The following is a 72,089-nucleotide window of genomic DNA, read 5'->3' on the forward strand; positions in this document are numbered from 1 at the left end:
CGCCACGCAGGAATCCAAGGAGGAACCCAAATAACGCAGCACCAATACCACCACCTGTACCTCTTCAACCACCAAATCCTTTTGATGCCAACATGTACTAGGCAGCTTTCACAGCAGCAGTTGCAGCTGCTGTGTCAGCAATCAACGCTCCTGCCCCTAGTGGATCAGGAACAGGTGCACCACCCTCGAACCACGGCGAAAGCCATGGACACCCTCGGGAATGCACTTACAAGGACTTCACTAACGCCAAACCCCGCAGCTTCAATGGAACTGGGGGTGTTATGGTGTTGAGACAGTGGATTGAGAAGATGGAATCTGTCTTCGAGATCTGCGGATGCCAAGAAGGCAGCAAGGTCAAGTTCGCAGCTTGTACCTTCTCTGACCGAGCACTAACATGGTGGAACAGCCATGTTAACTATCTAACTCTGGTGGTGGCGTATTCCATCAGCTGGGAAAAATTGAAAGACATGCTCATGAAAGAATATTGTCCTCGAGGTGAAATACAAAAGCTCGAGCAAGAATTCTGGGGTCTACAAATGGTTGGATCCGACATCACTACCTACACAAATAGGTTCTGTGATTTGGCAAACTTATGCCCGGATATGGTTGCTCTCCAGAGCAAAAAGATCGAGAGATATATCTGGGGACTGTCGCCCCAGATCCAGTCAAGTGTGATCGCTTCCAGACCTATTACTTTTGATAGTGCCAAGGAACTGGCACAATCTCTTATCGATCACCGGAAACCTCAGAACGCAACAATCCCTACACCTATACCACAAAAGTCCAACCCCGACCACAACAGGAAGGGGTGGAATAAGAGGAAAAGAGGGGCTTCGCAAGGGTCCTCCAAGAAACAACAACTTGTGGCGATCAATGCTGCCACAGTTACTCCTATTGTCCCTGCAAACCTCTTACCAGCAAGAGCATATGTTGGAACTCTCCCGAAGTGCACCAACTGCAACTTCCACCACCACGGACCTTGCAAAGAGATGCAGTGCTCTAACTGCAACAGGAAGGGACACACAATCCGTTTCTGCAAAACTCCAACAGCTCAAACTGCTCAGGTTCCTAACGCCGGTATGGGCCAAGCTTGTTACGGATGTGGCAAAGTGGGCCACTACAAGAGGAACTGCCCTAAAGCAGGGATGGCTGGAGGAGTGGGAAGAGTTATGGCCCTAGGCCACAAGGAAGCAGTAGCTGATCCTACGATAGTTACTGGTACGTTCCTCCTCGATAACTCATATGCTTGCATACTTTTCGATAGTGGAGCCAAGAAAAGTTTTGTAAGTCACAAATTTGCACACCTGCTTAAAAAAAACCATGTGCATTAGATAATTCATTCACAGTAGAAATGGCTAACGGGAAAACAGAGAGTACAAACTGCATATACGTAGGTTGTACCTTAACTTTAGATAGCCATACTTTCAAGATAGATCTCATGCCAGTCACAATTAAATGTTTCGACGTTATCATCGGTATGGATTGGTTGAGTCTTCTTCGTGCCGACATTATGTGCTTCAAAAAAGCAGTTCGTCTTAACCTTCCTAACAACGAAACATTAATTATCTACGGCGACAAGCCTAGTACGAGCCTTCGCATCATTTCGTGCATTCAAGCCCAGAAGTGCTTGCAGAAGGAGTACCATGCATTTCTCGCACACGTCGTCGATACCAGTCAAGAATTGAAAGACATCCAGAAAATCCCAGAAGTACGCGACTTTCCCAAAATATTCCCAGAAGAACTTCCCGGTTTACCACCACAACGCCAAGTCGAGTTCAGAATCGACTTAGTGCCAGGGGCTACCCCCGTAGCCAAATCTCCTTATCGTCTGGCACCGGCTGAAATGCAGGAACTTTCCAGTCAACTTAACGAACTTCTCAAGAAGGGATTCATTCGACCAAGCTTCTCGCCATGGGGAGCACCGGTCTTGTTCGTCAAGAAGAAAGATGGATCGTTTCGCATGTGCATCAACTATAGAGAACTCAACAAACTTACCATTAAAAATCGTTACCCCTTGCCCCGCATTGACGATTTATTTGATCAACTTCAAGGAGCCAACTACTTCTCGAAGATAGATCTGCGATCCGGATACCACCAACTACGAGTGTTAGAGGAGGATGTTCCCAAGACAGCCTTCTGAACTCGTTATGGGCACTACGAGTTTGTAGTGATGCCATTCGGATTAACTAACGCACCCGTAGTATTCATGGATCTGATGAATAGGGTGTGTCATCCTTACTTGGATCAGTTCGTCATCATCTTCATTGATGACATACTCATCTACTCTCGAAGTAAGGAGGAGCATAGTCAACATCTCCGAAAAATCTTAGAAACATTGCGATCGGAGAAGCTCTACGCGAAGTTCTCAAAGTGCGAATTTTGGATTCGGCGAGTCGAATTCTTGGGCCATTTAGTTAGCGAAGAAGGTATACACGTGGACCCTTCCAAAATTAAGGCCATCGAGAACTGGTCAGCACCAAAGACACCTACTGAAATTCGTCAATTTCTAGGTCTAGCTGGCTACTATCGCAGGTTCATTCAGAACTTCTCCAGCATAGCGAAACCTCTTACAACCCTGACCCAGAAAGGCGTGGCCTTCGACTGGGAAGAGAAACAGGAAAAAGTGTTCCAAACGCTCAAACGAGCCTTGTGCACCGCCCCGATACTATCCCTTCCCGAAGGAATAGAACACTTCATTGTCTATTGCGATGCATCCAATCAAGGACTCGGATGTGTTCTGATGCAGCGAGGTAAAGTCATAGCCTATGCCTCGAGACAGCTGAAGACACATGAGGTTAACTACACAACCCACGATCTCGAGCTAGGAGCAGTTGTGTTTGCTCTGAAGATCTAGCGACATTACCTATACGCTACAAAAAGCACGATCTTTACAGACCATAAGAGTCTACAACACATTTTCGACCAGAAAGAGCTCAACATGAGACAACGACGGTGGGTCGAGCTACTTAGTGATTACGAATGCAAAATTCGTTATCATCCGGGTAAAGCCAATGTAGTAGCCGACGCCCTAAGTCGGAAAGAATATACTGGTCGTAGAGTCAAATCTTTGACTCTAACTATCCATTCACACTTGTCCATGCAAATAAAGGAGGCTCAGCTCGACGCTTTGAAACCTAAAAACGTGGCGGGTGAATCCCTTAGAGGGATGGATAAGAACTTGGAAGTCAAGGGTGGCGGAGCCTTATACCTCATGGATCGGATCTGGACACCGAAACACGGTGGCTTCAGAGACTTGGTCATGACCGAAGCTCACAACACTCGTTATTCCGTCCACCCGGGTTCAGATAAGATGTATCTGGATCTTAAAAAGCTATACTGGTGGCCTAACATGAAAGCAGATATTGCTACCTTCGTGGGTAAATGCCTTACTTGCGCAAAGGTCAAGGTCAAATACCAGAAACCCTCCGGTCTTCTACAACAACCGGAGATACCAGAATGGAAGTGGGAGCGGATCACTATGGACTTCATAACCAAGTTGCCCAAGACGACGGGTGGACTTGATTCCATATGGGTCATCGTCGATAGACTGACCAAGTCTGCACACTTCCTACCGATCAAGGAAACAGACAAGATGGAGAAACTTACCAGAACTTACATTAGGGAGATTGTAAGACTGCACGGTGTTCCTTTATCTATCATCTCAGACCGAGATAGTAGATTCACTTCGAGGTTCTGGCAGTCATTACAAAGTTCCCTAGGAACTAGGCTGGACATGAGTACAGCCTACCATCCACAGACCGACGGGCAAAGTGAGAGAACTATCCAAACCTTAGAAGATATGTTGCGCGCCTGTGTGATAGACTTTGGAAAAGCTTGGGATACTCATTTACCCCTTGTTGAATTTTCCTACAACAACATTTATCACACGAGCATAAAGGCAGCTCCATTCGAGGCCCTCTATGGCCGAAAGTGCAGATCCCCTCTGTGCTGGGCTGAAGTGGGTGATACCCAGTTAGCTAAGGGACGAGTTCCCGAAAGCACTCTCACGGGTCCGGAGATCATTCGGGAAACGACATAGAAGATCGTTCAAATTCGTGAACGATTAAAAGCCTCTAGAGACCGACAGAAAAGCTACGCCGACAAGCGTAGGAAACCATTGGAGTTCAAGGTGGGCGACCGAGTCCTACTGAAAGTCTCACCCTGGAAGGGCTTGATACGCTTTGGAAAGAATGGGAAGCTCAATCCAAGATACATAGGGCCTTTCGAGATTCTCGCGAGAATCGGCCCTGTGGCATACAAGCTCAATCTACCGAAAGAACTCAGTAACGTACATCCTACCTTCCACGTGTCAAACTTGAAAAAGTGTCTATCCGACGAGACTCTTGTTATTCCACTCGACGAGATCGAGATCAACGAGAGCCTCAATTTCCTGGAAGAACCAGTAGAGATCATGGACTGAGAGGTCAAGCAAACAAAGCAGAGCCGTATCCCAATAGTGAAGGTGCGCTGGAACGCAAAGCGTGGACCGGAATTCACTTGGGAACGAGAGGATCAGATGAAACTGAAATACCATCATATTTTCGCTTAATTGTGTGTAACTTCTTATTTGCTTAAATTCTAATTTCGGGACGAAATTCCTTCTAACGGGGAGATGATGTGACAACCCGAAATTTCCATTTGTACGAACGTTATCTATTCAATAGAAGCTAGTCCAGTTTCAGTGAATTTCATACTCTTCCGAATGAGTTTGTGTACATTAGGGTTTACGTTTAAGGAGATATCAGGAGAGTGGATGCTCCTGGGTTGGTGAAATTTGAACATTCCAAGTTTCATAATGTTACAGTCCAAGTTCGAGAATAAAAATATTTTCTGTCAAAATATTTCAGGACTATAAATAGTTTTATGAACCAAATTTATTCATTATTCACAATTCCAACTAGAGAAAAGCCATTTTCTCTCTGACGGATCTTCGGGTTTTTATCCCAGATTGTGAGTACCCTTTTCTAGTAGTATTATAATGCTTATTAGATGCTTATAACATGATTTAGATGGCTAAATCATTAGATCTAGGAGTTTACACCCCAAGGTGTTCTTGGGCGGTAAACTCCCGAAACGAAGCCAAAACCGAAACTTGTGTTATGATAAGGCCTTAGATGTTTATGTATGCATGTTAGGGACAAGAAAACAAGCCAAAATCCACCCAAGATTCGGAGTTTACGGCCCAGAACTCTCATAGGCCGTAAACTCCATTTTCTAACACTAAATGGTGATTTAAGGACTCTAGGACTTTAAGGCTTGCATCTAGACTATTTTCCCAAGTAGTTTAAGGTCTTAAATACATCAAAAGACACAAACAAATGTGAGTTTACGGCCCAAGTGTATCTTAGGCCGTAAACTCCATATAAATGGTCAAAAGGGTGTTTTCATGACACCTAAAGCCCTAGGCCTTTACAAGAAATTGTTACACACTTAATGGAAGGACCAAACCACATCAAAATCACTTAACCAAATGAGTTTACGGCCAAGACATGGTTCTTGGGCCGTAAACTCCTAAAAAGGGCACTAAGGTGTGCCTAATGCCTTCATATGCTAGGAATAAAAGTCTAGAACATATCCCACAAGTGCAAGAGGCTTGAAAGCAACAAAAACAACACCCCAAGGGATTTTACGGCCGTAAACTCCAAGGGGAAATGGCCTTGAGGCCGTAAACTCCTATTTGGAGTACTTCTAGACCTTAAACCCTTCCAAGGACTTAGCCACTAAGTTAGGATAATTCTAGAAAGCATTTGGGACTTCAAAACACACCAAACACACATGTTTGGGAGTTTACGGTCGTAAACTCAAGAGTTTACAACCGTAAACTCCATGTGTGATGGTTTATGGAGAGTAAACTCTCATATAGGGTCCTTTGGAAACCCTAAACGCAAATACCCTGTCCCACAATAGCTTAGATGAAATCCTTACGGCTTAAAACACTTATATAAAGTGTTATCTATATCTAGGATGTCTTAAACATTATCAATTAGTCATTTGAGTCTAATTGAGTGCATATATGTGTGATTATATGTTCATTAGGATCGTAGTGTGTGCACAAGTCCTCGCTTGACACCTAGCCATCCTATACCGTTCATCCCAATCACCAACTACAGGTGAGTTCATACCCCTTAATCAATGTTTTAAAGGATTTTAAATGCTTTAATGGGGGGGAATACAAGTAGAAAACAATATGTTATTAAATCAATCTTATGTATTTTATAACTGTGTTTTCACTCAGTAGATTTCACATATTTCAAAAGGTGTCACATGAAATGGTTTTCTATCTTAAAATACTTGGATAACAGAAGTATTAGTTTTGAAATGTTTAATGACTTCAAGTCACTCTAAATTATTGTTCAAAACTCCTAGATATCTTGCAAAACCATTATTTTACCTTCTTGAATCAAACTATACTTATGCGCATATGTTCATTTATATGTTAGAGATTATAGTTTTCATCCTTCGTTCAGTTTCCCGCACCCTGGCGTATCGAGGGTGCATAAATCTACTTGAACAGCCACATACTTTCCAGTTAGCTATCATAGGGATAGTCAGAAGATATCAAACATTATTACTATTACAAGGAATCACACAAGAGTCAGTTCATTCATGAGTCTATACCAATACCTTACATGATACATGAGTACACTTACTTAGGATTACTTGATACATGAATATGTTTACATATACTTACCTGTTACATGACCACACTTACATGAATACCATACAGGAAGACTGTTACTTAGGTGCATTATCCTGTATTTACTTACCTGGATACTTGTACTTAGAATTACGAGGATGATTTATTAGTATCTACTGTGTAAATTATTTTTCCTGTCCCAGTTCAATGGGATGATTCGGCGGGATTTACCATTCTGAATCCCGCTGATTAGCACCAGTGGTCGATGAACGTCTACGGATGTCTAAGGTTGTCACTTATTTAGTAGTCAGTGACGGGACTAACCATCCCACTGTCCACTGTTGCAACAGTGGATGAGATGTGAATCTTCGGAGGATCATTAGGTTGACGATCTGCATTAAGAGATCGATACGGGGACTAACCCTCCCTCCACCCTGCTGCCGCTACAGAGGATGAGGGGACACTCTTCGGATGTTCCATAGGGTCTATCTTTCGCTTCAGCGATGTCGTGTTTGTCCTGGTAACCCAAGACAATAACACTTACATGATTATATTTTCCCTGTTTACTTTATTTTGTGATTACTTTCACATAAACGAGGAGTTAGACTAAGTGCTCTAGTACTAGTCAATAGAAAGGAAAAACTATCATTATACTTACAAAACATTCGGGTCTTGGTAGAAGACTACACTTCATACTTACAGAACATTCGGGTCTTGGTAGAAGACTACACTTCATACATACAGAACATTCGGGTCTTGGTAGAAGACTACACTTCATACTTATAAAACATTCGTGTCTTGGTAGAAGACTACACTTCATACTTAGAAAACATTCGGGTCTTGGTAAAAGACTACACTTCATACATACAGAACATTCGGGTCTTGGTAGAAGGCTACATTTCATACTTATAGAAAATAAGGGTTTTTCTAGGGATTTCATACTTACCTCAACATTTTCATTTAAAGGTTTACATGGCTTTCATAACAGATTTTCACAAACAAGGCAATGACACTTATATACTTATGAATTCACCAGCTTTAAAGCTGATACTCGCTTTCAAAATAACTTGTATTCTCAGGTCGTCAGTAGACAGGTACGGAGGCCACGTTTTGAGAAGACGGAGCAGACAAGTCTCATCTTTTATTTTGATTGTATATTTTTGGTGTCTTATTACAATGAAAGAACACACATGTATTAAACTTTACTTATAATGCAATGGATGATGTTGTTGCTTGTTTATTATATTACACTGTTGTGATACTATACATGACGTCCTCCACCCCTGAACGTTTCCGCCGTTCGTGGTTTTGGGGTGTGACACAAATCTCTCTATGTATCTCCCTTAGTCGAAACCAACTCAAAACAAAAGGAGAAAACTCAAAAGAACAAGCTCATTCTGGAATACACTATTCATGCTCGGAACCTCTCTTCCTAGTCTGGAACGCTCTTGGTCCGGAACACCTCCTACTTCGGAACTTTCTGACTTGGCTTCGGAATCCCTTCACCCGTACAATCTCGCTCTGGAAGTCTTTTGATCTAGAATGGTTGGACTTCTCCGGACCATCACGTCTCAGAAGTCCTCGCAGCTCTGAAAGATCTCGCAGTTCGAACCGGAAGCCTTCGCCACTTCGAAACCCTCGACTCCAGAAGCTACAGTGCGACTCCGGAACCTGAACCTCGGAACTCATGGTTTGACTCTAGAATCTCTTGACCCCTTCAGACCCTCATAGATTCAAGACTCCACTTCGGATTTTTGTTCATTTCGGACCTTTTCTTCATTTTAAAGTATTTTGACATCGGAAGTCCCACCAAACTTGTATTTTTCATAACTTAAACCCCTATTTTATGCCAAACTTGAATATTTAAAACATATTTACGTAAAAAAATATTTATAAAAATATTATTTTAAATCATAAAGTGATACGGGGGTTTGACTTTATGATTTGATGTAATCCCCCATTCCCCATGTATTCACGAATCCTCACAAATTATCCAGCAAGCAAACATGATTTAGCTAGCAGTCCTCCAAGCACACTTCAAATCAACTTCACTTCCTTTATTTAAAACTAGAACTCCTTTTGCTAATCCTCACTCTTACCTCATTTCACTCTCTGGAGATTTCGTACTTCCTCAAAAATCCTTTCCTCACTCCATTTAACAACTAAACCAAACTCCTCTTAAGAACAAGTGGATTCTTCCAAAAAATCTTTATCATCAAGGTGGTTCTTGGAAATTTGGTGAGCTATTTCAAAATCTCCTAGTATTCCTACATATTATTTTGTTAAAATCATTTCATTTACACACCAGGTTCTATTTTAACCTCCTTAGGATAATCTAGGCTTCAAGGAGTTCAACAAGGGCATTCTAGTGCTTAGGTTCAAGATCTCTTCACTACACTTCAAAAACCCCACAAAACCAAATCAAGCTGAGATTCATACCCCCCCCCCCCTCTTTTCAAGTTTTCATTCTTTTTTTTGGGGGGAGGGGGGAATACAAGTCCAATCTTGTTTAAATCCTTGGATAATTTCATGTATTTGTATGTTAGGTGTTTATGTGTGTTGAAATGATATTATTTCATGTTAATACTTCTTAAACTCGAGATTTCACAAACCTCATGATGTTAGAACTAAGTTATCCTTGTATAAATCTACCTATTTTGTTTTATAAGCATAAAACTAAGCTACTAGGTAAATATATGATGAGTTACACCAAAATGGTAATTTTTGGTTAAAAATACTTTTATCACTAAAACTTGTGCAAACTTTGAGACATAAGAAATTTCATGGATTTATATGAGATTTTAGTGAAACTAGTGAAAATATTTTAGTCACCACAAGAAGAAAGTATTTTGGGTGCAAAGATCTCCATAAAATTTTGGGTCTGTCAAAACACCCTACAAAATATGGTTATTTTTCTAACATAAATGTTGCTAGTAAATCAATCATGTTACGTTCCTATTATTTCAAGGGTTTTGAAACTTGGAACATTATATCATAATTTTACACAAGTAAAACAATATTTGCATTATTTAGCAAAGGGAGAAAACCCCGCGTACATTCCATTAATACACTTGTGAGACTAGTTTTGTTTTTGTCGTACCTATCTAGGTACATTGTAAGTCCTGTGTTTATAACCAGAGTCTCCTGGAGGGGGAGCGGGATAATTGTTTATAGATCTATACGGGGTTGACACCCCACACTTGTGTTGTTCGCTACAGCTAGACCGGCCAGTCTAAGGTGACAAATATCTGGACCGTATCTGACGCCTGAAAAACATCAGGGCAGGCGTTCTCGTCATATATGTATGGTTATAACGACTCACGTAGAGTAGGGTCCTAGTGACATTGGAATTACGTGGAATATACACTCCATTAGTTTTATAAAATACCAAAACTATGTATTGTATATTTTGTAAACTAACTTCACAACTTCGGTCTTAGGGTTTTTAAGATCACGACATCTTTTATATAACAGAAAATATAGGATTTTCTGGGAACACTTCTTTTCAAAAGTAAACAAGGGAAAACCAAGGAGCATGCATTCAACTATGCACTATTTTACAAAGAGTACTCACTCTGCTAGTTTTACAAAAACCAGAACTATATTCATATATTTTGTAAATTTGATTTCACAACTCCAGTTTTGGGGTTCGAGGACCACAACATCTTAGTATACAGAAAATACATGATTTTCTAGGAACACCCTCTTTTCAGTAACAAACAAAGGAAAACTAAAGAACATGCATGCCATTATACAAGATTTTGGAACGAGACTCATAAGCTACTTTTCATAGAATATTTTGGATGTTTTATTTGAGTTTTACAACGAACTATGAACAAAGTTATTACAACGTTTTACCTAAAAAAATGTTTATAAACTCACCAACTTTTTAGTTGACACTTTTCAAAAAGACTTGTATTCTCAAGGATCTAGTAGACAGGTATTCACCACGATCAAGGCTTGGCATCGCTTCATCATGCTATTTTTACTTTTGTTATTCGTGTTTAACTTTTGAACAATTGTGTTGTAAACAGTGTAATACTCTAAATCTAAATGTATGAATGTTTGTGTTGCTATGTTTCATTTATATACAATTGTTATGATATTGTACAATGACGTCATCCGTCCCCAGACGTTTCTTCCGTTCTGGTTCGGAGGTGTGACAATCTTCCCATGCTCCACATCCCTATTTCTTCTTAGGCCCTTCAAATCAGAACAAATGTGAAAACCACATCCTGTATCAAGAACCCAAGAAATAGCATGATATGAGTTATTAGATTTAATAGTGTAAATACCTACGAAGGACGGCTTGATCTTCCCATCCTTGATATCTTGCAGATACTTCAGGCAGCTTCGTTTTCAAGGCCCTTTTTTGTGGCAGTGGTAGCACTCTGCATCCTTTGGGTTGGAGGTGGGTGCAGCGGGACCAGCCTTGGTTCCACTAGAAGAGGTGTCATCATGAGAATTTCCCTTATGGTGGCTCTTGGAAGGAGTCTTCCTCTTCTTACCCTTCCCCTGCCAAATAGCCAAGACGGGGGCAGCTGTAGCGGGATTCGATGCAACGGATTTATCCTTGAGGTTGCTCTCAACAGTCCTCAACAAGCCTTGAAGCTTGCTCAACCTGACCTCCTCTTTGTTCATGTGATTGGTCATGTGAAACTGGTTGAAGCAGGGTGGCAAAGAATGAAGAATGATGTCAATCTCCAGCTGTTCATTGAAGTTAACATTTATCTTCAGCAGGCGGTCGACATACCTCAGCATTTTCTGTAGATGAGCAGTGACAGACTCTCCATCCCTCATCTTGGTCATGATCATCAAAGGGATGATCTCGTACCTCTCTTGCCTGGCACTCTGGTGGTACCAGTCCAGCAAATCCTGGTGTATCTCATACGGATAGTGATGGGTTTTGAGCATTCTAACACTCCTATGGTGTACATGCAACCCTATAACCCTTGAATCTATGTTTTCTCTAATATACATGCAAATTTGATTTTTCAAGGTCTACTTCCTAACTAGCATGGCATGGGGAATATGTAATATAAAAACTAGTAGAAGTACATACCTTTCTTGTTGCTTGGATTCGTTGAAGACTTTGTGAGCCTAGCACCCCAAATGTTGTGCCTCAAATGCTTCACACAACACTACAAGACTTGGAATAACTTGAGAGAATACACTTTCACTCAAAATCGGTTATGCCCTCTTAGAACTCACTAGTAGTCCGATTTTGCTAGCTATAGGGCTCCTTTTATAGTGTTGTCACGATTAGGGTTTTCACATGAATACCCTTAATTGTCATGACTCTTCATTTCTAATGATCCATGGGTTTGTAACTCCCATGAACTATCCATGGAGCTCCAAATGGTTATAATCCAACTCCATAAACCATGGATCATAAATCCACCATAAAAGATTAGATGATTGTCATAATCAACCCTATATATTTAATTAGTCTCATTTTGATCACCAAATTAATTCCAAATTAATACTTGATCAACAGTAATTAAATAATACTATTATTAATATATCAGAAGTTATAATATATTAATAATCACAAGTGTCCTTTCTTTCATTTAGTCTATCCAAGTATTGCAATGCCATGCAACCCAAATGAACCATGCCGGGTCGGGTCAAGTACATACCAAATAAAGTTATGGACTTAGACACTATATCCAACAGATAGTAGTCCTCGTAGGATTCTAGAGTTCTGCAGTCATAATTGTGAGCATGATGCAATGGACTTTCATAGCATCTCACTCGTGGGCCTCGAAGAAGCGATCTCCTCAGGAGTAGCAGTGTTGACGTTCACCTCCTTCAGCTCCTTGTCAAGGACATACTCCTTGTCCTCGTAGCGGGTAACCATTCGGATGTTCCGGATCCAATCATTAAAATTGGTCCCATCGAAGAGCACCCACTCACACAAGTTCATGAGTGGGAATGAGTCGGATGAAGTTAAGCCTGAAGCGTTGTTGTTGTTCGAGTTAGACATATGAAAAGGAAAAGAGACAAATCTTGATTAGATAAGAATCCCCAATTAAACACCCAAATGAGAAATTTGAGTTAGGATCCAACAACATTATTTGTAATTTAGAAAAAGGATGTCGTAATCTTTTGAGATTCACTAATTTCCACCATGAAAAACAAAAGGAATTAAGTTTTAAATGTATTGAAAACTCCTAGATCTTTTGAGATTCATTGAACTTTTCAATGGCATGTTTAAATTTCGATATGCCCTTCAAGTTTGTGACAAGGATACCGAGGATCACAAACAAGGTGCGAATAACCATGCAAATGTACATGGTACCCCCAATGTTACAGTCACCTAATCAATGTGCCGGTTAGCCACACACACTCCATAGATCTATGACAAATACCGGGTCACCCTTTGCCACCTTTGCCTAGAGTCAAATTAGTGTGTCGGTTAACCACACATGCTCCACTAACGTCTTAGCAAGGGTACAAAGTGTAATTTCATGGAATAGCATCAAATTCACACTTTTCCTAAAGTAAATAAGATTGGGAATTTTATAAAAACATTTAGTTACTTTATTAATCATTATACTTTTAATGAGGAATTAGTTGCCCTATCCTACCCGTTCGGCTAACGACCCTCCACTAATCAAGGAAGTGGTGGTTGAGAGTGGACTCCCATTAAACGGTCATTTTATATGTCATAACCTTATACCCCTCTTATAGATCGGCTTCGTGAATGAGGCCTACTAACGGTAATACTAGCATTTATCTTGTACATATATAATAATTATTCTTAGAATATTATAATAGTATAGGGTGAATTTTAAACTTGTAAAATTCTAGGGTTTGGAATTTAATTATTTAAAATTAAACTTTTAATCAAAAAATTAAATTCCAAAACTTGAGGGCAAGTTTTGAAACATTTTAAAACTATCTAGATCAAAATTCAAATAAAAAATTAAACAATTAATTTTTGGTGATTATCTAATTTTGACCTAATCATGCAAGATAATTGATCAAATAATTCAAATAAATAATATTTATCAAATAAGGTAATAATTATCTAATTAAATGACAAAAATATTTTATTTTGATAGAGATAATCATAAGGAATAAATAAAATTCATATTTTATTAATTAGAAACAATTATGGTAATTATCACAAGTCAAAATAAGCAAAAATTCTGAAATTCCCTCTATTATACAGCCCGGCTCGCCAAGTCCCCTTTCGGACTCGTCGAGTTCATCTGACTCGGCGAGTTCACTTTGGGACTCGACGAGTCTGTCATACAAAAGGCCAGAAAAACAATTTTAAGCAAAGGACAAACATACAATGCATCAAATACAATAGAAACCAATCAAGGCTCTGATACCACTGATGAGTTTTGAGCAAAAGAACATCCTATGTGCACATGCAAAACCCTAAAGCTTTGGATCTAGGTTTCTCCATTATACATACAATTCATCCAAAGCTTATTAACCCTAATCTAGCATAAAATAAAACTAATTGAATAACAAATAAACAAGTTTAGATGATTACCTATTGATAGTAGCAAGAATCTTCAATCTTCAAAAGCTTAGTATCACAAATGTAATACCTCATATGGCTCACAAACACCAAGGCAAGAAGATGATGTAGAAGAGATGAGTAGGAGGCACAATTTCGGCTATAGTAACACTAGGGTTTCTTCTGGTTGGCCAAAAACTGAGCCCTGGGGTTCCTTATATACTTGAGCTGCTAGGGTTTCAGTCAAAACCCTAATTAGATTGCTTAGGCCTTAAGCAATCCAAGGAACATTCTGGAATAGGGCCTTGGGCGAAATCATAGTGGGCTCCCATTCTAATTTCGTCCCCCCTCTTTTCCATAGGGATCCACAGCCCAAATCCAATTATCTTATAATTGGCAATACCAGTCCCCTTAGTTCAATTAATCTCTTTTAATCACATAATTAATTTCCTAATTAATTCTTGATTAATATTAACTAACTAATATGATTTCTCCTTTAATATATTATTCATATAATATATTAATAAACCGTAATATCCTCTCTCTCTCCATAAATCACCCTGTCAAGTTGCTTTGGTGAAGGCAACCTAAAAGGACCACGCACAACTGGATCTAGTACATACCAAATATATTTATGGACTTAGACACTAATCCAAGATGGGTTTTGTGCAAAATAACATCCTATGTGCACATGCAAAACCCTAAAGCTTTAGATCTAGGTTTCTCTATTGTACATGTAATTCATCCAAAGCTTATTAACCCTAATCTAGCATACTATAAAACTAATTAAATATCAAATAAACAAGTTTAGATGATTACCTCTTGATAGTAGCAAGAATATTCAATCTTCAAAAGCTTAGTATCACAAATGTAATACCTCTAATTGCTCACAAACATCAAGGAAAGAAGATGATGTATAAGAGAGGAGGAGGAGGCACAATTTCAGCTATAGTAACACCACGGTTTCTTCTGGTTGGCCGAAAACGGAAGCCCTGGGGTTCCTTATATACTTGAGCTGCTAAGGTTTCAGTCAAAACCCTAATTGGATTGGTTAGGCCTTAAGCAATCCAAGGAACATTCTGGAATAGGGCCCTTGTACGAAATCATAGTAGGCTCCCACTCTAATTTCGCCCCCCCCCCCCCCCTTCTTTTCCATATGGATCCACAGCCCAAATCCAATTATCTTATAATTGGCAATACCAGTCCCCTTAGTTCAATTAATCTCTTTTAATCACAGAATTAATTTCCTAATTAATTCTTTATTAATATTAACTAACTAATATGATTTCTCCTTTAATATATTATTCATATAATATATTAATTAACCATAATATCCTCTCTCTCCATAAATCACCCTGTCAAGTTGCTTTGGTGAAGGCAACCCAAAAGGACCATGCACAACCGGGTCAAGTACATACCAAATATAGTTATGGACTTAGACCCGAATCTAATAGTCTCCCACTTGGATAAGTCTAATAAATATAAATTCAAGTACGACATCAGGATCCGATTAGCAATCGTAGCTCTCAAAGACGTTGTCGAACTCTAATCTTGGCTTGTATAGGATGTGGGGTTGATTGTATTATGGGTTTTATTCTATTTCATTTATGTACCTTGGCTTGTTAGTTCGCGGAAAATGTATATGGTGGCAGCTTGGGAGGGTGTTCTGGAGAGGTTTAAAAAATAACTCTATTTGGAAGAAGAGAAGGATATCTATTGGGGACATTTACTTTGATAAAATCGGTGTTGAGGAGTTTGAGAATTTATTATATGTTGTTATTTAAGATGTCGATGGCGATGGCAATATGTAGATCGTATTATCCATTAAGTTAAATGGGATGTTATTTTAAATGATAAAGATCATGCTGATTTCGTGATTGGTAGTCTGAGTGCTTTCAATCGTGTTCTACTCTAAAAATAGGTGGTGATTTGTAGATGGTGATAATCTTTTAGGGGTAAAGTTGATTAAAAGTTGTTATGCAAATGATGGTGGTTTTTTCTTTGTCTTCTACTAATAGATCGAAACCAAAAGTTTGGGAGGTTGTTGCTAAAATGGTGCGGGATCTCCACGATAACGGGTTAATCCCCTCTGATGCTTTGAGTAGATATGCAGGGAATGGTACAAGTATAAGTTTTTGGCTAGATGTGTGGTGTAGTGACATCATCTTGAGAGCTTGGTTTCCTAGATTATTTATGTTGTCAAGTAACATAGATTCCTTAGTTAGTAATTATTGAGATGGTCACAGGTGGGAGATTCCTTGGAATCGTCCTATTGGTGATGGAGTGGTGGCTTCTCAGCTTCAACAATTGATGGATGTGTAAGATATGGTCATATGTCAGAGCATGTTGAAGCTTAGAGATGGGATCTTGGATTGGATAATGTTTTTTTGGTTAAAGACACAATATATCATTTGGATCTTCTAGAGCTTTCTTCTGTTGATGGTACTACTAGATAACTTACATATAAGTTCTTACGTTTGATTACATGGTTTCCTTGTAGTTTAACTAGTTTTGTAAAAGAAATCTTAAGCATAGGAAAATTTAGAATGGGTGGTTGCAAAACCCCCTCATGAACTAATTATTTTTATCCATGTGCTAACTTCTAGCTAGCATTTGTTTAATACATATAGTTGTTCCAAAAAAATGAAATTATCTATATTATTACCAAAATCATATATTTTTATAAATTTTGACGTTCTTATGTTGTTAAACAAATTGAAAAAACTTCGATAATGCAAAATGGGATGTCAGGTTGAAAGACATTTTTCTTACAAAAGGCATAAAATTTAAGAAAAAAATTCTTTGATAGTGGAAACCTTTTTTTTGGAAGTTTCTTATGTTGCAGTGAATACCACTATATTCACTAGGAAATTGATGGTTATTTCGTGTAAAAAAAATCAAAGGAATTGTAATTTTTTGAGAATTTTCCCCAGTTTTGGATATTTTTATAAGGGTGTTGTAAAATAAACGCCTTATTGACACCCTTTATCAAAAGTCAACCCATCATTAACTATTTATAACTAACTTTTTCGGAAAACAATGTAATTTCAACTAATAAGGTTAAACGGTATGGTTGTTTTTTTTGTCAATGTAAAAAGATGCCACATATGCGTCACATAGAATTTTACCATTTTTTGTAAATTTTTGTATATGACCATAGTGTGGTGATGGATTTGCTTACCAATTTTTTATTTTTTTTAATTGAAAAGATACAAACTTACTAATAAAACAAAAAGGCATAAAAATTAATAAAAATGCCATAGTAGTTCATTAAATTTTAAAAGTATTACATAAAACGAAATTTAAACTAACTAAAATCTTTTAGTCTGAATATTCTCCGATATCATTGTCGAGTGGCTCGTGCAAATCAATTTGATTAATTCGGTATATATGTTCCTCCAAATCGCTTTGAAGCTCGTGATGTTTTCGATTGTCACGTATTGCCCTTCTTGTTGCATAACAAAGGGGTAACATGGCGGTATTGGCACACTTGATGATGCATTTTCATTTTTTGATACTGACAAATCATTCTGCCCTCGTCTTTCGTAATCATATTATGTAAAATGATACACACATACATAATACAAGCAAGCCTTTCTACCGTTCAAGAACGTGTCGGATGTTGTAGTATGCACCAATGCTTTTTGAGGATTCCAAATGCTCGCCCGACATCCTTTCTATAATTTTCTTGAAATGATTTATATTTTATGCGCTTTAGATCACCTGGACATGTTAGTGTTTTCACAAACACGTCAAACTCAGGGTATATACCATCGACAAGATAATACCCATAGTCGTACGTCGTTCCATTTACTTGAAATTGACAACGAGGTGCAAAACCATCACAGAAGTCATTAAATATAGGTGACATGTCTAAAACATTTATGTCATTGTTTGACCCGGCAGGACCAAAATAAGAATGTCAAATTCAAAGATCTTGTGATGCAACAACTTCAAGTATGATTGTCGAGTGACCTTTATCACCCGATGTAAATTTCATTACAATGCATTAGGACAATTTCCCCATGTCCAATGAAGACACCTAAACTTCTAAGCATCCCAAGAAATCCATGAACATTTGCATGATGAGCATATAATGATTGAACGTCAGTAAAAGTAATCTTACATAAATACCTTGGATCGTAAATAGTGACGACACATCAGGAATGGGACCGTACACTAATTGTTGAACTGCAACTATGCATTTCAAAAAATCCATCCGCTCCTCTTGTATTTTGACGTTGTCTGATAAAATCAAAAATGTTAGTAACATCGTCTACTATATGAAGAAATAAATGTTTCTCCATTCGAAATCTTCATTGAAAGTAATGTGCCATTAAACGGTTGTTTGCATCCCACCGATCTCTGAGAAGCTTCTTCTTCTTCTTGTACCATTTCTATAACCGCTTTCCATGATTTCGCAACAGTTTGACCAATGGTTAGCAACAACTTATAATTTTGTAATGGATTTTCCCATTGTTAGAAGATTTTTAAGAAAAGTAGAAGGAAGGAAATGCGTATGAAGATGGGTATGGTTTAAATGAATGAGTATATATATATATATATATATATATATATATATATATATATACACACACACACTAGGTGTGAGACCCATCTATTACATGTTGGGGTATGAAGTCTTGACCAACATAGAGCACTTGGAAATCAATGGAGCTCTTGGGTTTCATGGTGACAAGGGAATGGATCATTTGAGAAGGGAATGGATCCCCTAACAAAGGACAAGATATGCCAAAGTGACAGGATGTGACATCCCCATTTTTACGGCCAGAAAAGACCGATTTCGTTTATGCTTATATAATAAAATCAGAGTAATCTTTCAAAGAAAAGTGTTGCGGAATTTGTTACCAAAACCAAAATATGATAAAAATCTATCAAATCATTTCTTAAAGAAATGTATTTTCATTACATTACAAAACTCGGGATGTCATCGTCAATACAGATCAAAAGCATAAACAAAGAATCATAGGCCACAAAACAGAATTGGCCTCAAAACAATATATGCCTTACAACATTCTATTTATTTTCTACATGCCTATAAATCCATAATCTCTCGTCAAATCATCCAAATATGCTTTTGCCACTACCTATAATACAAGAGACTGAGTGGGTCAGGCTGGGGAGTCTGGTGAGCATATAGGGTTTTCAACCCATAATAAATAAGTTTATTATTTTTAACAATCATTCAAACCATTACCCGTTCCCGATATCCTCACTTTACGTCCCTAAAGCATCTATTATAAGGGACCTATCCTAAGGAATTTCATCGGGATGGACACTACTGCTAAGGGGATTCCTCAGCCATAAGGATCTGTAAGGGAACCATGGGGGGTCGAGTACACCGGTGAACACATCGTTCACAAACACCTACAAGTTGCAAGTCTACTAGCGTTCCACTGGACTTCCTAGAAAAGTGTGTGGTCGTCATCCATACTCCGGTAGATGATTGGATCAACGTCAACATCGAGACCTCTCATCATTTTATTTCATCACGCACCACCTATTTCATCTACCCATGTTTTACACAACATGTTTGTAGATATAAAATACATATATAGTCTAGATCTGAAAAACAAAGTTCAAATCTTTCACCAAACATAGATCTTCAAATTTAAAATACATATACAGTTCAGATCTGAAGAAAAGGTCTAGATCTAATAAAAAAAATACATATACAATTCAGATCTGAAGAAAAGGTCTAGATCTGACAAAAAAATACATATATAGTTCGGATCTGAAGAAAAATATTTAGATCTGAAAAAAAAATACATATACAGTTCAGATCTGAAGAAAAAGTCTTAGATCTGAAAGAAAAAGTTCAGATCTAAAAAGAAAGAGGTTCAGATATTTCATCCAGCATAGATCTCAAGTAAACATATAATAAATATACACATAGCACGTAATTTATATAAAATATTTCATATCTATGTGTAAGATGAAAGTGACTATACACTCACCTGATAAGGTGTGATTCGGACAACACTTCGCTTCTTAAAATAATATTCTTTGACGAAACCGGGAGGTTTGCTTGAAAACCGGGCTCTGTGCGGGCAGAGTTTCAAACCGAAAAACTCTTTTTCTCGGAGCCTTTAGGCTCTCCGGGGCTTTCTTCTAATGCTAGGGAGGTCTCCTAGGCTTCAGGGGTGTTTTTGTTAGAGAGAGAAAGAGAAGTTGGAAAGGTGTGAAAAATGAGCTGCCTTCACCACCTTTTTATATCCATGTGAGGCCTCGGTACGCTGGGCGTACCGCGGACTTACGCGGGGCGTAAGGGGGCACACGTCGGTCTTCTCCTGGGGCTACGTGGATCTCTTCGGAACCGCACAAGACTAGTCTGTTGGGCGTGCGAGCTTCGGTACACGGGGCGTACTCGTACGCTGGGCGTCGGATGTGAACCTTGGGCGTATGCTAGGCCAGGTGTCACAATCTGAAGCGAGACCGTTGGCAGCAAGCATTGGCCTAGATCGTACCACATCATCAACTTCGCATATTTGCTTCCTGACTTCTAAAATTCATAACTTTCGCATACGAGCTCCGTTTTTGAAGTTCTTTATATCCATGCGTAGGTGAGACCGTACTCTACACTTTCATTTAAACTCCGTCGGCTAATTTTGATTCTATATTTAAAGTTATATTTTTAACAGGCCGGGACAGGAAGAGTCTGTTAAAAATTCATAACTTCTTCATCTGACGTCCGTTTTCATCTATCTTTTTACCGTTGAACTACTATTAACGAGACCTTCGATTCTCGTTTAGTTTGTGTCGACTAGAAATTTTTCGATCTAATATTCGAACTCTGGACTGCATACTGTTAAGTCAAAACTTAGAAAAATCATAACTTCCTCATACGAATTCAGATGTGGGCGTTCTTTTTATGCACACTCTCGGTTTGATGAGCACTATAACTTTTGTTTAGATCGCTAAGGCTAAAAAGCATTTCATCGTAAACTCACTTTTTACGTCACACAACGTCATGTGGGTTCTGTCGCGAAACTTCGACATGTCATAACTTCTTCGTTATAACTCGGGTTTCGGCATTCTTTATATCTCCGGAATCCTTGTCACGACCACTACAACTTTCATCATAGATTTCGGGTTTATCTAACATTTTATTTTTGACGCTTATTTTTATTATATCTTTACAAACAAGTATATAAGCACATAATTCACATAATATTCAAGTAATTCATATTTATTACTTTAAAATAGGTTACAATGATTGACCTAGACTATTACGTCATCATTAATGCTTAGCCTTGAAACACGGACGTTACACAGGAGATGCCACGAAGTGACTTATTATGCCACGAAGTGACTTGATATGTCACCAAGTGAATTGATATGCCACCAAGTGACATGATATACCCCCAAGTGACATGATATGTCACCAAGTGATAGGATATTCCACCAAGTGACAGGTAATGTCATCAAGTGACAAGATATGTCACTAAGTAACAGGATATGTCATTCAAGAGGAGGATATACTGTTATGGAGCATGATGCACCGCCAAGGTTCATGGTGTGCAATCATAGCTCCTGATGTGCCACTCGGATGTCAAGTTCATTAAAATGCTCAAGATTGTCCAAATGTTGCTCATAAGAATGAAGATGATCATATAGGATGTTTCATGTGGATGATGCACCAAGTGATACATGATGCATCATCATGTGTTTTGATTGATGCTCACGAGGTTGAAGATTCTAGAAGCGCTTGCATGGCATTTTGTGATTGGTTTGAAAGTGGGACATCCCCATTATGGGCTAATTATGGATGGAAATGACCCATCATAATTGCGGTTTCCCATACTTGCCTATAAATAGGTTCATATCTCTATCATTGTTAATTGCACAAAAATTTCAAAAGAGCAATCATTGTAAGGTTGATAACACATCCTTTAGAGCAGTTAGTAAGCAAAAGCGATTCTTTTGTTTTGAGAACTCAAGCGATGTGTAACCCTTGTGTGTGATTATAATTGTCCTTGGAAATATAATATAATCCTCTCTCTCTCTCTCTCTCTCTCTCTCTCTCTCTCTCTCTCTCTCTCTCTCTGGTGGAAGTGGGTCACCTTGATCGAACCACGTCAAATGATTAGTCTGATTTGATATTTGTCTGAAGTGCTTAATTTCTTTTTTTGTCTTCCCAACATTACATGGGTTTATTTAAAAGAAAAAAATAACTATAAAATTTTAAATATTTGAGAATTTTGAATTTATAATAAAAATACGAAAAATATTGAATAATTAAAATTAAAGTGGTTTTTTTTCTTTAAATTTAAACAAATAAATTAGATAAAACAAATGAAACTAATAAGACTTTAATTTAGTAATTTTTAAATTAGATAGAAAGTCTATTAATGAAACCGATATGTATTTATTATTATATTTTTTAAATACTATATGGAATTTAATAAAATAAAAAATCAAAACATATGGAATAAAAATAAATTTAAAATAATCACAAAATGACAAAATAAATGAAAATTTGATATGGAGCAAAAGAATATATTGCATGCGGTCACATATATATATATGTGTGTGTGTGTGTGAAATAGAAGAAGTCTAACGGTCACATTCCCTTCCAACGTTCCAATTCTCCATTAGCAACATATTGCATGCGGCATTCTTGATACCAGCAAAAAACGAAAGGCGAGTCGTTCACCGCTGACAAAAGTGTGACATCTCGGTGAAAGGGTGTCCACACCGTTAAGTCTAAAAATGGTTGAATAGGATGTTTATATTGTAAAATATTTTTTTAGCCGACTTCTTTTGTAATTTTCCATAAAAATATAAATTATTATTACATAAAGAAATAAATATATGAGTTTAGTTAAATGGGAAATGGTAAAAATGTATATTTGGTCAAAAGACATATGAAGGCTTCAATCCTATATTACGGGGTCAAGGTTGTAATGTACGAAGAATATTTTCGGCGTTTTTGTTGAAATTTTGTCTTCTCCAATAGAAGGTTCTTTTTTGAATATTTGCATTCTAAAGTTTGCTACCATAATCGGCTGTTCAAACTTAGTATTAAAAACAAATATTTATTTTCGAATCTTTGAATTCTAAATTTGCTATTGGTTGTTTAAAGTTTAAACTTAGTACAAATTAGGGGCGGATCCAAGGGGATCCCGGGGTAGCCCGGGATTCCCCTCAAATATTTTTTGGCAGTGTAATTTTTGTTTATGTATCCCTCAAAAAAAAAATTCGGTATAGTGTATATATATGCATCCCTCCACTTATAAACACAAACAAACAGTTGATTTGCTGGTTAAGACTTTGACTTATTCAAGCAAATGTCTCAAGTTCTATTCTCGCTTCTTACATATTCCTTGTTTATTTTTGTTTTGTTTTCCCAGCTATTCTAGCCCACATCGCTAATCACATGTAAACTCAGCCATTTTTTTCTATTATATAAACCTGTTATGCTCATGCTTTATTTGATATCTACTTTGACTCCTACATCGATTGAAGTATCAAAATATACTTCAACTTCATGTTTATATAACAAGACTTGAGGTTAGCTAAGGATTTGATTAAGATTTTGGTTTAAAACCGAAACCGAACCCGGGAAACCCATGTACCCCAGGAAAAAAATTAGGTTATCCTAAAAAAAATTGGGATACCCCTTTACTTTGATCCTGGCTCCGCCACTGATACAAATAAATATTATCAAAATGTAACCAAATGAACCCTCAACCTCAACAAAATAAGACAACATTTAATGCCGTTGGGTTAAAAGCGTACAGGAAATTACCCTAATTTCAAATATAAATATCTAACAGTTAAATTACCATTTTAAAAGCATGGAATTAATATTGTTTGATAAGTACGATACGTAGTGGATCTTAATTTTCGAGGATATAAACTTCTTTTGCTTTATTTATAAAAGTTAGGAGTTATTTGTATGCCCTTTACTGGGTCTGATAATAAAATAAGTCTGATTTGGTAATATTCAGACCGTTTTACACTAGAAGTGTTGATCGGGTAAATTTTTAAGGTTTTGGGTAATTCGTGTCGAGTAATTCGAGTTTTTCAGCTTAAAAAAATTATCCGTTACCCGACTCAAATTAAATTCGGATAATTCGGGTAGTGGGTTGGGTTTGGATAATTCGGGTATTACCCGATTTTTTTTTTAAAAAAAAAATTTAGTGGTGTCTAAAAATAAATTTAGTGAAATAAATATGAAGTTTGATCACAAATCTATATAAATGATTATTTGTGACAATGAAAACAAATAAACGAGTTATCAAATAAGTTCATCATATGGAAATCTTTGGAACGTTGGAGATGGAATAACTTCGGTGATATGTACAAGTCTTTTTGTTTCACTAATTACTACTATTCCAAATACGTCATGGTACGAAATTATTTGGACTACAAAAGCAAATCATATTATAGAACGGTCATCTTTAAGTAGGAATTACGATCTGAATGCCTGGGTTAAGCAAATATCTTTCTTCAATGGTAGATTCCACTCCATTCGCTTGTACTGCGTTCTACGGGCTCTAAGACCCAACATTATAGAAGTTTAATCACTCGCTCCCTTTCATCCGATAGAGAGTTTGAATTCAGTGATTTAAGAGCATAAATGTACTATCAGTGGAAACATAATATGTGAAAATTTCATTAAAGAAAAAAACAGGGAGCTCATTTGTATGTCTAATAACCTTTGAGGTGAAAAAGAAACTTTGTTCTCATTTGATTTGGAAATAACGAGGAAAGAAATATGTCATTTGGACGACTTGTCATTCTTCCATGTATATACACCATAATTTTGACCCAAAACCCTTCATTACATAATTTAATTTTACAGACATGCAACATATGATCCAAAGCGCAGTTATTTAACATAGAAAACGATATTGAGAAGGCCAATAAGGAGATTCAAGCTGAAAGTAGTAGACTTTAAGAAGTTGAGAATGAATTGGGTGGTTATGAGGATGAATCATGCCAAAAAGAAAAGGAACAAGCTAAATATAGAAATGAAATTGATAAACAAGAAAAGAAGCTTGCAGAGAAGAAAAATAAATTTGATAAATATATTTCGGGTAATCGGGTATACCCAAAACCCAAAAAATTTACCATTTACCAGACCTGGAAAAAAAAATCAGGTTACCCAAATACCCGAAAAAATTAACCCGATATCTGATTTACCCGACCCGATTTACCCGATACCCGAAAAAAATCGGGCAGGTAATTCGGATAACGGGTATTTTCGACAGGGCTATTTGACACTACAATTAGTGGGGTCGGATTCAGTTTTATAGTCCATGATATATCTTTTGATACCGTATCTAATAAAAAATAGATATGTCTCGATGAGAACTTGACTTAGCAAAATTTGACTCAATTATCTATTATCAATCAACTATTAACCATTAACTAACCAAAAGGTCATCAACAAGTCGAGGTTGAGGGTAACTGAAAATTAGGTTAGGCTTAGGTTGGTTTTTTTTACCAAACCACATTGGACGTTAGATTTAAGAGTTCTTAAAAAACTTAAGTTTAACAAACTATAAACGCAACAAGGAAAGTGTGAGTACATGAATATGCGTGTATTTGTTAATTTTATGTATATTCTAGTATACACTTCTTATTTTCGGTGAATATGCAAAAACAAGTCAATAAACTACATAAACAACATTGAAGCGAAATTGCGTAAGTCTAATTGTAAAATTCGTTAATTAGGACAATAACTTTTAATAATAAAAAGTTATTGTGTTTTAATGAGGAATTAAATTTTAAAAGATTTACTCTACGTGTTTTACTAAAATAAGAAATTAAGAAGGCCCAAGGAGAAAAAAATGTTAATATCATAAACACCCTTAAGTTTTCAGTGTTTTGTCGGTTTGCTTAAAATTGAATTTTATGTCCATTTTTACCCTCATATTTTCCAAAAAATATTCAATCTTACATTTTTTCGGGTTATAAAATGTTTTCCAGCTTACCATTATATTAACTTCGCAAAAACTCTTACGTTTACAATTTTTTTATACTTTTACCCTTAAGTTTATAATATTTTTTTACATTTTTACCCTAAGTATTTTTTTCATATTATACATATTCATGCAGAAAAATCATTATTATATACAAAAAAAAATTAAATATTGTATTTATATTTTTTTAATGCTACTTCTTTATATATATATATATATATATATATATATATATATATATATATATATATATATATGTGTGTGTGTGTGTGTGTGTGTGTCTATATATATATACATACACACACACACACATATATATATATATATATATATATATATATATATATATATATATATATATATACACTTTTATAGATATAGTTTTTAGAAGTATAAATACTTATGTTTACATATGTTAATATATATCTATACATCTAAAAATATATTTACACTTTTAATATATATATATATATATATATATATATATATATATATATATATATATATATTTACACTTCTAAAAATATATGTATATGCTTATAAAAATGTAAAAATAAATATTTGGACTTCTAAAATACATATTAATATATATAACACGATTATAATTAAATACGTTTTTTGCATATAAATATGTTTTTTATTGATATGTATATTTTTAAATAAATAAAAAATACCTATTTGTATATATATATATATATATATATATATATATATATATATATATATATATATATATATATATATATATATGGCTAGGTTATAATGTGGATAGACAACTATTGTGTGGACGTGTGAATAAGGCTATTCTATTAAAATTACTAAGAGAATAATTTTTTTGCTAATGTAAACACATTCAACCTTACATAACTATCGTTATTTTCATGAATTATCACTAATTATTATTCATTTTTGTTCTCACGTATCGTTTTTTACTCATTTTCATTCTTACAGAATCTAACTCAATAAATATTTTGACAACATTCTGATAGAATGAGAATAAAAAAAAATCTATAATAACCTTATTGACAATTTAATTAGTAAAAATGTGTAATAATGACAATAGTTATGTAAGTTTGAATGTATTCACATTACCAAACAACATATTTTCTTTGTCATTCTTGCAGAATATCATTGTTCACACGTCCACACAATAGATGTCAATCCACATTTGAACCTAGCTTTCTCTCTCTCTCTCTCTCTCTCTCTCTCTCTATATATATATATATATATATATATATATATATATATATATATATATATATATATAAGTAATAACATTAGAAAAAAACGCAAATACAATATTTAATTAAACTATTTTTGCATATAAATAAGATTTTTTTCACATGAATACGTATAATATGAAAAAATATATACTTAGGGTAAAAATATAAAAAATATATATAAATTTAAGGGTAAAAACATAAAAAAAAATTAAAATAAAAATAATAAAAAAAAACTATAAACTTAAGGGTTTTTTTTTGCGAAGTTATTATAATAGTAACCAAAAAAACTTATTATCATCGGTAAAAGGGTAAAAACGAATATTTTTTGGAAAATATGTGGATAAAAACGAACATAAAATTGAACTTTGGGCAAAACCGACAAAACCCTAAAAACTTAAGGTTTTTATGATATTAACACAAAAAAAAATGAAAGGTGTGTAATCCAAATGGTTAGGATGTACAAGAAGAAAATGAAAAATCACACTATGATATTAAATTCAATAGAGGGATTGTAAAAGATGGTGTTTCTTTGAACAAGGGAAAATATTTTTAGTTTTTTTTTATGTTGAAATAAGATATGGATCATTTTTTTTCATATTTTTAGTCTTTATAGATAAAATTTATTGCTTTTTAAAAAGAATGGTGGTGTAGGTGGTGGAGGCGGTGACAGAAATGGTTATGATGGTGGTGAATATGGTGACAGAAATGGTTATGGTGGTGGTGAATATGTCGACAACGACCAAGGCAAAAGTGGTGGTAGCGGCAGCGATTGCGAAGGTGGAGTTGGAAAAAAGAAATATCACAATGTAATTAGAACTTAGAAAACATCTTTCAAAATCAAAAATAATTTTTTGTCTTAGTAAAAAAGATGTCAAAAAAATATTTTCATATCTTTTGTCTTCTAAAAAACAAAGTTTTTCCTTAAATGTATTTCCTCATAATAAGAGCATAGGTGGAACCATGGGTTTCAGGTGTGGGTCATGTGGCATGTATTACCCCCCTTAAATTTCTAGGTATAAGAAAATTTTGTGCGAAATTATCCGGTGTAACGTTAATTTTTCAACGTGCTAACCACAAAATCAACCTAAGTTTGCAACCTAATCATTTGTTTTAGGGTTTTAACTATTAAAATTTTCATCTTTAGTCGTGACTTTCAATAATTTTTGAAACTAAAACCAAATAATAGAATCTTTTAACATTTTGATATAGAAACATATTTTTATGATTTAATGAACGCTAATTAATAATAGAGGTTAAAGACATATTATAATCAAGATTGATGGATAATAATAGAAACAAATTAGTGGTATTATACAAGGAAAAATATGTTAGATAGATGTGTGAAGCAATATGGGGCAATGTAAAAAAAAAATCAAATTAATGTGATAAAAGGATAAATGAATAATAAGAGATAATTCAAAGTTTAATAAGAGATACTTCAAACGGTAACGATTGAAATTTTTTTTATGTATGTACATTGTTGGGAATCAACAAATGATTTTATCATTCTATTTTTTTATAAACGATATTCTATAAACATCTAATCTAATCAATTTTTAAAAATTTCAAATAATTTTAATCATTACTTTTGAGTTTTAATACTTCTGAACACCAAATAGTAAAAAAATCCATTAAAACTCTGAGAAAATATATGTTTTTAATGATAAAACACTAATTAATGATAAACACTATAATAATATTATGAAGAAAATTGGTGGACAGGGTCGGGCAATCCGGGCTAGGGATGAAAGTGGGTTCAAACCCGGACCGGAGGACCCGGACCCGGAACCGATTAACGAGATTTTATAGAACCGGAAACCAAACCGGTACATAGGAACCGTTTCCGGTTCGGTTCTGGGTATGGTACCGGGTAAAGTGGGTCTAGAACCGAAAACCCGGAAATAACAAAATGGGTAGGTTGGAACCGAATAAAGTGGGTTTAGAACCGAAAAAACCTGAATTTTTTGGTAATTATTTACTACTTAAAGGGTTGAACTTTGAAAATTTTCTTATTGATATCTCGACTTTGGGAGACTGTAACTCATTGAATATCAAACCAAAATTGACAAAATTATAGCCTAAAACCATGTACAAACTCTAAACTACACTCTGAAAAAGACCGCATGTCAATCCAACTTTAAACAAATGAGATATACATGTGTTAACATTTTCACAAAATACAAAGTACAAAAAACAAATACCTGAAAAGTTGAAAAATTTTAGTTTTTATATCCCGACTTCGGGGGACTGTAAATCATTGAATATTAATCCAAAAATGACAAAATTATAGTCTAAACTCATGTAGAAACTCTAAACTACAAGTTGTAAAAAACCACATGTCAATCCTACTTCAAACAAATTAGATATGCATGTTTTAAAACTTTCATAGAATAACTAAAAAACTAAAAACTTTCAGCTTTAATATCTTGACTTCGGGGGACTTTAAGTCAATGAATATAAAACTAAAAATGGAAAATTTATGATCTAAAATCATGTACAAACTCTAAAATACACGTTGAAAAAAACCACATGTCAATCGTAGTTGAAACGAATGAGATATGCATGTTTTAAATGTTTCACAAAAACCGGTTCCGACCCTAAAAGTGGTTCCGGTTCCTAACACCGGTTCCGGTTTTAGATCCTGTTTACCCGGAACCCGGACAAAGTCAATTTTTAAACCTGGAACCGGAATCGTTTCTAAATGTTCTGGTTCTAAAGGTTCCCGTTCCAGTCCTTCTAAATCTCATCCCTAATCCAGGCGATCACTCATGACCCACGTCTCTAGTGGGACCAAAATTTTTTTGGCTATGTAGTGTATATATAAAAATTATTACCTAAATGATTTTTAAGACCTAAAGTTGGTTCAAACTCAAACTAGCTCAAAAGATAAACAATTTGGTTTTGCTTGTTATTACTAATTGAGCGCGTTTATAATGAAGAATAAATGATTTTTTTTGAATTTTTATTATATTTATCTTTAATTGGTCATTTTTTCTTTTTGCCCCGGGCCCTATATACCTTTAGATCGGCCCTGTTGGTAGATGATAGAAATAAATGAGTGTTATTATATAAAGAAAAGAAGAAAAATTATATAGATATGTAAATCAATATGAGAATATATATATATATATATATATATATATATATATATATATATATATATATATATAAAGAGAGACCAATGTTTTATCATCAATCACATTTTTCTGAATGATATTTTTAATAACACATAAATAGATGTTGCCTTTGTTTGGTTATTATTTTTAGATTTGATGCAAACAATCTATTCTTCTTTACTAAATTGTCCAACATTCACAAATGATGTTTTTTTCTCTTAATTACCTTCTTAAGATCAGGTTTTTTTTGTGTGGAAATGCATTAATTAACCCCGCCAATTATTTTTAAAGCCAAACAAATTCCATCTAAATTTCAATTATTCGTTAATCATGTGTATCTAAATTATATTTAATAACAATTAAGTATCTCTAAATATTATTAAAAGAGAACCGTTAATTATAATTTGAAGAAATCATGACCATTGATTGCATTTTAATCCTATATTTTCCACCATTTGATTATTTGCTGACATCATCTTCGTCAACCCTTTTATTTTTGTCCATAAATTTTATAAAACATATATTACGTTTTAAATTAGGAAGTCTATTAATCACAATTAAATCTCACCAAAAATAAAATAAATTAAACTAGGAATTCTATTAATAACAGTTAAATCTCACCAAAAATAAAATAAATTAAATTAGGAATTCTATTAATGACAATTAAATCTCACTAAAAATAGAATGAAAAAAATGTCTCGTCCCATCCCTTATTACCAGTACCCCTACCCTCTCTCCCTTTTTTCTTTACATAATTTACCTAACCTAAGTTTTGTAGAGGGGAAGAAATTGGGGAAAGAAGAAATAGAATATATATATATATATATATATATATATATATATATATATATATATATATATATATATATATATATATAGGCGACTTCGATCTGTGTAGACCATTCTTGTGTTCGATCATCATTAAAGAAGGACGAATGATATAGAGATAAATTTCTTTGGATTTTAATTTAATTTGGTCGTAGTTTAGATCGATTTTGGGTACGTTTTAGATTATGTTTATTTTATTCTGTTTCAACTATGAAGTTTTAATCTATAAAATCTTTCGATTCAAGTTTAAATCCATAATGGTTACATTTTTTGAATTTGCTTCGATTTTTGTTCTTATGATCTGTATTATTGATTTCGATTTTTTAAGTTAGATAGCTGGAGAGCAAAATGATGGACACAGCAGCACTGCTACCTCTCATCCATTGTTTCAATTTGGAAGATATGTCCACTAGGTAGTGAATTTGTATATGTCGATTTTCGTTTTTATTTTTACATTTTTGTATATTCATTTAGTCAATGATTTTTTTGTGGCTTACCAGGTTGTGAATGGAAGATATACTCGAGTCAATATCTATAATGTTTTATCCATTCGATCCCTTCCTGGATTTGGAGATGGAATTTAAACTCTTATATCATTGAGTGATCCACATATTCTACAACTCAGGAAAACCCAGTAGTGATATGTGTTTTGATTTAATGTTAAAAGCATCTTTAAAAATACAAAGTGGGCTCTCAAAAATAAGTTATTACTTATCCTTTTTTAATATTATAAAAAAAACATCTTTTAGACTCAATAGCAAAGAAAAGACAAAGTTTTAGTATACCATATAAACAGATTACATCGATAAATCTTATTGGAAAATGTTTAGGATTGATTAATTTTGGTTAATTAGCAGGGTTTTTTTGGTTAACTTGTGTTGTCTGGGCATGCCGAGAAGCATAGTAAGAACCTTGCACAACGTTATTCTTTCGTTTAACTGGTTTAAATCTTCTTATTGAGTTTACTTTCTCAATGATAAATGGGTACACCCTACACTCTTGAAAATAGGGTTGGTAACATTGTGAGTATCAAAGTTTTCTCAGCAATAAGAGAAGCTATTAGTATACAAATTGCAATATAAACCATTTTTAATTACATAATAATAAGTAAACAAAGATATGTGAAGGATGATCTTTATAATTTAAATTGCAATATATAACATAAAAATCATATGAAATTTTCATTTTCCCATTCCATGCCTCACAAATATGTTTCTGGAATGGAATTACTTATTCTATTATCTTGCTTTTACGATTACCTATCCATTCCATTTCTTTGTTGTTCCATTCTTTGCAACCTCATATATCTCAAAAAAGTAATTCAGAAATCCATCATACAATAGAAAATGTTTTATAAACTCCTATAAGGGAAAAAGAAAGATAAGACTAAATGAGTGTATGGTGTTAATCTAATTATGATGTTCTTTCGTCTCTATTTGCATGTATTTAGCTTGTTTGTAGTATTGTCTATAAAATATTGTTGTTATATTTGAAAGTTCATTTTACCATTTTCATCTTTTTGTGTGGATATTTTAATCTTTCAAATTTTTTTAAAGTATTTGAAGGATTGTTTCTGCTTGGGAGTGGGGTGAAGTCAAGGGCCCTAAAACTGGAAGGTAGTTGTATTTAGAGCCACTTCAATATTGAAGATTTTTGTTGACATTAATTGCAATAATCATATGTACCCTAGAAGAGATATCATAACCATAGTTTATTTTATATAATGTTTTTTTTTGTATATTTATTAAATGTTGTACAGGTGATGTCTACAAGGTGTTGGTATTTTTTTGTTGGCAAGTTATTACGCTATCTAACAACCCAATAATCTATAATATTTGTATAATATGGTGACAATTATTATTTTTTATTGCAACTTCTCTTCATATTGATTATCCATTGTGGTTTGAGTTCTGGAATGTTGCCACTGAGAGGATTCCACATTATGGGGCGTTAGAATTAATTACAGAATGATGCATGATTTATATGTCTTTTTGGGTATTGATGGAAATGTTTAATTCTTGCTCATATAGAACGATAAGTATTTTACAATATGCTCTTTTAACCTTATATTAGGACATTTTCTGGAAAAAATTGCTTTTACTATTGAACTTTGAAAAAAAAAGTTCATATATAGCATCGTACTCTTAAAAAAATAACTTTTTTGAATTATTTTTAGTTGATATAGAAAATTATATTTTTTGTATATTGAAGATCATTTAAAGGATTGTCTTATGGAAAACAAAATATTCATTAATAGCATTAAACTTTGCAAAAAAGTTCATTAATAGCATCGTAGTTTCAAAAAAGGACTTTTTCGTATTCTTTTTGGCTAATCTAGAAAAGTTTTATTTTTATGTACATTAGAGCTCATTAATAGGATTTTTTTGAAAACATTTTGTTAATGGAAAGTACATTTTCATTTTCTTTCGCATATAGACCATTTATGTAAAAAAAACATTTCAATTATGGACCATTTATGTATTTTTGTTCACAAGTGAACCATTTATGTAATATATAAATTTAAATGTTAATTAGTAGGTCATTAATATGACAATTTTCTAGGAAAAATTTGTTTTTAGTATTGAAATTTACAAAAAAAAAAATAAAAAAAAAAATAAAATAAAGGTTTATTAACGGCATTGTACTTTAAAAAAAATATTATTTTGAAATATTTTTAGATGATATTGAAACGTTTCATGTTTTCCAACATTGAAGCTCATTTGTAAGACAGTGTTCTGGAAGCAAATTTCATTAATAGCGTTGAACTTTGCAAAAAAAAATTTATTAATGGCATCGTACTTTTAAAAAGTAACTTTTTTTGGAATTCTTTAACTGCAGGTAGATTCCTTGAATGCCTACCTTTATGAACGTATGTGGAAAAATCTTTTTGAAAAATGATAAAATCCTGATATGACAACCCGAACAAGAAAAAGAAAAACCTATTTTTGACTAACCCAATTTATTCAAAATTTTTATTCATTTTAGTAGCTTACACACCATTTATATGTTCTCAAAATAGCATATGAAATAACTTCGAGATGTAATAAAGCTAAAATGTTATTTGACATGTTTTGTACTTTCTAATGATCACTATCAGGAAACATTTAAAGAATTTTTTTACCAGAAAGAATGTGATCAATATACAAAACAATGTTGCATATTCATAACCTAATGTTCTTTAGTTATTGTAATAGTTGATTGACTTAGGTGTTACTCAGCATATACCCAACTATCCCATGCAAGTTAATGGATTTATGTTGTTCTAAATGTGTTAAAATGCTTCACTTAGGTGTTACTCAGCATATGGTCTGCGGATTATCCACATTGATTTCATGATTGAGAAGAACACATCACATTGACCAAGATCAGACCATCAACCATATTAGTGACCCCCACTAAGATTAGCAATGTAATTTGAGTAATCATCCAAAACAGACAATGAACTTTGAAATGTAATAAATCTAAAATCAATTCCTAAATTGTACATCAAACTTCCAACGTTAAACCTTGAACATTTTCAATTAATGTTATCGAGTTGATATGCATTTGATTATCTAGGTATATCGTAAATTGTTTAGATTCCCCTGTTGAATAATGACGTGAATGTATAGTTTTACGTTTAACCGTAAACACGAGGCTTTAGTTTGGTTGTCTAACTAATGATTTGGATAAGACAAAATCATTTGATGAGTGGATTCTTAAAATTAGTGAATGTAATACTGGTGGCCCTAATGATGGTGAAGTTGAAATTGAATTTCCAGAAGACGTTGTTGTTCGCTCTACAGGTGACCATATTCATTCAATTGTATCCACCATTTATCCATCATTTGAAACCCATCTTGATGATCCATCATATTTTCAAGATAAAGCTATTTTGGTACCTACAAATGAAGAATTCGATGCTACCAATGACTACATTTTAGGATTGATGAAAGATGAAGGGAAAACATATATGAGTTCAAACTCTTTATGTGAGATAGAGTTACCAGATTTTTTTTGAGGAATCAATCTACTCTTCAGTTGTGTTGAATGGTTTTAAGGCGTCTAGAAATTCTAACCATAAACTTACACTAAAAATAGGTGTTCCAGTCATATTACTTCGTAATATCAAAACAAACCAAAGGACTATGCAATGGTACTAGATTACATATTGTTAGGATTGGAAGACACGTCATTGAAGCATGAATTATATATGCTAGATTCTTCAACGATACTACTTATATACCTTGCATGAAGTTAACTCCGTCTAATAAAAGAATCTCATTCCGTTTTTAGCGGAGACAATTCCCCATAGTTGTTTATTTTGTTATGGCCATTAATAAAAGTCAATGACAATAATTATCAAATGTTGGATTATATTTGCGTAGGCCCTCTTCACTCATTGTCAGTTATATGTTTTTGTTTCTCGTGTCACAAATGAAAAAGGATTGAAAGTACACATATATGACGAGGGTCGTCCAACTAATAAAACAAAAAGTTATGTCTACAAAGAGATCCTTCAACGATTATAGATATTTAAGTGTTTCATTGTTTTTTTTTTAGACATTTCAATGTTACCAATAATACTAAATTTGTTTCTGTTGCTTTATTTTTTTTATAGTGTCAATTTTTTTATACCTTTATATGTATATTTTTATATGTTCTCCGTATTTTACGCGGGTCCTAATCTAGTTACATTAATAATTAAACATTGTCATTCTTAATAACATTACATTATAATCCATTGGACCATGGTTACAAAATTAATTAAACTTTTATAATAAAAGCTTAAAATTATTAATTAATTAGTTTAAATAATTAATTAATTAAGAGATTTTTTTAGTTATATAAAATTATAATCGTTGATTTAAATAAATATATAAAATTATATCATTTTATAATCTGTATTAATTTTGTTTTAATATTATTAATTTAATATATTTAAAATGAAAATTTTAGATTTTGAAATTTAAAAAGAATCAATATGATATTAATTAGGAGTTGACAAATGACAAAATAAAAATAAAACTATTTTTTTATTATTATAGAAAGATTAGAATAGAGAAATTGCATTTTTTATGTTATACATAATTTAGTTTTAATTTATAATATAACAAAACTCATCATATAGTTTTAAATAAAAAGGCCATACATTTATTTTTTAAATGATAAAGTTGGTAATTATTTCAAACAATTTTACAGAACATTTATTATTATTAATTATTATTCATAAAAGAAAATTACTTTGTTGTCAAGTTGACTTGACTATTCACGTAGCGGTTAGGTTAGTTGAGGAGATGTTGGCGTGTTACAGAAAAACTGATTCAAATTCTCACCTTTTCTTTTCTTTCTTTTTCTAATTGCATCATCAATTATCATTATACAAAACTAAAAACTTCAATATCACACATTTAACAAAACTAATATTAACAAATATTAAAATACAATATATCACGTTATGTTGAATCAACTTAACACCAAATTTAATACTATTATAACTTTTGTCGATTACTTTCATCAACCTAATTTATGTAATGTCATGTCATTTGCTCCTAATGAGAAAGAAGTACCTTCAATAGGGTTGTTGTCATTATCACAATGTCCTTCACTTTCTAATCACAAATTGTATGCATCAAGCAATCAAGAAAATGCATTTTTCCACTTTTTGACACAACCAATTGACATCACAAAAACCTTAAAATGGATCATGATTCTTGTGTACATTTTTTCATTAAATAAAATCTCAAATTTTGTAGGATTTGTCTGAAGCAAATATAATGAGTTTTAAGATTTAAGAAGAAGGTTTTTGTTTCTTTGGAACCCGATAGGCTCCAACAACACAAGCATGGTCTCTTTCAAAGGGTTCAAGTGTCACTTGCTCCATCGGTTTAAATTGCTCTGCTTGCAGCTTCTTCACTTCAGAAGCAAACACAGCCTCAGCTGGAACTGTAGAATCTATGCAGTTTGCCTATTGAAATATGTTTATATTAAATTAATTCCTAAACGTTATGAAAGATTGACCTTGATTTTGATATAAGGTTCAAGAACTGACCTTAATTGATATAACAAAATAGCCTCCGGATTTCAAGAAATAGGATGCATTGAGTGCTAAAATTCTAGCCTGAAAAAGGAATATAAAACAATCAAGTACAATGGTAGAGCTAGTGAAAGCAAAAGATACTAAAATTTTGACAAATCAAAGATACCCTTGTAACCATTTTAGAAAAAGAATACAAAAAATCGAATCAAATGACAAAAGTGGCATCAGAAACTCGGTTTTTGCATCATACAAGATGTCCTGAAGGGGAATCCGAGTAGCTCATCATATGCCAAATTGTAAATCAAACAGAATCCAAGAATGAGACTAAAAAAGAACAAATATAATAGAAATATTTGAGATGACAATAAACAACAACAATGTAAAATAAATGTAAGCATATAATGTTGTGAAAGAAAATGAGAGTGAAGGAAAAAGAGACCTGATCAGGTTGAGCAACATCAGAAAAAATAACATCAACCATGCTAACAAGCATTCTGTACTTGGCTGGATGTCTGGCATCTTCAATAATAGGAATAACATTTGTCCTCTTTTTAGCCATATTCACCAAATCTCTACCACTTCTATGAGAAAATTCAACAGCATACACGACTCCAGTCTAATAGTAGAAAAGGAACAAAGCAATTAACTTCTTGATATCGATTTAGATATGATCTATCAAATGAGAAAAGCAATCGTCTTTAATGAACCACTTACAGGTCCAACAAGATCAGATACATGAGAAACAGTTGTGCCAGATGCAGCTCCAAGGTAAAGCACACGAGAACCAGGTTTCTGAAACCAAAAAATAAGAAAAAAGCTCAATGATCAATTGAACATCACTGCTTCGATGATTTACAAAACTTACCATCCAAATATTGTCAACCCCTCCAAGAACAGCAGCAGCCAACTTTGATCTAAAGGGATTCCATACTCTATACTCGATCTTTGTTCCATCTTCATTCTGAATCCAATCAAATTGAAAATATGTCAAACTCAAATCAACGCAGACACTAATTCAATATAAAACAGATATATGTTAAACTATGAAAAAAACTAATTTGATTTTTATTAACTTGTACCTGAACAGAGATCCTCTTCTCATTATAAACAGCTTCACCAGGCACCATGTTTCTAGTGCAAAGAGCATCTTCCTTACCTTTAGCAATAAACACACCATCGTGTCTATGTGGTTCAACGATAACCTTACTCCCTCCCTTCATTCCACCACCACGTCCTCCTCTGCCACCACCGCGACCTCTACCGCCGCCTCTTCCACCAGCGCTTCTTCCGCCGCTGAATCCTCCTCCTCCTCTGCCTCTGCCTCCTCCTCCTCCTCTTCCTCTACCGCCGCCATCTCCACGGCCACCCCTGAATCCACCGCTTCCACCACGTCCTATGATCAAACATTAATAAATTCGTTTAATATCAGTAAAGAAAATAAAATTATTGTTCGCATTACGGGGAGAAACATACCTCCTCTGATTGGAGCTCTCATGTTTGTATTCAAGAAGAGGATTACTGCTGTTGCGGCTTGTTAGGGTTTATGTGTGAAGTAGTTAGCAGGGTTTATGGATTCTTATAAGAATAAGGGGTTTAGGGTTCTGGTTCCACATCTCTCGACAATCGCTCATGTGCTGTCATATAATTTTGACAATAATACATAAGTGGTCCCTTTTGTTTTATTCAATTCGAATATTTTCTTCCAAACAATTTTGTTACAAGATTGGTCTTTATGGTTTAAATTTCTTTTTACACTCTTTTTATTATGTTTTACTTTCTGTTTATTTTCAATTTAAAAAATAATAAATAAAAAAAACACTCTCACCCCTACCTCAGTCTTCTTTATCCTCAAATACTTTTAAATCTTCTCATATTTCCCTTTTAAATGGAAAACATGAAATTGATTTCGAAACAAAATCAAGATAGCATCTTCATGACAAAGATGAACGAAAGAAAATCAAAATATGAAGTTGATTAGAAACAAAATCAAATATCAAAATCTAGAGTTGATTGGAAGGCATCCCAAATACACTATTTTGAATCGGTATGTTGATCAAACATGAAATATGAAATCAAATCTAGTACCATCATCAAACTTGAAATTGAAAATCATAAACGTAAATAGATGTTCTTTTTCCAAGTTAATTTCTAGGTTTGGAATTGAGTATAAATGTAGTGCTTTTGTATCAGTATCCTGATTAAAGTTCATTTAGCAAGTAGGTTATTGTGTTTCTTTCTTCAATGAAGATGATAAAGAGTTCAGACTTAACAATCTAAACCTACCAAAGAATAACCCATAAGCATGAATGGAAGATCAGCTTTGGAATCAAATATGAAGGTATTGGGAAAAAATACAAGATTGACATATTCTATAGTGGTTGGTGGTGAAAAGTCCACTAATATGAAGACCTGGCAAATCAAACATAAATGTTAAACATGGGAAACCTTACAGCTCAATCAAGATGCAAACTAGGGATGAACATTTGGACTGAAAAACCAAAACAAAATTGAAACCTTTTAGGACCGTATAAGCTATTCGGGTCGCTTCTCATGTATGTATTTTAGGCTTATTCGGTTTGGGTTATCCGAATAGCATCTTAATCGAGCCTAAAGAACCGAACCGAAAATTGAAAAGTCATAATTTTTAGGGCAACTCTGAATTGTTATAGCGTCTTTGTTATTTGTCTGGTTTACCTGATTTTTTTTCCAACTTGTTTTCACAATTTAAACTATTGTTTACATAGTTTACATGAATTTTTTTGTTACATATTCATGAGATACATACCCCTAAACATGAGGTATTGGAGTTGATTTTTTTTTGTTTCAGCATGCTTGTAGGATTTTAAGGCAACTTTGAACTGTCATAACATTTTTGTTATTTGTCTGATTTGTTTAATTTTTTTTCTACCTCGTAGTTAACAATTTAAACTGTTATTTACATAGTTTATATGCATTTTTGGTTGTATATTCAATGAGATACATACTCCTAAACAAAGGGGTATTAAAGCTACTTTTTAAAACTAAGATTTACTTAATTTTTTTAATAGATCATACATATGTGTGAGATATTTTGTCCCCATAGAAGAAGTTTTCAATATTTGTAGATATATGGTTGGATCATTCAATCCACATTTGAATTTAAATAATTTGACTTCCTTTGATAGTTGTAAATGTTATCCGATTTGTTCGAGTTATTCGATTCTTTTTCGGTACTATTCAGTTCTTAATTACATTGTAAATGTTATTTGGTTTATTCGGGTAATAAACAAACCAGACCGGTTAATATCCAAACCAAATCAGACCCATGTTGGTTTAATCGATCTGGTTTTTGGTACCAGTAGATAATCTTATTCGGTTTTCGGGTTATTCGGGTTTGGTCTGGCTCCGACCCGGATAACATCCCTAGTGTAGACAAAAGATTAGATGTTAAAAGATTAGATATAACATCTCAAATCATAGAGAAATTATGTCAAGGAGCTTATGGTGTACACGCGTAACAACGATATGACGAAAACAAATATCAATGATCAAGTGTTGATTAATAGGTTTAAACACATTGATAGAGGAAATGAAAGATCTTCACCCACACTGTGTTGAATCCCCTTCGACAATAAATAAATAAATAAGCAAATAATTTCCGCTTTCAACTTAATCTCTTCCCTCGAAGGATTACGTGTCGCCTTTTGGGTACGAAGTCTCTCTCAATATTCTTAGTTTAGATAAGATGAACGGTTGGGAGTATTTGCAAATGAATGATGGGTAGGGGTGAGGATTGTTGGAGGTGGCGGTGGAGGATATAAGTGATAATATTGCCATATGATTATGATAGAGGGAAATTACAAGATTCTCAATGAAAATCATAAAAGCTACAAGGAAGAAAATGGAGAATAAATACTAGCAAGAGAAAACCCTACTGGGCTAAATCCTAAAGGGCCCATAAACATGTGGGCTAATAACATATAGGATAACATCCCCCATCAAATTCACAATGCCACAACAATAAGCATTGAGAGTTTGTTACATAATAACCGAAAACTGAGAAGCCGATAGAGCCTTCGTAAAAATATCTGCAAGCTGCAAGGTTGATGAAAAAACAGAAGCGATATGGTTCTGAGCTGTAAGCGATGACGTGTAAAGTGACAAACGATCTCAATGTGCTTCGTCTGCTCATGGAAAGCAAAATTCTTCGCAATTTGTATTGCACTTTTGGTATCACAGTGTAGGTGGGTAGGTGAAGAACTGTGAACTCCCATATCCACGCCACCGTAACCAGATAATCTCACATGTAGTCACAACCATATCACGAACTCAACCTCCATGGAAGATATAGAGACAGTGTCATGTTTCTTGCTCTTCCATGAAAATGAGAGACTCTACAAGAAATACGCAAAATTCGGTGGTGGATTTACGATCATGAAGATTGTCATCCCAATCAGCATCACTATAGGCAAATAACTCAATAGAAAACGTCGTGGGAAACAAGAGGGTTTGAAACTGAATGCCACAAATATATCTTAGAATACGGAGTACAGCTTCCCAATAAACTGAGGTAGTATTAGTAACAAACTGACTGACAACATGAACAACATGAGAAATATCCGGACAAGTAACTGTGAGATAAACCAAACTTCCCTGTAACACCCCGACTCCCATGTATAAGTTTTAAAGCCTTATATACATGTTTATGGACCTACTCGATGAGTTGGCTGCCCCAACTCGTCGTGTAGAGGCGGGTTATCCCCTATGGATTATCGGACCTACTCGATGAGTCATAGGACCCTGACTCGACGAGTAGGAGCTGGAAAATGAAACCCTAATTTCTAGGGTTCTACACCCTATTTAAAGGATCATTAGCCTCCACTAGCCTCCCTTACCGTCCCCCTTGAGCTCAGGAAACCCTAATCGCGATTTTACTCCATTTTGTGTGTTAAGAAGCTTGGAAGGTGTGTTTGTGGAGAGGACTTGAAGTTTAGGGAGCTTGGAACAAGGAGAAGCTTTTGGATCCGAATTCTACTTCATATTGGCATCATCTAGAAGGTAACAAGTCGTTACCTTGACTTCTCTCTAGCTAGATCTCTCCATGCTTAATTTTAGTGCTATTTCTAGGTTGTTATGGATATACTTCAGGTGTTGGCCATGATCTGAAGTTGTAACTTCATATCTGGACTCCTCTAGGTCCCAAATTCATAAAGCTATCAACTTTACTTTGTATTGATCTCTCACCATGCCCTAAACCTCATTATAGACTTGGTTTTGGTGTTCTAAGCCTTTAAGACCTTGCATGCACGTAAAGTTTGCAACTTTACGTGAAATATGTGCCTTAGGAAGCTAGATCTACAATTTGGAGCTTTGGAGTAGCATAAAAACGTATGAATGGGAATTTGACTAAAGGGACTCGACGAGTTGCATGGTCAAATCTACGAGTCCGATGAAGATTAGCCATTGTTGGTTTATGCATGAACTCGACGAGTCAGTGAGACAACCCGACGAGTCAGTTAGGGTTTTCCCCACCTTTGGACATGCATGGACTCGACGAGTTGTCTGGAAACTTGGCGAGTCAACTAGGGTTTTTGCGGTTTCTCGAGTTTTGGAAGGACTCGACGAGTTAGTGAACTGTACTCGACGAGTTGGGTCAACATGGACTGTTAACTTTGACTTTGACTAGTTTTACTATTGGGGGTATTTTAGTAAATTGGGAATTTATGGAAGCGGTCCTATGATGAATATAGGTGGTGGAGTTCGTGGATGTGATTCGAGAGTTTGATCTTAGCACTACAATTCTACATTTGTGAGGTGAGTTCTCCTTACTATATCAACAAGGTCTAAGGCACCAATGTCGGCCCTTTTCGGATTTGTATATGGGTTTATTGCACGATATGCTTTATGATTTGTATCTTGGTTATAGGATGGTTGCTATGTTAGTGATATGTTAGATCGGTATCCTGGTTATAGGATGGTTGCTATGTTAGTGATCGGTTAGATCGGTATCCTGGTTATAGGATCCATGTTAGTGATCTGTTAGATATGTATGACTATATGTACATGCTAGCTAGCATATGATATTTATGTGCACATGTTTATTTTTATTGGGGGTTGGGTTGAGGCGAACATGTTTTGTACTTAAGCCAACATACCGAGGGCGGACTGGATAGACTACAAACCCGAGAGGGCATACTAGTCAGGCCGAAGGCCCGACAAGCGGTCCGGATAGGCTAAAGGCCCTGAGAGGCAGTCCAGACGTGCCGGAGGCTCGGAGAGCAGTCCAGATAGACTGAAGGCCTGCGAGGCAGTCCAGTCAGGTTGATGGCTCATTACACATGTTGTTTATTTATACGATATGATTATGATTGTATAACATTGGTATTTTGGGAGAACTCACTAAGCTTCGGGCTTACAGTTGTTGATTTTGTTTCAGGTACTTCTAAAGATTGCGGGAAGGCGAAGGCATGATCTTACACCTCCTTATGTTTTATGATTTGATTTTGGGATACTCTGACACTATACCATTTTGAAAACAAGTTTTGTAATAATTATTGGTTTTAAAATGCTTTAAAAAGTTTAAATTTGGCATGATTTTTATGGTTGTTAGATTCCCATAATAGTGCGATAAAGATTCAGATCGGACAAAGGAACACCATCAATAGGAGAGTATCGTGCATTGGTTTCAAGAGGAGTATCAACAATCCGATTGTCAGAGAGGTCTACCCGTGTAAACAAGCTATATATATATATATATATATATATATATATATATATATATATATATATATATATATAGTCTGAGAAAGAAGATACCTTTTCTTAGACTGAGCTACCTCGATACCCAAGAAATCAACACAGTAAGCCCAAATCCTTCATAGAAAATCGATGAGCTAGATCATGCTTCAAAGACTCAATACCACCATGTTCATCACCAGTAATAATCATGTCATTCACATATAAGGACAAAAGAATTCATCAAGCACTCAAGCATTTAACAAAAAAAGACGAATCATGATTAATTTAGACAAATCCAAGAAAAGTAATCATTGTAGATAATTTCTTAAACCAAGCATGAGGTGCTTTCTTGAGACTATATAATTCTTTGTAAGCCGACAAACCTCACTAGGCTGGTACCGAATTCTTGGGGGAGGAGACATATAAACCTATTCATGGAGGGCACCATTTGAAAAAGGAATTCTTGACATCCATTTGAAAGATCTTCCACCGTCGAACGAATGTAACTGCAATCATAGTACGGACTGTCGTCATCTTTTCCAGTGGGGCAAAGGTCTCCTCTAAGTCAAAACTATATTGTTGGGAATATCCTTTTGCTATAAGTATGGCCTTGTACCGCTCAACTGACCTATCAACTTTTGTTTTTTATCTTGTACACCCAACAACAACCTATCATATGTTTACCAGGAGGAAAGGAAACCAAATCTCACGTATGAGTCTGATGAAGAGCAGTGAGTTCCTCAACCATAACATTCTACCAAAGAGGATCTAAAACAACTTTTGTATACAATTCAGGTCCAGACAGATGATGGATGCTCGCTATAAATGAAGAAAATGGTCCTGGGTATGTAGAGTAAGCAAAATCCGGAAGCTTGGTGGACTTGATAGGACGATTAGACCTCTTGATGGGTGGTGGAGGTGGATCTTCAATTTCAACAGTCGAAGGGGTAGATTCAAGAGCAAGAGGAGTCGATGAACTCTCTGAAAAAGTGGGTGTTTCATGAGCTTAAGGATCAGGTGGCATAGATGGGTCTCGAGCCTCTATCTCGTCATTTAAAGGATCAGTATGCAGAAGGTCTGAATTCGTTACATTGTGGGTTGTAGCAGGAATCGAGTAGAAAGGAATATGTTCCAAAAAAGTGACATGTCGGGAAACATATAACTTATGACTCATAGGATCATAGCGACGGTATCCTTTCTATCCAACACCATACCCCAAAAACACACAAATAGCAGATATTGGCCCTAACTTGTTCCTCTCAACATGAGGACGAAGAACAAAACAAATACATCCAAAAAGTCATAAGGCAGAGTAGTCTGGTAGATGACCATATAGCTTCTCAAAAGGAGACATCTCTGAATTCAACGAAGTAAGGATATGATTAATCACATAAACAACCATTATGACTGCTTCTCCCCAAAAGGCATCAGGGGCCTACGCAGACATGAGCAATGAGCGGACCGTCTCAAAAATATGACAGTGTTTTCGTTCTGCCACACCATTTTGTTGGGGAGTGTCAGTACACGATGACCGGTGTATGGTACCATCAGAAGCAAGTAACTAATTAAAATCATTAGAGCTATATTCACCCTAAGTCATACCTGAAGCACTTGATCACAACTGAATGTAGAGTTTAACAAGAGCTCTAAAATTGTTGTAAATGCCAAGGAAATCATATATGCGTTTCATAAGATAAATCCATGTAAATCGAGTATAATCATCTATAAAAGATATATAATAGGTTGACCCAACCTTTATGGATACTGGTGCAGGACCCCACACATCGGAATGAATAATATCAAAAAGAGCAATAGAGAATTTTACCAGTTTACAACCACTACAATCAGAAATATCGCAAGTGTTCAAATAACCCAAGGCACCACTAAATGATAGAAAACTCAAATGTGATATAGACATATGTCCCAAACAAGAATGACAAAGATAAAACTCATAAGACAAAGGAATCAAACGAAAAGAATACAAATCAATGTTGGAGGTAACAACAACATATACTTTGAGAACCTCCAAGACATATAGTTCCCCCACCATACGGCCGATCCCAATCACCTTTATGGGCGTGTTGATCCTGTATAACATAGATAGCATCGGAAAAGAATACCTAATTACCAGACTTACACAACTGTCTGACTAAAGTAAGATTTCAAGTAAGTTTGGGAATATAATAAACATCAAGGAGAGTGATATGAGAAATAGAGACAAACCCAACACCCTCGACAAGCATAGATGTATCACTAGCAGACATAACAGAAATAGATGACACATGTGACAAAGAAGTAAATGATGACAAATGAGGAGTCATGTGATGGGTTGCACCAGAATCTAAAATCCACAAAGATGAGGGAATACCTGAGGTACCAGATGAAGTAAGAATAGAATGAGACATAAATGCAAACATGACAGTAGGATTAGAGGCCAAATACTGTATGAAACTCTCAAAAACCTTGGGATCCAATTTAGGTGGTGGCATGTTTCCAATAGATTCTGTGTCAACTGGTGGTGTAGCAGCAACAACAAACTGAGGAGGACGAGGTGTCCATGGAGGAGTACTAGAGGAACATGGTTGAAACTTCTGTTTATCATACCTATTCTGTTATCCCGACTGATACTGACCAGATTTACCCTTGTTGACTAACAATGGACATTAAGCTTTCCAATGATTTTTTGTTTGCAGAATGCACACTCATCATAAGCAACCCTTGGAGTTTGTCGAGACTGATTAGAGGAAACAACAAACACAACAGGAGTGGAAGTATGGATGAAGGTTGCTTTAAACCCGTTATCCGCGTGAGACTTTATATGAGTCTCTTCAACAATCAGCTCATGAACAACAGAATCCATTGAGGGAAGGGGGGAGCAATGATGAATCGTTCCACGCAGGCCTTCAAAATCAGAACGCAAGGCCATAAAAAACTGGAACAAATATTGTTTTTCCCTCCTAGCAATATAAGACTCAAAATCTTTTAAATCTTTAGATTCAGTAAGAGTCAGTTGATCCCATAAATCAGACATAACATCATAGAAATATTGAATACTCTGGTCATTTTGTTGAAGGGCACGAATATCATATTCCAACTGATACTGTTTAGCAAAGTTGGAATGAGTATACGGTCTCTCGAAGTGATTCCAAACTTCCTTTGTTGTGTCATATTTAACCAACTGCATACCAATAGACTGAGTAACAAAATTATTAATCTAAGTAATGACCTTGGAGTTATCAGTCTCCCAAGCATCAAACAACAAATTGGAATTCTCGACTTGAGGCACCGAGGGTTTGGCTTTAGTCCCAATGACATAGCCACACATATTCTTCCCACGAAGGAAGTTCTTCATAACATAACTCCAATACGTATAATTCTTTCCATCTAGATGAGTACTGACCGACTTAAGGGAATCATCATTTACAGTCATGTTGACAATGAATAAATAACCACAACAATAAATAAGCAATATGAGAATGAGAAGAGCAACAAACCAGTGGAAAGCAATCAATCGAACATCAACAACGAACTAACAACAACAAATGAACACCAACCAGCAAACGAACATCATCAACGAAGAAGCATCAAACAAATTGAAAACGAAACGACTATAGTAACCCTAGATCTGCGCCACATATGACTGCCATAAAACATTCTAACAACATATCAAACATCCGCTCTGATACCATGATAATACTGTCATATGATTATGATAGAGAAATTACAAGGTTCTTAATGAAAAACATAAAAACTACAAGAAAGAAAGCGGAGAATAAATAGTAGCAAGACAAAACATTAATGGACTAAAGCTTAAAGGGCCCATAAACATGTGAACTAATAAAATATAAGCTAACAATAAGAAGCGAAAAGAAGAACGAATGGGGTGGGACGGGTATAAGTATAAGTGATTTGGGTATGTGGGTGTGTTTTTTTCCTTGTTTTGTAAAATTAATTTAAAATAAAAAAATATAAAAGATATCTAAGTTTTTTATATGCATAAAGGACCAATCAAGCAAAAAATTAGAACCACATAGACCATACGTATAACGAAAAAAGTTATAGATAAAATTCGTAAATTTAAAGAACCACAAGGAGTATTTATATAATTTGATGTATATATACTATTATTTTTCCATTCCATAACTCGTGGACCAGCAAACTTGGGCCGCGTAATTGGATCCATTTTATCCACATAGTCACAAAGATCATTATATTTTTTCTTCCGTTTTCATATATATTAATTTCATGTTAGTAATTTATACTACAACATAGGCAAACCTTAGCTCCTATCAAATGAATAAAATTGTATATGATTTTATTGAAATAATGGCAAGCGAACCATGTTGAGACTTTCGCTTGAGAACCTAAAAATTCAACAAATTATAATGAAAAATGAAAAACTAGTGGAGTGTAAAATTTCCAAATTAGCTTATCACATTATGGTTTTCCATTGAACTTTGAACTTCAAAACACACTTTTCATAAAGTTATTTATCCTCAGTTTTAATGGAAAACATTTCATATTATGCCTGTCGATTTAGCTATCAAGTGGCTGCCGGAGTTGTTGCTAGCGCCTGAGAATCCCCGGTGGTGACATCAAGTGGTGATGCTATTACCTGAGAATCCTCAGTGACGCCTACAGGAGTTGCTGGTGTTGCCTGACTATCCTCGGTGGTGGCACCAAGAGGTGTTGCTGCCGCCTGAAAATCCTCATTAGTGGAGGCGGTGGTGGCAGCAGCAGGTGTTTCTGTGGTTGTTGCCTGAGAATTTTCAGATGTAGAAACAGATAAAGGGGTGGAGGACAAAGTAGGTATGTTGTTGGTGTTGCGTAGTGCCGGATTTTTGAGTTCATCAAGGCCAATTTCTTTTTCAAGGGTGCTCTTGAATTCCCTAGAAACTTCCTATAAAAATATACATACCATTCATGACACCAATTTATTTCAAAGTTGTGAAAATTATGTTTGAAGACATTACCTGAAGTTCCCTAATTGTCGGTTGAAATGTTCGTAAAGTTTGCCCTAGATTTTTTGCAATCTGCAATCAAAAGCAAACCCATTTATTTATGATTTATCAGATTAAATGCAAATGATATCAAGAAATTAGGGTTTTTAAGGTGATAAAATACAATACCTCAGCAAGACCTTTAGGGCCAAAAACCAACAATGCGACTACTCCGATCACTAAAGCTTCAGGAGCCCCAACTCCAAATAAAGATGCAAACACAACTTTCCCTCGACATTTCTTTCTCTTTTCTGCATACGCAGATCACCACAAGCATATCAAGCGTAAAAATACACAAATTCATTCATAATCCATCTGTTCCAAAAGGATTGACTTTTTAGTCAAACTAAGAGCTTTTCAACTTACAAATTGATATGCATTTCAAAGTTTTCTACTGTTTTTTTCTGCTAGCTCTAATCAACTATGAATAGGTCGAAGATGGTGTCAAATTCATAACAGGAGTCTACAATCTACATCATTCTCCATGAGTAATGAGTTCGACTATGAACGGAGGGAGGGTATATCAAGATATGAACATTAACTTACTCGATAAAAGAAACTTACCAAATCTCAAAGATTTTAGCGAGATTGAAAACCCATTGTGCCTGAGGCCATTCCAAGAAGAAAAAGAAGCTAAACCCGTTTGGGGAACGAATGTTATTGAACGAAGTATTTGGTTTTTAGGGTAGGAAAAGGAAAGTGCGGTGTTAGAAAGAGAAGCAATAAAGGGATATGTTCTAGAAACAGTCGGTAACGGAGATGAAGTGTGAGATAGAGAGGAAGGATGAATGAGGGTTGCAGAAGCCATTGGTGATTGGTATGGTGGTAGTTGGTTATGGCGAGCCGATCTGAGCTTCACTTCTGGGGAAATGTTTTGATTGAAAGGCAATTGGTGTTTGTTTGGATGTGCCGATGTGGTGGTAGTTAGACCCTGAAGACAATTAAATATCAAGCAAAGTCAAATGTATGTAGTTTTTGACATAAGATTTTTTTTTTTACTATAATTCTTTTCCATTTTTTTGTAACTTTTTGGTTTATCAATTTTTTATAGGCAACAATTTTGATGAATCTAAACCAACTTCTTCTAAAACTAACAAACAATTCTTTTAATCTAAACCAACAAACATCTTAAGTTAAAACCAATTCTTAGATATAACATTATAGGTATAAAACTAACCATTCCTTTTTATAAAAATAAACAAAAGAAAATAAGAAACATTTAGATGTGGATGTCAGATCTTTCTCACGAGGATAGGAACGCAGAAAGCTTCAGCATGAATCATGATATGATAAGCAAGCAATTAAGCATTTCCCCCGACCAAATCCAAGCTCTAATTGTCCAAATTCCAGTTGCATCTTCAACTTCCTTCATGAAGGTCTTCTGAAAAGTGGATTTTTTTGGATATGTTATCAATGTTCAAAGGCATTTAGACAATACGAGAATATAGAAGATGTCCTGTCTGATTCAAATGTAGTTGATGATTGCTTCTGAGTTGCGGTGGGTCCGGGTCCAGGTCATATGTCATGATACAACATCATTTATTTAACCTTAACAAAATTCAACATCAAAATTCAAACTTATAATCCCCTCTCTGGTTGACGTAAGCAATAATTCAAAAATCTAAACCTAAGCTTGTTCAATAAAAAATTCGAGATTACCTAACAAATACACAAGAAAGTTCAAAATTAAAACTTAATAAAATCGAAGTTGTGAGATGGAGAAAACGAAGCTAAACAAAGCATAATCGAAGTTGAATGTATAGACATCGAAGCTGTGAGATGGAGTAAACAAATCGTACATGAGACCACATCATCCGTGAGATGGAGTAAACAAATCGTACATGAGACCAAATCGTCGGATGATGTGGTCAGAGCTAGAGTCGTCGTCTTTTGTAGCCAGAGGTGGAGTGTACGACTGGAGTTGTGGCCGGTAATTATGGTGCAGCTTGGTGAGACGATGGCTTTCTTCCCTTGCGTCAGGGTCTGCTTACGTTGTTCGGTAAAAGTTGATTTAGGGCACGATAAGTTTTTTCTTTTTACTAAATGACAAAATCACCATTATTGATAAATACTTTCAAAAGTATATCCATATGGTAAATAGTTTTTTTTATTAAAACACCACTACAGTCAAAACTCCAAATGTATGTAACATTTTTACCTTGGCTCTTTTTTCAAAATCTTTTTATTAGACCAAGTGATATTGTCATAACACCCAATGAGTTAGGGTTGGAAGACTAGGCTCGACAACTACCATAACATGTTCGACAAACACCACTCTACTATGATGACATGCCAAGAAGAATGAATGTACATAGCAAAGCATTATAGAGGAGAGAGAGAGAGAGAAAGAGAGAGATAGAGAGAGAGGGAGAGAAAGAGAATGTGTAATTCTTAATCGGTAGAGTAAAAAAATATTATTATAACCAATCTCATCACTATGACATGTTGAGCTTGGAGTGTGACAAAATTGATGTAAGAGTGGCATAGCTGCTAAAAAACTAAGTTGACATGGTGACAAACATGTCAGCACTTCCTCCAGCCTTATGCTAACATCTGTAACATGCCAACACATAACATTATTGAACACGACCTTATGTGTTATGGTGTGTTATATTGAGGTGAAGTGAAGAAGCGTGACATGATAAGAGGCTTAATTCTATATCTCTCTCTCTCTCTATCTCTCTCTTTCTCTCTCTCCCTCCCTCTCTCTCAATTTTATATTAAATTTTTAAAAGTGGTTTGGGCGATGGATATTTTTCATGAGTAAATGTACACATAATGATATGGCAAAATATTTTATGTTAAGGTGTTATGGATACATCTTATAGTCTTAAAATTTAACCCAACAACCCACCATTTTCCCCTTTCCTCTCTTATGTTAACTCCACTGAGATCACCTCTTACCCTTATCGTCTCTTTCCATTGTCTCTAACAATACTACTATCGTTTGTGTACGATTTATGGTTTAAATTGGTTGTTGATTTGTCGGTTTTTTGTAACGTCTGTGTTTCTGGGCTTGTCATTAATGTTGATATAATAGTCTAGGTTAACCTTTGTAACCCGTTTTGAGATAATAGAAGTGTATTATTTGAGTATTATGTGTTTTGTGCTTAATTGTGTGTCTTAATGTAATTAAGAATAAAAAATAAGCGTCAAAATAAAATGTTAGATAAATCCAATATCTATGTATAATGTTGTAGTAGTTGAAACGAGGTTTCCGAATATATAAAGAATGTCGAAATCCGAGTTATAACGAAGAAGTTATGACCTGTCGAAGTTTCACGACAGAACCGGCAACGCTGAATGACGAAAAAGTGAAATTTACGTTAGGGCGATATTTAGCCTTAGTGATCTAAACAAAAGTCGTAGAGTTCGTTAAACCGAGAGCGTGCATAAAAAGAACGCCCAAATCTGATTTCGTATGAGGAAGTTATGATTTTCCGAAGTTTCGACTTAGCAGTATGCAGCCGAATACTTGATTCGAGATCGAGTGATTGTTGGTCTAAACAATCTAAACGAGAATCGAGGATCTCGTTAATTGTAGTGAAACGATGAAAAGATAGGCGAAAACGGACGTCGGATGAAGAAGTTATGATTTTATAACGGAGTTTTCCTGTCCCGGCCTACTAAAAATAAATAATAAAAAATAAAGTCAAAATTAGCCGACGGAGTCTAAACGAAAGTTGTAGATCGTAGTCTCACCTACGCGTGGATATAAAGAACGTCGAAAACGAAGTTCGTATGAAGAAGATATGAATTTCAGAAGTTTTTAAATGATTAATATTTATTTATTTAATCTTTAATTCGGATAATATCTGAAGGAGTCATTGGTCTGATCCGAACTACGCCCAGCGCACCCCGATACATGTACCGCCTCGGACTCGAGTGCTCCGATGACGCATGCATCGTTTTGCGTGCCAGAAGTATCCCAAAGCCCCGATATTATTCCCGAGCCCCGAAGCAAGTCCCGAACTCCCAAAGATCCCGAGAAGTGTGATACCCGAGCCGAAGCTTTTCCTGCGAGGAGCCCGGTTTTTGTGAAGATCTTCCAGATCTACCGAAGAATACTACTTCTACAAGTCGTAGTGTTGTCCGATCATCTTCTTATCAAGTGAGTGTGTAGTTACTTTCTTCTAACGCATAACTATGAAGTATTTTATACGAAATACGTGTTATGTGTATATTTTGTTGTTATATATGTGAATGTATATTCACTTTCTTCTATCTCATAGATATGATTTATTCTCTATGAAATACGTGTTATGTGTATGTGTCTCGTCTGTTGATTGGAATATGTATCGAATGAGAATGCTATACAGGTTTTAAACTATGTATAAAAATATATATTTTTATCTACTAATATGTTGGGTAGAACATGGGTAGATAGTTGATGTGTGATAAACAGATGAGAGGCCTCGATGTTGTTGTTGTTGTTGATCTATTTATTCGGCGGAGTATGGATAACGACCACAGACTCTTTCTAGACAGTCATGTGGAACGCTAGCAGGTTCATAACCCGTAGGTGTTGTGAACGATGTGTTCACCGGTGTACTCTATCCCCCTCATGGTTGCCTTTAGGATATCTATTATTTTACCATATTTTGTTTTGGGAACAAATTCCGCAACTCTTTTAAATCAAAAGGATTTACTCTGAAATTATTTTAAAAAGCATAAATGAAATCGGTCTTTTCTGGCCGTGATTTTGGGGATGTCACATTTTTTATATTGGATTTAATCGTAGTTAAACCTATTCAACGTTTAGGTTGCATTTTAAAGAATTTCCCCTCTTGAATTTGTAGGATTTAGAATTTAAGCAGAATTCTAGACGGGTTTTGAGTAATAATTGTGTGGGATGTATATATACACGAAGATACATAGGAAAAAGCCTATAGAAATAACCAAAATACTATAAGCCACATCTTTAGTCAAATTACAATCATTTATGGCATAGTATCGACTAAAATTTTGTTTCAAAATGAATACTTCACATTACTTACCCAATACTTTACCTGCTTCAGTCTGTTCTTGAGCTCAAACCTATTACTTGTCAGCCTCTTAATTGAAGTTTTTTTTTTTTGAAATCAAACATTTTTCATTATTTAGTTGATATGTTAAAACATCCCAAAAATACAGTCCAAATTTTTCATTTTAAATCATTAAGAAACCCATAGTTATCAACATCAGATAAAAATCATAAGTCATGTATCTCAAAATATCATAAACATCTGTCAGATATGTCAGAGTATTAACATCCCAGGCTAAATAAATGGTGCGTTCACTGCAATCATCCCAAGCTCTTCCCTTTGCTACCGGAAGTACCTAAAACCAAAACTGAAAATTGTAAGCACGAAGCTTAGTGAGTCTCCCCAAACTACCACATACCATACACATAATCATATAATCACATAATAACATACATTGGGAGTTGCCCGCTACATCGGGCCCCGTCCGACATTGGAAAAGTCCGGCATCGGGCCCCGCCCGACATCGGACCGAAGTCCGACATCGACCCCGCCTTGCATCAGACCGAAATCTGGTATACATATAAACATATCAACAATGCATATAAGATAAACATATATACATTCATCGGTCCCCGCCCGACATCGGACCGAAATTCAGAAACATGTAACATAACATATAAGCATTCCTCGGGCTTACCCCGACATCAGACCGAAGCCCAGAACATATAAACAAGTACATGCAAGAATCACAAAGACATCAAGCATACAAACATTCCTCGGGCTTTTCCCCGACATCGGATAGAAGTCTGAAATCATATAAACCTACATCGGGCTACCCCGACACCAGACCTAAGCCCAGAACATACTAGCATACATATACAGGCCGACATTGATGCCTTCGACCCGTTCATACAGGAGGAAACTCACATCAAATGTCGGGTGAAATAGTTGAAACGTATATGCTCTTGCAACCGGCTCTACTCATGCCCTATACATAAACAACCCCTTAGATACCATTTTATACTCAAGATCCCTTCACGGGTCAACCTTGGTCAAAATCAAGGTCAAGGTCAAAGTCAACGCCTAGTCAAAGTCAAAGTCAACACCCCGAGTTGACTTAACTCGTCGAGTTTCCATGCTCAGCAGAATCGTGGTAAAATGTGTCAACTCGTCGAGTTCTGCCCTTTACAGAATCGGGACAAATCGTTCTAACTCGTCGAGTCCCTCTATGGACTCACCAAGTTCTTTAGTTTGTTGCTTCATCTTAATGGATTAAGCCCCTAATCTTTAGATCTGAGCTTCATACTTCACATATACACTGAAAATGTCCTTTTAAGGGTAAAGTTTCCAACTTTACCCGTTACTAGACTTACATAATGGGTTTAGCTCGAACCCTAATTTTTTAAGACCTAGATCTTGATCCAAACGCCATCAATACTCTAAACCAAGGCATATAAACTGAGATCTGGACCCTAGACACTACAAGAACATGTAAAGCTTCCATATTTCTCTCCATGCATGGCCTTTTGCAGCTTAAAATGTCAAATTGACATCCTAAAGCTTGCATGGGGCTTCAATGGCCATAAAGTTTGCACCTTTATGCCATGAGAGCCCTTCAAGGCTCTAAATCTGAAGGTATACTCACTTGGGATGTCCATTTCCTAAAGATCATGCTTCTAGGACTAAAAACCCAATAAAATGATAATAAGGAAATCTAAGAAGTTACTAAGCAAGTTTGAGACTTGCTTACCAGGAAATAATGAGAATGAAATGGAGTCTCTGGATCTACTAACTTCTTCTTGAATCCCTAAGCTTCTCCTTCCTTCACAAGCTTCAACACATACAAAACTTCACTAAAAATGGCTCACAAGCTCATAAAGGCATTAGGGTTTCTGGATTTAGGGTTTGGGACTTGGAGGCTGGAAATGAGGCCAGCATGAGGTGATTAATTAAGATGCTTAAATAGGGTGCGAAACCCCGAAATTAGGGTTTCACCCCTGGCAACCTACTCGTCGATTTGAGGCTCTCAACTCGTCGAGTAGACTTTACAACCCGCGTCCAATTTCCATTCCTACTCGACGAGTTTGGGGCCTCCAACTTGTCGAGTTTCTATACAAAAATGAATAATTCTTTAATTAAATACATGCCAGGAACTAAGCGTTACATATGTTGTCTAGTCTACTTTGCTTTATGAGTTTTAAATATGCAACATGTAAGTTTTACAGTTTTAAAAATTTGAGTATATGAATGATTTTGTTCATGAATTGGAGTTCCTTTTAATTACTAATTTGTTAGTCGCATTTGTATTTATAAAGCAAACATGTAAGGTTGGATGTTTGAACTTTCAATGCTTTCATTTAGATCGGTTGATCCACCTAGTAAAACATGCACTTAGTAAACCTATCTTGGATCTTGATTCCTCAAGTGAGGAACTGATTGTTGGTTATAGGTAAGTCGGTGTAACATCCCGTCTTCTGTTTAGTTATTTAATGAGGAATATAAAGTATAATCATAATTAAAAATAGAGAAAATACTCAATTGGTGTTTTAACCAGGTAAAAGGTAGTATATACATATAAGGTGATGAATTATTAAAAGAAAAGGGTTGATTTATCATTTTATAAAGCATATTATTAAGAAATAACAACAACAACAACAACAACAACAACAACAATAATTGGATAATTTATATGTCCAAGGGCTATAGTGCAATTTAGAAAACATCATTTTGTAAGAGGAATCCAATTTAGGGTAGTTTTTGTCACCATTTCAACTTCGGAGGACCAAAGCTTTAAAATTCAGAATCTTGGACATTTGGTCCCCTTCATAAGACGCAACATTTGCAGGTGTCTCTCATGCTTTCTTTTGGTCGCATGCATCGATTCCACTTATAAATTCTAGCTAGCTATATAATTTTGATTTTAGGTGTGTGCTCCTAGTTATGGCGTGATATATATATATATATATATATATATATATATATATATATATATATATATATATAGAGAGAGAGAGAGAGAGAGAGAGAGGAAGGATCATTTGAAAACTCAATGTTTCCCGAGAACCCGAGAACTAAAGGTGGAGCGTTGGATTAAAAAAAAAGATGGTCAAGATGCAAGGTGGTGTTCTTGTAAATAATCGGAAAACTAAAAAGACGGGGCATGTTAATTAAATGAGATAATGGGTATTATTGGAAACAAATATATTATTAGTTTACTATTAAATCTGATTTACTAAAACACAATACAAAATATCCCAATGTCACCTGCGATCTTCCCCAAGCGATCATCACCTTCTTCAATTCTGGTGCCGACGATTCCTCATCCCCCATAGCCGACGTCGGCGAGTTGCATTTTCAGATCGGCGATTCATTGGAGATTGATGATCTACCAAAATCGTCGTCGATTTCCTCGACAATCACCATAAGGTTGCAATCCATCATCGTCTTCCTCAATCGTCAACACGCACTATTAGAAAAACAACCTTTTACGACATGCAATTTATGATACGCATTGATTTACGATACGCAAAAGTGTTTGACCTAAAAATAATGTTATCTCTATATAAATTTTAAGGATTTAGGATGCGCATTTTTGCGTGCCCTTAAATTAATGTCTAAAAATAAACACAGAGGGCGCCTATAATAAAATGTGTGTCGTCTGAAGATGTCGCTTTATAAATTTTAATGGAAACGCGCCTTTCATCCTTTAATAGTTGGGGGTTGGGAAATGAAATCCTAAAAAAGTTAAAAACCCCGCCTTCATTTTTCTTCCTTTCCCTCTTGCCCTAATTATCGTCGCTCCTTCCTTCCCCCTCCCGACATTGACTGCCGCTGCTTCTTCCCTCGCACTTCGACCATCGTTACTTGCAATTCCCGGTCGTCGACGTTGATCAAGGCAAGCACGCCACCAGCCGACAACCTTCACTCTCTCCTTCTCATTTTCTCTGTAAACCCTAATCCAACTCTACCACTACCGAAACCCTTTTGTTTATCCTAAAGGAATAACACAACCAAGCGTATCTCAGATCAAGTACTCCGGCGTGGAGTTAAGAATTGAGGGCCCGCTTCAGGTTCACATCCTCGATGACGTGAAAGTATCATCATCTAGGGTTTTTTCACAGTAGTCTACCTCAACTCACCTCTGACCTCGGCTCATCTCTTTCCGCTGGCCACCTCTGGTTCACTTCACCTCACCAGAGACTGCAACGATTGCTCAAGTTTACAAGCCCTAGGTTAGATTAATATTAAAGTTAATTGTTATAGAATTTTGACTTAAAGAATAAATAATTTTTTTATGGACGATCATACCACCATGTTTGGATCCATAAAAGAATACAATCTTGATTTTGGTAGTCCTAATCTGTCTTCTTCAACCCTTATGGATTTTTCACCTTCTTACTTTAGTTCCACAAACGTATTCATGTGATGTTTTGATCCAATTGTTTCCCCAGATGGAACAAATATGAACCCTCTTGATGATTATCAGGAATCCTTCGATGATCGATTGGTTCAAGCCTTTGACTATCTGAACGAAAAATGCATAATGGAAACAGACCTTTTTGTTCAACTATGGCTTCCAGAAATTAGACAAGGCAGACGAGTCCTAAAGGTGCAGAAAGCTTCTCTTATATCTTTTCTTCTGTCCTTTTTCTTAAGTAGTAACAACCTTTTTCTTGGATTTTATAGATTATAAAGTTATTAATGTTTTTATTATGTTTCTTTTAGCTTCACTAATCACACAATAGAAGATGGTTCTAGCCCATATTATTCTTATCGTAAGAGTTCAGCTATGGAACCTCACACATTTGTTAGTGACACCAGGACAGAGCGGAAAACCCAATTCAAAAAGTATGCACTTTCTTGTATCCTCTCTCTCTCTCTCACACACACACATACATGCATATCAGTATTAGTTTATTACAATACTTCCTTGTGTGTGTGTGTGTATATATATATATATATATATACATATATGCCAATGTCATACACATCTAGCACTGTTATTTAAACAAAAAAAAATGCTGAAGGTAGTCATAAGAAAAGGTAGGCATTAGGCAAAGGGTAATCTGGTCTTTGTTGCGTTGGGTGTTACATTTTCACTCCTGAAATTTTTTGTATGTGATGAAAATTGACAGGGATTATTTTTTTTGCATAAAATACTTGAGGCCTTAAGTATTTTAACTAAAAAATATATGTAAGAAAGTACAAATACGTGAGTTATTATATGACCTTAACCTTTTAATAATTTGCCAAGTACATGCCACGTAGGTTGCATGTCAGCAAACACTTATCAGATAATTTTTTTTCCTAAGTGATGAAGAGTGGTGTTCCTAACTTCTGTGTTGTTCTTCTAGCACTAAATGATCTAGGGTATTGTTGTCTTTTTCTATTTTATGATACAAAAGGTTTAAACTTTAATGATAATAATTAATATGTTAATTGATGTATTTATTTGTATAGGTATAAAGCAAGGGGAATTCGGTTGGATTCTAGTGATCTTGCTTATCTTTCATGTGAGAAAAGAAAGTTCTTTGAAACAATTGGAATGGAATTTGGAGTTCCGAGGTTTGGCAAGACTGGAATCACTGCTGGTAATGACCTCAATGAAGAAACTTTGGATGCTTTAAACAAACAGACAAGCTTTTTATAGATTTTTATTTCTTAGGTTGTGTTTGGTATGTCAGAATCGGAGAATGAATGGAATGGAATGTGTTGGGTTGCAGATTTGTTTAGTATTGCGTCATTGGGCTCGGTTAATAGTCCAATTATTTTGTACTTCGGTTTGGGCCTATCCAACCGTGAGCCTGTTAGGTTTACTATATAACAATATGCTTGCATGCATATTAGGAAAACGATCTAGAATACAATAGAGAGAATTACGATAGCTTTGATTTTCTTCATCGTTCCTGTAAACCTTTTAACCCTCTACAGTTGATGTTCTTGATCGAGCTCTTCTGAGGGTTGTTTTATAATCATTCGACACGTTTGATTCATTCTTGAGTTGTTTATTGTTTTCGTGTTCTTGCTGTTTAATCTTTATTTTACCTGTTTAAGATCTAATCGATCTTCAAGATTAAGTTTTAATCTTATCAATTGGTATCAGAGCAGGAGGCTGTGTAATCGATACACTTCTTTTCTGTGAAAAAGGTTTCAATTAGGGTTTTCCGCAATTACTGATATTTATTGAGCCGTCATCTCATTATTGACGTATCTTGATATTTATTGTTTTGCCCTAATCTGATTTATTACAAGTCTGATCTTTGAACAGGTTATTCGATCATTATGGACGAGTCGCAATCGAATCCCATCAATATTTCAAACAGCATTGGATCAACAACGAAGATTCCCATCCTATACTCCCACGATTATGAAGTCTGGGCGCGTCACTTTGAAGATTACGTTATAGGATCTAAGGATAATGGATATCTCATCTGGGAAGCAATTATTTCTAGTCCGTTTTCTCATTCTGCAACTTCAAGGATTATTAAAACTCAAAAGGAGTATAATGATCTTATAAAAGATGTCAAAGATATTGCGCAAGATGAAAAAGATAAATTTCAGTGTAATATCAAGGCGTTAAGATTGATCTGATTCACCCTTCAGTCCGACACTTTCAGGTTGGTAAGCTCATGCACGACGGCAAAGGAAATTTGGGATAGGCTTCGTGAATTGTACTCTACAGACGAGGATCTTGAACACTCTATCCAAACCTTACTCTTGTCTGAGTTTGGAGAATTCAGGCAAGGAGCCGAAGAAACTGTGACCCAAAAGTTTGATCGCTTCAATCATCTTCTCAGCAAGATGATCAAACATGACATCGAAAGGAAGCTTATTGAGTAGAAGGTTACGTTTTTAAATGGTCTAAGATCAGAGTGGAGAGCAGTGGTGTCTACAGTTAAAGCCCATGAGCAATTTAAATCATATTCCTTGGCGAAACTGGTGGGTATTCTCAAATCTCAGGAGAAGATTGTGTTGCAGGAAAAGAATGTGGTTTCAATCCTAAGTTCGTTGGCTCTCTTGTCCAAAAGTAAAGCTGTAATGGAGGACGAAGACCTCAACTTGGAGGATTATGACCTCACGTCTGAAGATTATGCTATGATGGTATCTAACCCCAAGAGGTTCATCAAGAAGAGATTCCCCAACAACAAAAACCGGAACTGGTAGGGGAGTTATAGTTCAGAAAAGGTTAAAGATGAACCAAAGGTTGAAGAGTCTAAGAAGGAACCGAAGGTAGAAGGTGATTTTGGAGTAAGCTGCTACTATCGTGGGGGAAAGAACCACTATGCAAAGGATTGTGTCCTCAAAAAGATGGCTGAAAAGGATGAGGAAGCTTTGCTGCAGAAAAAGTTTGATGAGATAAGGAAGAAGAAATCTACCGCTAACCCTTCTATGAATGCTCTAATTGTGCAGGGTTCGGTTGTTGATGACGAGTTCGGTGGCGTGGAGGTTTGGTCAACCGATTCTGAAGACGATGAAGTGAGGAAGCCCTCTCATGGAAAGGCTTGTGTGGAAAAAGAGGAAAACAGTGGAGGAAGATGCTTGATGGTGTCTGATGTATCTCAGATGAGGGGATACAACACTGATGGTGGAAGCAATGAACCGAAGGAGCAACAGGATATGTGCTTTACAGCCAAACCGCTCAGCGTGCAGTTCAACGAGCTCGATGAACTGATCAAGAAGGTACAATCGGTTTTTGTTTCATTTAGAGTCCCACAATGCTCATATGAAAAAGAACTAAAAAGTTTTAATTCAAGAATTTCTCATCTAGATAGTAGTTTAACTCAAACTCGAGTCACCAATTCTAACCTAACTGATCAATTAAGCAGGGTGTCTTCGAAGAGTGAGGAACGGCGCATGTGGATCGAATTGAAGGAGTCAGAATTAGTCAAAATAAAAGATGAAAACATTTATTTGCAAAGAGACAATTTAAAGCTTTTGAAACAGCGAAATGTTTTTTGTTTGATTGCTAAACGTCTTTACACTAATATTACTCAGCTTCACTTGGATTGTGAAATAGGACAAAAGATTCATCGCATGATTTTGCCCTTCCTTGAGTTTAAGGAGGATGAAATTGATGTTGAAGCTTATAATTGTGAGAGTGTGATATCATCTGATGACGTCAATCCGACCTATATGTATGGACTGGACAAAATAGAATCTTTCATTAAATCCAAGGACCATAAGGACATGCTTAAAAACCTTTTGGATGAAAATGATAGACTTAAACTGAGAACCGAAACCATACAAAAATTTGACTCTTTAAACTCCAACTTGAGCTCAGAAAACAAAATTGATGTTGAAAATGCATCTGAGCTTAATGAGGATGACAATATGAGTGAAATTTTTGTAGAGGACAAGGTTGACTGCTCAGAATTTGTGAAAAGCAAACTTGAAAACCACAAGAATCTAATTTCAGAAAATTCAGTGGAGTTCGCTCGATTGTCCCAACAAAAGTCCCCGATCTTAGCAGAGAAAGCCGTTGTATATCAAAAGGTTAGGACCACTCCAAATCAAGTGTACAAGGTCACAGGAGTAACCGAACATCAAACTGCTGAACTCACAGCAATTGTAAACGAAGACAATGCTAATGGCTGCGATGAGTTTTTCTGGTCCACTCCAATCGATAATGCTGATGAAACGGTAGGGTTATCTGAAAGGACCTCATGGAAAAGTAAAGGTAGATACGTACCAGAACCCTTGAACAAGGCAGATAATTTTGATGTGCCAAGTACTAGTGGTACGAAAGACATTCCTCAAGAAAATGGAAGTCCGGCAAAAGAAGATACTCCTTCTAGTGAAACTTCCTCAGTTCAAAGTGAACCAGCCAAAGAGAAACCAAAAATGAAAGCTAACATCCATCATCAACCGAAGTAGATGAGGAATCAGAAACGTCAAAGGAATCAGAGATACAGGAAGAATCTCTCTGAAAGAAAACAGTTCTGGCAATCCCAGAATGCTTATTTTTCACATCAAAACAAGAACCTGAAGTATGAGAAAAATCCTGTTGAAATGCACGAGAGCCACAACAACCGAAAGCAAAGGTTCGGTTCTGAGAATAACTCCAACCGAAAGCAAAGGTTCGGTTCAGAGAACGAAACCAACCAAAAGCAAAGGTTCGGTTCAGAGAACGAAACCAACCGAAAGCAAAGGTTCGGTTCTGAGAATAACTCCAACCGAAAGCAAAGGTTCGGTTCAGAGAACGAAACCAACCGAAAGCAAAGGTTCGGTTCTGAAATCAAAAGAGATCAAAACTCTAAGGTCAGTCCCACCAATGATCAAAAGCAAAAGGGTCACCTAGAGTCTCCAGCCAAGAAGTCATCTCAATCTAAGCCCTCTCAATCTCACTCATCTACTTCTTCTAATTCTTCCAATTATTCTCCACCTCGTTCTGAATTCCATTCTGTTCCTTCTCGAAAATCTCAATCTTCAGCTGATCAAAAAGAGAAACAGAAGGTTTCGGTGTCTAAACCTGAGTCTAAACCGAACGCAACTAATACTAATAAAATCAAAGTTTTTACCATAAAAAAGAAAGATGAAACAACATTAATAAAACGAACATATCTTGTTGACGTCTCTCTTACTATTCCTGTACCTGTGAAAGGCTCACGTGGACCCAAGGAACTTTGGGTTCCTAAATCTGCTTAATTTTTGCAGGTTATAAGTGACGAGCAGTTTGACGAAGAATGGTACATTGATAGTGGCTGCTCGCATCACATGACAGGGAGGAAAGAAGAACTCAGGGAATACCGGTCTCTTTCAAATGGTGGAAACGTCAAATTTCGAAATAACTCCTTTGGCACCATAAAAGGATATGGAATGATTACCAATGGTGATTTCACTATAAGGAAGGTGGCATACGTGGAAGGACTACAACACAACCTCATCAGTGTATCTCAGCTCGTTGGAGGTACCGGTCTCAAAGTCTCATTCGACGATGAGGGTTCTGAAATTATTGAGAAGAAGACTAAGAAAGTTATTCTCAAATCAGAGCGTAAGGGTGAAATGTTTCCTCTAAACCTCAAACCTATCAAAGGAAACCCAACTATCTGCCTGTTATCAAAAGCACAATCTGACGAAAGCTGGTTGTGGCACCGAAGGCTCTCTCATCTCAACTTTAAAGACATCAACAAACTTGTCACTAGAGGTCATGTTCGAGGTCTTCCACTGCTCAAGTTCGATAAAGACCATTTGTGTTCTGCATGTGAAATGGGAAAGCAAAGTCGTCAAAGCCATCCATCTATAGTAAACACTAAAGTTGTTGAACCACTTGAATTACTTCATATTGATTTATGTGGTCCTTCATCTATCGAAAGCATCGGTGGTAGCAAGTATATTCTTGTTATTGTTGATGACTTTTCGCGTTTTACATGGGTGTTCTTTCTGAGGCTTAAATCTGAAGCGACTCCTAAGCTAAAGGTGTTCATCAAGCAGATTGAAGTACAGCTGAAAAAGGTCGTTCGCAACATCAGAAGCGACAATGGTCTGGAATTCAAAAATAGAGAATTCGAAGAATTCCTGGCGGAAAGGGAATTAGTCACAACTTCTCAGCTCCCTACACTCCTCAACAAAACGGGATTGTCGAAAGACAAAACCGATCTTTGTGTGAAGCCGCCCGAACCATGCTAAGTTTCGCTTCCTTACCTCTTTATTTTTGGGCTGATGCTATTTCTGCTGCTTGTTTTACACAGAACAGGTCATATCTCAACAAGCGATTCACGCTCACTCCTTATGAGATTATCAACAACAGGAAGCCCAATGTGAAATTTTTCCATGTGTTCGGTTCACGGTGTTTCATTTTTAACTCTAAGGAACATCGCAACAAGTTCGATGTCAAAGCCGACGAGGGAATCTTTCTGGGATATTCTCTCACTTCTAAAGCGTACAGGGTTTTAAACAAGCGTTCAAAGAAAATTGAAGAGACTTACTACGTGACCTTCGATGATAGCTATGTCAAAAAGCTAAAGGCCAGTGAAAACACTGCAGGGGAAATCTTTCCTCTAACTGGCCAGGTTACGGTCTCGATCGCTAACCTATACGAGAAGTTTTTGGAGCTATTCAACGAACCAGAGAAAGCCACTCTCTCAGAAGCAGGCGCAGCAGATAATAAAGTAGATCACATGAGGCAAATTGTCGAAGAAGCTGCCAGGAGAATAAATGAAGGAGGATCAAACTCTGACGAACCTCCATCACCCAATGCTTCAGTCGAGGGGGAGAATCCACCATCATCATCCCAGCCAAGCTCACAAGTTGAAGGGGAGCCAAGCACTTTGCCAACCGAAAGCACTTTGCTAACCGAGAGTGCTTCACCATCCGAAGGTGCATCAACGCTTGAAAGCCCAGCACCACAAGAAACCTCTGAAGCTCAAGATTCTCAAAGTATTCCTGAAAGCCCATCTATCGAGGGGGAGCAAGCTGATATGTCATTCGACTACGAAAGCCAATCCGAGCCAGAAGAAATGATCAATGCTGAACTGGATCCAACCTTTGATCCAAACTACCCTCCTCTCACCAAATGGACCAGAGATCATCCTATCTCTCAAGTTGTTGGTGATGTTTCTGAAAAGGTTCTAACCCGATCACAACTCAAGACAAAACAGACATCCTTATTTTCCAAAGTTGAATTTTGCATGTATAACTCATTCGTATCAAAAGTTGAACCGAAGACAGTTAACACTACTCTTGATCACTCCGATTGGGTTCAATCAATGCAAGACGAACTGAACGAATTTGAAAGGAACAAAGTCTGGCGCCTCATTCCAACTCCTCCAGAAGCCTCGGTTGTTGGTCTCAAATGGGTCTTTAGGAACAAAATGGACAAGGAAGGAAACGTCATAAGGAACAAAGCTCGTCTAGTAGTGAAAGGATATTGTCAAGAGGAAGGGATTGATTATGAAGAGACTTTCGCTCCTGTAGCTAGGCTTGAATCTGTCAGAATATTCCTTGCCTATGCTGCCCACAAAAACTTTGAAGTTTTTCAAATGGACGTCAAGTGTGCATTTCTTAATGGAGAACTCGAAGAAACAGTGTATGTGGAGCAACCTCCTGGGTTCGTGAACGAAAAATATCCAAATTATTGCTACATTCTGGATAAAGCTGTATACGGATTGAAACAAGCTCCGAGAGCCTGGTATGAAACGCTAACTAAATTCTTAAAGATGTCTAAATTCAAACAAGGTTCGCTTGACCCAACCTTCTTTCGCAAAAAGGAAGGTAACCACCTTATGATCCTTCAAATTTATGTCGATGATATCATCTTTGGCTCAACGAATCCCAGCCTAACAGCTGAATTCAGAAAGCTAATGGAGACTAAATTTGAAATGAGCTCAATGGGTCCTATTAACTTTTTCCTTGGCTTAAATATTAGACAGGGACCCGAAGGCATCTTTATTAATCAGGAAGCTTACACGAAGACTCTCCTAGCAAAGTTTGGTATGATGGGAGACTCCAAAGTCAAAGTCCCAATGGCATTCGGCACCAAGCTCACCCCATCCCTGGACAAACCTAATGTTGATATCACGCTCTATCGACAAATGATAGGCTTACTGATGTATCTCACTGCTAGCAGGCCTGACATTATGTTTTCTGTGTGTTACTGTGCTCGATTTCAGGCAAACCCACGCGAACCTCACATGCTTGCAGTGAAGAACATTCTACGTTATCTCAAGCGAACTACCTCCTTAGGTCTATGGTATCCCTCCAACTCAGGTTTCTTCGTTCAAGCCTACTCAGATGCAGACCTTGGAGGATGTGGACTCGATAGAAAAAGCACCACAGGTGGCTGTCAATTCCTTGACGGGAAGTTGGTTAGCTGGCAATCAAAGAAACAAACGTGCGTGTCTTTGTCTACTGCCGAAGCTGAATACATAGCAGCTGCATCCTGCACCTCTCAAGTGATTTGGATCCAGAGTCAACTTCGAGACTATGGACTTAATATGAAGAAGATCCCACTATATTGTGACTCTGAAAGTGCAATTAGGATCTGTCATAATCCAGTGCAACACTCCAAAACCAAACACATAGCACTGAGGTATCACTTCATCAAAAATCATGTGGAAGATGGAAACGTCGAAGTACATTTTGTTAGAACCACTGATCAACTGGCTGATATCTTTACCAAAGCTCTTCCTGAAGCGTCATTCAATAAATATTACAAGGGCTAGGTATGATGGAATCAGAGTCAGTACCTCAAACTACCTCTCAACCTCAATCGTAAGAAGCGAAATTGACCGAACGTTCAGGTTCGGTTGAATCATCTCACTCGCTCATCACTTTAAAGGTTGTTTTCTTGCTTGTAAATTTCATGTACACAGTCCTTTATCTTATTATCAAAAGTATTTTCTGATTACTAGCCTAAATTCCTTGGTTTTCAAAATTTTCCAAAACCGAAACCAACCGAACGCTCGGGTTCGGTTTTTCAAAATTTCCAAAACCGAAACCAACCGAACGCTCGGGTTTGGTTTTTCAAAATTTCCAAAACCGAAACCAACCGAACGCTCGGGTTCGGTTTTTCAAAATTTTTCTCAACCGAAACCAACCGAACGTTCGGGTTCGGTTACCAAATTTTTCCAAAGTTTTTTTAAATCTTTCTAAATCTTATTTTTTTTGCTTATTTTTTAATTTAATTTAATTTAATTTATTTTATTTTTTTTATATATCAAAAACTCCAAAAATATTTTTTTTTATTTTATTTGTGTGTTCGTTCGTCTATGGGGATAAAACTTGCTGGATTAGTTAAGTGTCCCTAGAAGCATGCTGCTGTATGTGTCCCAAGCCTCATAAGATTTTGAATAATAGCCTTAATGACCTGGTATAAACAAACCTTGTCTTCCCAATTAGGCTACCACATTTATTCTAATCGTGAGCTACCTCACTCTCTTCTCATATGAGATAAGAGTTTTCTGCTTGGTCCTTATTTTTGCAGCTGAGGTACTTTAATTTCTTACACCATCTCCATTACATTCGTTTCATCAACGTAACCCTTGAGACTCTCAGAAATTACCACTGAGGTTTATGGTTACACAACAACTGTGTTTATGATCTTAGGTTCGTGCCACTACGAGCTGAGTGAAACCCAAAATTCAACACCAAATCTGAATTGACGGTGAATAATTAATTTGCTCAAGCTTTCACCAAAGAATTGACGGATGTACCTTGATGAAATCTCAAATTTTATTTTGTGTGATTCCTATGAAATTGTTAAACCCCATAACATTTCTTCCCTTGGGATCCAGTTTTACATTTTTTTTGTGTTGAGATTTCATATTTTCCAAGCCACTTTAAAATTAATTCTTACCTACTTGTTCAACAGACTACACCGGTCTCACAAGTACTTTGTTCACTTTCTTTCTTATTTCAAGATTAGAATTGTTCCATCAAAGCGAAAGCCACCCTTAAGTAGCCTAATTAAAAGAAGCCTTTCAACATTTCTTAATAAGTGTTTGATCGTCATTCAACGGGAAACTATATCAACACTTTAAGGTCTCTCTTGACCTTAAAGGAAGAGATTCATGCCCGGGATCATTTATTTCGTGTCATTATTTACATCACATTTATTCCTAAAAAGAGTTGCTTTATTTCTTTTCTTTTTACACTCTTAGCACGAAAATCTTTGATTTTCCAAAATTCTGGTACTAATAATTACAGGCTGTTTTACTGAATTGGAGGTTATTTACAAGTTGTGGTCAAAAATAATCCACGTGGGAGATTTATTCAAAAGATGCCATTCAAAAGATAAGATGAAGGGTTGCTCACTCAGGCGGGAGATAAACGGATCGAATTTCAAACGGCGGTAAAAAGGGACGCATGCAAATTTGAAACGCCCATTCTTTAACTGACGTTATGGACGCGTGTGCGAAGATGAAGCGGTTCCTCTCTGGCACAAACAGGCGCGTGTGAATTTGAAACGGTTTCTTCTGCAATGGCGCTTGTTGGGCGGCGTGTTACAAGGAATCTGACACTCTCTTTCATGCATGATCATCGCATACCTTAACTGTCACGCATCTGTCATTCCGGAAAAACCTTTCGTATTTCGATAGAAGATTTGAACAGATTTTTCTCTCTCCTTACACCCACTATAAAAGGCAGTCTCCTCTCCCATTTACCTCTTTACTGCATCCGAATTCCCAAGAGAGCAAAAATTCCCTTGAACCCTTACTGTTCATCTTCTTCTTCCCAACTTCAACAATGGCAGAATCATCGTCAGTTCACGTTACTTCCCACATCCTTCCCATTCGCCCTCAACAGTGTTTGGTGATCGATTTAACCCCTCAGGCGTATGATTCCTACATGTTCCCGATTATCGAGTGCCTGAAGTATTCCCCTATCGCTCCTGCACTTTCACGGGTGGAAACAGTGCCCATGGAGATATTATCGCAAATCTATGCGACTGCACATTATGACAAAGCAGTCGATAGAATCTTCTTCGAGGTTGCTGATCACAAGGCCTCGATTTCCAGGCAACGATTTGGCTTATTGCTAGGGTTTGCTGCTGACCCTTCTAGGGTTAATCCGGAGACGATTCCGATTGGGCACCTCTACAATATGTTCTACAATATGGGGTACACGGAGGTGCTCACCTCCGTCGCGAAGTTTAAAAAATTATGTTTGCCGCCACAGTGGAACGATATGTTCACTGTCCTCTTCAAGGGTCTCTCAGAACGGAGCTCCGGTTCAGACGGCTCCAGTCAACTCTTTCTCTCTATCATGTATGGGGTTTACAACGGAGTCAATCTCGATTACGGGTTGGTTCTCTGGCAACAACTCATCCAGAGTTTATCCTCCTCTTCACGACATTCTGAGGTGTCGTATGCCAGGTTCTGGACCATCGTTACTAAATGGGCGATGGATAAGCACGATGTTCCCACTGCTGCCGGTGCATCGATGTCTTCGATTGGTACATTCCATACTACGAAGATTATCGTCTCAGATGCATCGAGGTTCTCTTTCATTGGCTCCATCCCGGAGACCATGTACGGTGATGTTCCAGGTGACAACAGGATCATCCGGACTATCAAGGAGTTCAAGCAGTCTGGACCGAGGGAGCTCACACAGGAGATGCTCAAGTCTATACACGATGCTGATAAGCCTATTTCAAGAGGCAAAAAGGCAGAAAAAGGGAAGCAAGTGGCGAAAGGGGCTAAAGGCCCTTCTCCTAAAAAGAGGAAGGCTCCTAAAGCTGCTCAGTCTCCGCAGCAGAAGAGGCGAAAGACTAAACCAAAGCGAAAGCTCATTATCGCTTCCTCTTCCGACGAGTCGGAGGGTGAGAGTTCGGATTCGGCCGGATCTCAAAGAGGAAACACCCCTCCAAGAGGCAACACCCCACCCAGATCACCTACCCCTGACATGGAAATCCATAACTCACCAATTCCCTCTCCCACTCAAACAATTCCCACTTCCATTCCCACCATAACCCCCGTACCACCATTCCTCCAACCTCTTTCCCTATACCACCACCTATTTTCACTGATACAACAACAACAACTACCGCAAAGGTTACAACCAGCGTATCTGATACGGGGGTTCATACCGATGCAACTGAACCACCACCTCAAACCGAAACCCTTCATACAACCGAAACTACCCATACTCAACAACCACCCGAACCTACCTCAACTCACACTCAACCTGAACCTACTCACACCACTTCACCTCCAGCTTCACCATTACCCCCATCTCCTGGTCATGCCTCTGACGGGGATAACCCTTTCCTTGGAGGGGAAAATATGACCTTCCATTCGGTCTACTACAGTCCATTTCAGGTCCAAAGCGACGACGATGAGGAAGCTCCAGTAACAAAGAAACATCTTAAGGAGCTGCATGAGAAGGTTGATCTGCTTATTGCTTCATCCTCTAACTCACAATCCTCTCTCTCTGAAGCCGCTCTTCAGAAGATCGTTGATGCCTTTTCCAGGCCTCAACATGATTCTGTTGCTTCTGCCACTGCAGCAATTGACGCTTCGACAAAAGCTTCTGAGGCGGCGACCGAAAAAGTCGATAAACTATTCTCCGACGCCTCTGCCTTATTACAATCTCTACAGGAGAGTGCTGTTGTAACCAAGACAACGCTGGAACCGATTGTTCAACAATTGGCCACGTTTGTCTCAACAGAGTTAAAGTCGTTCGCTACCCTTTGCCAATCAATCAGTGACGACAACTCTGCCTTTCGGACATCTATCGATGAGCGCCTCTCTAAACTCCAGGAGGATCTTGCTTATGATAACTCATTGATGGATGCTCTCGCAAGGAACACCACTGCCCTCAAGGTCAAGAGTGCTCAACTTTCAAGTTCTCAACAACAACTTGACGCTCTTCGATCCGAACGGGAAGTGATAAGGACGTGTGTTTCGGATGTACACTCCGCAATATCTAACATCCTTGAAGCGCACGATCCCATTCTGAACCACACTGTGAGGCGAACCCTTGCAGAAAAACTCGCCCCTGCCCTAGATCTTCTCAGTAAAATAGAAGGGCTGCGTAGTTTCGTGTGCACTCCGAAACAAGGGGGAGAAAAGGAGTTCGAATCTCAACCACCTCCTTCCTCAAAAGCTGCTCACACAACCGAACCTCCTCCTACTGGTCAAACTTCGGGTTCGGGTGTGAAGGATAAAGGAAAGAAGATAGCTGAGGAAGAAGATGAAGATGATAAAGAAACCATTGCTGACTTGCTGAAACGTAAAAATAGTCGCAATGTTGAAAATGATAACATTCGTGTGGCGCGAGAAGCTGAAGAAGCCGAACGCAAGAAGAAAGAAGCCCACGATCTCCTCGAGAGCAGGAAGACTCTTTTCCCTGCTTGGACTCGAGAGAGAATGATAAAGGAGGCTATCGATACTCCGAGCATCCTTTGGCTCGAACCGGTGATCTCCTTCGACTGCTACAACTCTGTCGACTCGCAGTTCAACATGCCCTTAACCCGAAAGGCGTTTATCTTCCACGCCTTCTCCAACATTTTTGAAGTCCCTCATCCTAATCCTGAGGTTGATCGGGAGTTAATCGATTTCTATCTGAAGGCTGCTCAACCACAGTACCAAACATGGAGCGCTCAGAATATCGTTAATGTTCGGGTTTTGAAGCCATATACCGAAGAGAGATTCATCAACGTTCGGTTCAGGGTGATCAGAGGGTCTGCAAGAACCGAACATCTTATATCTTTAGT

At 36.3% G+C, this 72,089-nt stretch overlaps 3 protein-coding genes and 1 non-coding gene across 4 annotated transcripts; all 4 read right to left on the minus strand.

Moving 5' to 3' along the window:
- Positions 1-36,892: 36,892 nt before the first annotated feature.
- Positions 36,893-38,875, minus strand: LOC145070262 (rRNA 2'-O-methyltransferase fibrillarin 1-like). The gene is made up of 7 exons (XM_079017195.1): positions 38,728-38,875; positions 38,334-38,647; positions 38,120-38,215; positions 37,969-38,046; positions 37,694-37,870; positions 37,267-37,335; positions 36,893-37,182 (listed from the first exon to the last, which is right to left on the minus strand). Exons 1-7 carry the CDS (start codon positions 38,747-38,749, stop codon positions 37,006-37,008), a joined length of 933 nt encoding a protein of 310 aa, XP_078873321.1. The 5' UTR covers positions 38,750-38,875; the 3' UTR covers positions 36,893-37,005.
- Positions 37,475-37,546, minus strand: LOC145071752 (small nucleolar RNA snoR60). Its single transcript, XR_013690760.1, has one exon. It is a non-coding gene; the product is annotated as a small nucleolar RNA snoR60 (small nucleolar RNA).
- A 6,711-nt stretch (positions 38,876-45,586) lies between the features above and the next one.
- On the minus strand, positions 45,587-47,401 carry LOC145066625 (uncharacterized). Its single transcript, XM_079013913.1, has 4 exons — positions 47,198-47,401; positions 46,623-47,149; positions 46,195-46,539; positions 45,587-46,058 (listed from the first exon to the last, which is right to left on the minus strand). The coding sequence occupies exons 1-4, from the start codon at positions 47,399-47,401 to the stop codon at positions 45,587-45,589; spliced, it is 1,548 nt and encodes a 515-aa protein (XP_078870039.1).
- Positions 47,402-48,375: 974 nt separating this feature from the next.
- Positions 48,376-49,905, minus strand: LOC145070588 (sec-independent protein translocase protein TATB, chloroplastic-like). Its single transcript, XM_079017528.1, has 4 exons — positions 49,536-49,905; positions 49,101-49,222; positions 48,945-49,004; positions 48,376-48,871 (listed from the first exon to the last, which is right to left on the minus strand). The coding sequence occupies exons 1-4, from the start codon at positions 49,777-49,779 to the stop codon at positions 48,515-48,517; spliced, it is 783 nt and encodes a 260-aa protein (XP_078873654.1). The 5' UTR covers positions 49,780-49,905; the 3' UTR covers positions 48,376-48,514.
- Between the last annotated feature and the right edge of the window lie 22,184 nt (positions 49,906-72,089).

Source organism: Lactuca serriola, chromosome 8 (genome assembly GCF_051521515.1).
Source record: "Lactuca serriola cultivar US96UC23 chromosome 8, Lser_US96UC23_V15, whole genome shotgun sequence".
Lineage (NCBI taxonomy): Eukaryota > Viridiplantae > Streptophyta > Magnoliopsida > Asterales > Asteraceae > Lactuca > Lactuca serriola.

Excerpts from the sequence above, each read along its gene's own strand:
- LOC145070262 (XM_079017195.1), bottom strand. The coding sequence starts at position 38,749 with ATGAGAGCTCCAATCAGAGGAG. Across the intron at positions 38,047-38,119 it reads GGGTTGACAATATTTGGATG|AAACCTGGTTCTCGTGTGCT; the intron begins GTAAGTTTTGTA and ends TTTTGGTTTCAG. Across the intron at positions 37,183-37,266 it reads ATTTTGTTATATCAATTAAG|GCAAACTGCATAGATTCTAC; the intron begins GTCAGTTCTTGA and ends ATATTTCAATAG.
- LOC145066625 (XM_079013913.1), bottom strand. The coding sequence starts at position 47,401 with ATGACTGTAAATGATGATTCCCTTAAGTCGGTCAGTACTCATCTAGAT. Across the intron at positions 47,150-47,197 it reads GGGAGACTGATAACTCCAAG|TTGGTTAAATATGACACAAC; the intron begins GTCATTACTTAG and ends ATTGGTATGCAG. Across the intron at positions 46,059-46,194 it reads ATGCTTGTCGAGGGTGTTGG|GATCAACACGCCCATAAAGG; the intron begins GTTTGTCTCTAT and ends TATGTTATACAG.
- LOC145070588 (XM_079017528.1), bottom strand. The coding sequence starts at position 49,779 with ATGGCTTCTGCAACCCTCATTCATCCTTCCTCTCTATCTCACACTTCA. Across the intron at positions 49,005-49,100 it reads GCCCTAAAGGTCTTGCTGAG|ATTGCAAAAAATCTAGGGCA; the intron begins GTATTGTATTTT and ends TTTTGATTGCAG. Across the intron at positions 48,872-48,944 it reads CGACAATTAGGGAACTTCAG|GAAGTTTCTAGGGAATTCAA; the intron begins GTAATGTCTTCA and ends ATATTTTTATAG.